The 72,089-nt window shown below is 36.3% G+C and overlaps 3 protein-coding genes across 9 annotated transcripts in view; 2 read left to right on the forward strand and 1 right to left on the reverse strand.

Annotated features, from left to right (window-relative positions):
• The first annotated feature begins 1,175 nt into the window (after positions 1-1,175).
• On the forward strand, positions 1,176-21,876 carry LOC106062556 (uncharacterized). 3 transcript variants are annotated; one of them, XR_008780363.1, is made up of 10 exons: positions 1,176-1,590; positions 3,532-3,689; positions 8,750-9,002; positions 12,007-12,258; positions 12,539-12,766; positions 14,326-14,507; positions 16,869-17,021; positions 17,747-17,826; positions 19,178-19,422; positions 20,980-21,876. XR_008780363.1 is itself a non-coding variant. In XM_056045211.1 (10 exons), exons 1-9 carry the CDS (start codon positions 1,584-1,586, stop codon positions 19,359-19,361), a joined length of 1,497 nt encoding a protein of 498 aa, XP_055901186.1. In that variant the 5' UTR covers positions 1,176-1,583; the 3' UTR covers positions 19,362-19,391; positions 20,980-21,876. The 3 variants fall into 3 exon arrangements, 2 of the variants coding, with proteins under 2 accessions (XP_055901186.1, XP_055901184.1); XM_056045211.1 differs by having other exon boundaries at positions 19,178-19,391; XM_056045209.1 differs by having other exon boundaries at positions 19,178-19,360.
• Positions 21,877-26,319: 4,443 nt separating this feature from the next.
• On the forward strand, positions 26,320-54,032 carry LOC106052440 (uncharacterized). 3 transcript variants are annotated; one of them, XM_056043712.1, is made up of 16 exons: positions 26,320-26,602; positions 28,233-28,362; positions 31,628-31,775; positions 34,849-34,985; positions 35,593-35,800; positions 36,055-36,173; positions 37,189-37,309; positions 38,556-38,683; positions 39,562-39,673; positions 40,517-40,638; positions 41,660-41,756; positions 43,156-43,277; positions 46,338-46,452; positions 49,494-49,615; positions 50,698-50,748; positions 52,002-54,032. In XM_056043712.1, the coding sequence occupies exons 2-16, from the start codon at positions 28,344-28,346 to the stop codon at positions 52,073-52,075; spliced, it is 1,695 nt and encodes a 564-aa protein (XP_055899687.1). In that variant the 5' UTR covers positions 26,320-26,602; positions 28,233-28,343; the 3' UTR covers positions 52,076-54,032. The 3 variants fall into 3 exon arrangements, with proteins under 3 accessions (XP_055899687.1, XP_055899690.1, XP_055899688.1); XM_056043715.1 differs by having other exon boundaries at positions 26,324-26,602; positions 34,849-34,970; XM_056043713.1 differs by having other exon boundaries at positions 26,586-26,721.
• A 5,150-nt stretch (positions 54,033-59,182) lies between these two features.
• The window catches only part of LOC106051584 (glycosyl hydrolase YngK-like), a 13,834-nt gene continuing 927 nt past the window's right edge, over positions 59,183-72,089 (reverse strand). The window contains exons 1-11 of one of the 3 annotated variants that reach the window (XM_056043716.1): positions 71,490-71,627; positions 68,384-68,456; positions 67,037-67,206; positions 66,358-66,527; positions 65,293-65,416; positions 64,113-64,244; positions 63,915-63,991; positions 63,356-63,438; positions 61,715-61,907; positions 60,568-60,694; positions 59,183-59,563 (exon numbers count right to left, since the gene is read on the reverse strand). In XM_056043716.1, the coding sequence (XP_055899691.1) occupies positions 59,231-59,563; positions 60,568-60,694; positions 61,715-61,907; positions 63,356-63,438; positions 63,915-63,991; positions 64,113-64,244; positions 65,293-65,416; positions 66,358-66,527; positions 67,037-67,206; positions 68,384-68,447 (1,473 nt within the window). In that variant the 5' untranslated portion in view covers positions 68,448-68,456; positions 71,490-71,627 and the 3' untranslated portion in view covers positions 59,183-59,230. Of the gene's footprint in view, positions 59,564-60,567; positions 60,695-61,714; positions 61,908-63,355; positions 63,439-63,914; positions 63,992-64,112; positions 64,245-65,292; positions 65,417-66,357; positions 66,528-67,036; positions 67,207-68,383; positions 68,457-71,435; positions 71,456-71,489; positions 71,628-72,089 lie in introns of those variants that run through there. The other 2 variants (XM_056043718.1, XM_056043717.1) reach the window with 2 other exon arrangements.

The following is a 72,089-nucleotide window of genomic DNA, read 5'->3' on the forward strand; positions in this document are numbered from 1 at the left end:
TAGACTTACCTCCACACTGGCCTCCAGAAGAACAAGGTAGTCTTACCTCCACACTGGCCTCCAGAAGAACAAGGTAGACTTACCTCCACACTGGCCTCCAGAAGAACAAGGTAGTCTTACCTCCACACTGGCCTCCAGAAGAACAAGGTAGACTTACCTCCACACTGGCCTCCAGAAGAACAAGGTAGTCTTACCTCCACACTGGCCTCCAGAAGAACAAGGTAGTCTTACCTCCACACTGGCCTCCAGAAGAACAAGGTAGTCTTACCAGCGTAGCAACATTAAGGCGAGCAGACAACTTTCATGGAACAGTTCGATGAGTGATCGATATCTTTAGAGCATTCAAGACTTAGAACCGAACCAAAGTGAAGTGAGAACCACTACTTTATCAAGAATTTTGTTACAAATAAAGCACGTAGGTTGATTACATTCACGAGGGAAATAACAAAAAATAAAAGAGTTTATTCAAGGGGTAGAACTTCACAATTACAGCTATGTATCAATACTGTAAATTTTATTTCCTATTTTCCATATCAAAAAAAATTAATTTATCTCTACTATTTAATTAACATTTGGTTAACTTCTTGATTGATTCGTATTTTGTTAGAAACACTAAATAATTTTCAAAGTTTCAACTAATCCGAGAATGGGAAGTGGCTGGGGGGGGGGGGGGGGGAATAACGTGTTTACAATTTGTACCAGACAGAAAGACTTAGTAAACAAGAAGTTGATGACATCCATAAGAGGGCTGACAAAAGAGAAATTGATGATATCCGGGATGAGAAAAGTGCAGTTGATGACATCTGAGTGGGCAAACTGTCCCTCGTAGACTTGGACGACCACTAGAGCGAGTGGTCATTGGGTGTGACAATAGGATAGCGCTAACAATGGAGATTTATAGTCTTACAGAATAAACTTACAGCTTTCATTCTTTTCACCAACTAAATACATTGTGTGTTGGATAAAATGTTTGGTTATGAAAAGAAAGATCTCTTGGACTAGATTATTTCCTGCTATTAATCACTTTCTTTCCTGTCTCTAGATCGCTGATATCTTTATTTAGTGCCACGTAGCTTTAAAAGATCAACCCCATGGCTATTTATAGAGCACTGAGTTGACAAATTTCTTATTTTTGTGTATGTGTGTTTTTGTGCATTACGTCATGTATACTTTTTTGTCTGTCTTGTTGTTTACAAATGGTCGTCACATTGGAGACATCTTTGTATCAGTTCTCTTGTCATTATTAAAGGACTTTTAAAACGCGAGATCTGTACTTCTAGATAAATAAACATTGCTTAAATATATACATAGACCTTTATATTTTTAATGTACTACTTTAGATACAAATTGTGTGATCAAAGTTACAAAATATATTTAGATCTAGATCTAGATTCAATCTAGAGTCTAGAGTCTAGACATTCTAGATCTTCAATTTAAATGCAAATCAATTATAGATTATTCAAATCTAGATCTATATGTAATGTATATTTAGTCTAGTTGTAGGTCAAGATTTAGAATAACACAAAGATTTGAATCTCATCTGTCTAAATCTTAACTTTGTCTAGTGCTTCATTTTGATAGCAATGTCAGGTAAGTCCATTTTAGATAGCTGATTATAGATCTAGATCTTATCTTATAAAATCTTATAAATTACAAACTTCACTTGCTTTCAAAAAAAAAAAAAAGAGTTATGCCCTACGCGTCTCTTGTGTTAATCCTGCTACACCCTTGGTTTTCCTGCTGATTCAGGCAAACCGTTCCATGCTTTAATGCACTGTAGATATCTCAGAATATGCATTTTGTTGACTTTCAATACCGGAAATAGTGCTACGCTCATAGCATTTTAGAGTGTGTAATTTGCTTTTTTTATATAGAAGAGGTATTTTTTTAGCGTACAGCGCTCCCCCAGACCCCCTTGCTGACAATTGTTCCACTAACTCCATGAAGAACATATTCAACATAAACGTCTTCCGAAAGAATGAAAGATCAGAATGTAGTAAAGATTTATTATGTACACACACAGACAGACACACATACAAATATTTTTTTTTTCACGGAGGGGGGACCCCCCAAACCAATCCCGCGGAAAAAAATCCTGGCTGCGCCCATGGATGTATGTATATACATAAAGCATACATATTAAAAATAATTTCAAACATATATATATATATAGAGAGAGTTAGGGGTCTCAACCACAGATAGTTCCAGGAAGTACTGAAGATTTGGAAACTAAACATTCAGATGTTCGGTACCATGCAGTATCCAAGATGTTGAGAATAGTGTGAGATCTCAAGGGAGAAATTGTTATGTTCCTTGAAGGACTGTGATATTATTATTATATCACTAATATTTCTAATGAAGAGTGGAAGACCGACTTCATGGCCATTATTGCATTGGGTTGTTTGCACATGAAATGCACATGCATATTAAATACTAAATATTTTCAAACAAAGCTATGCCATTTCTCTGGGCAAGCAATGGAAAACAGGCTTTGTTATTTTCATTTGCTAAAAGGGGAAACTATTTCTTATGAAATGATTGAAAGGTACTAGACCTATTTTGTTCCTTGATTGTTGAATTTGAAAGAAAATTTTAAGACATCAAGAACATAGTGACAATGTCCAATACCCTCAGCTCACCATTTAGTGCAGAAGCTGATTCTGCTCCAGAGAAAGCAAATTATGACCCGAAAGAGTTCAAGTCAGTTCTTCCTCTGGAGATTTAAAGGTCTTAAAGGAAACTGCATTTCCACACTTCAAACATTTTTACTGCTAAACGTTAACATTATTTGGGTCTACAGACATTTGTGAATAAGCATTTTCTTATTGAAAACTGGTCGTGTGGTGTGCTATTGCGTTACATACGGACTGCCATTTGAAAGCAGTCACGAAGTTAACAACTAGTAAGCTAGTTTCATAGTTCCGGAATATTATCCACGAATGAAAATAATTAATTGCCCTAACCCTTTATCCTACAGCTGTACATTTCTGGTGAAATGTTGTGATGTAAAAGACAATTTTAATAATTATTAGTAAAATTAGTTGTATATATATATGCGGCCCAAATTCCTAAAATTATTTTGATGCAGCTCACGATGAAAAAAGGGTGACCACCCCTGATGTAGATAATAAAATAGAATGTCGATTCAAGACAAAAGGCAGAGAGGAAGGGAAAAATACGGTCGTCAGATCATGTGTGGTGCCCCGACGGTTCAACAGACTAAGGGATAGGTGAAGGTGATTTACCTTATTAGCTAGTACACGATGGATAACCAAAATGGTTTATTGAATGAACAGAATTGTTTTTAAAGTGAAACAAATCACTGCTAATGATATATTAAATTATTTCTTTGTAGTCTCCCCTACTTTGAAACACCTCTTATTATAGACCATTACGTTAAGACTTATGTTGCGTTGAACTACGATAGACATTGAACTGGAGAAGATTGCAGGTTGGGTGTGTTATCGAAGAGACCTTTGCAAAAAGTCTTTGAAAAAAAATATATTTTTTTTGCATTATCTTTCTTTGTAGCCTCCAATACAACAAATGAACCAGGTAACAGAGGCGGTGTCATTAGGAAATATCCCGAGGATACGCCCATGGAAATAGAAGAAGAGCATGCCTCTAAGCGGATGAGACTTACATACCAAAGAGGTGCCGATCTCAACGTCTATAACAAGCCTGCCCAGGTAACTATAATCTATGTTCAATGTTCATCTCATACAAACTTTGTTTATGTGTACAATGATTGGTGAGAGTGTTGTCAACCCCCTCAGGAGGAGATAGGTCTACCACTGTGTTTATGTATACAATGATTGGTGAGAGTGTTGTCAACCCTCTCAGGAGGAGATAGGTCTACCACTGTGTTTATGTATACAATGATTGGTGAGAGTGTTGTCAACCCTCTCAGGAGGAGATGTGTTTTATGTTTACTGGCGATATTCTTATGATAACTAAAGGATTCTAATATCTTTCTATCTGAAAAAAACAAACAAAACAGATTTCAATATTTTTACCTCGGAAATATTAGTTTTTCGAGATTATAGGTATATACAATAAATTCAGTAAATGAAAAATAAATAGGAAACTGGTTATGTTACAACCAGGTGGTGACATGATGAAGGGAATGTATGCTGCCCCTTGTTTGTGTTTCTACAAGTTTTTGTGTGCCATTTTGTTTAGGCGGTGACGAAAGCGCAGTGTTCCCTTCCACCAAACTTCCCCCCACCCCCACCCGCCTATAATGTATACCTTGCGATCTACAGGGCAGCCAATATAATTGTCATCAGTTTCTATGGCCCACAATTAGCGATGGTGTTGTTTGGTCAGCACAACGACCATCCGCCTTTACTTTTCCCATCCAATGTCTGCTACCCAGAGAGTTGGGTTGGACTCAAGAGCGTCCTATGAATTTTTAAATTCAAAATCTCTTAACTGAGGATCGAACCCAAGAACCCTCTGTTTTGAAAGCCTAGCGACTTACCACTCAGCCACCACTTCCCCCCCTCACCTATAACGCAGGCTACTTTCAGGCTATACTGTAGGCTACTTTTCGGCTAAAATGTAGGCTACTTTTCGGCTATAATATAGGCTACTTTTCAGCTATGATGTGGGCTACTTTTCGGCTAAAATATAGGCTACTTTTCGGCTAAAATATAGGCTACTTTTCGGCTATAATGTAGGCTACTAGACGGCTATAATGTAGGCTACTGTACGGCTATAATAAGTTTCCATTCGATATTGAGTTAAGTTTACACCTAATTAATAAACAACTAAGTACATATCTTATGCCATACAATTAAAATCTTTCAATAAAATATGTGAAATGTCCCGAACGAAATAAAATAATATAAAAAATCTGACATTACCTGGCACTACACAAATCCAAGGACCACACATCCACGCGCCACATATATCCAGGTTCCACACATATACATGTGCCACACCTATCCATGTTCCACATGCATACATATCCAGGCATCACTCATGTCCAGGTACCACACATGTCCAGGTCCCACACATGTCCAGGTCCCACACATGTCCAGGTGCCACACATACCCAGTTGCAACAATCTGAATATGAAAAAGCCGTTAGTATCCCCTTTCCACTTAGCCAGATGGGCAGACGGGCTGGAAGGCAATGAGCTACCTTCATTTCAGCATGTTGGCCTACTGGATATAGTGGGCGGGCAACTCTTATGTCGGCCACCCTATACAACTCCCATGAAACAATGATCATACTTTTAATGTAATCAAATGTGCACAGCTAAGTAATTTGTTTTCTAGAAATATTTAGTACGGTGAAATGCTGAATAGTGTATTAATTTTTTTTAAATTTTAATACTCCTCCCCCGGTCTTTTTTACTCTTCCCTCTTATCTAGTAGATTTATATCTCACGATTACTGTATATATATATATATCTAGTAGATTTATATCTCACGATTACTGTATATATATATATATCTAGTAGATTTATATCTCACGATTACTGTATATATATTATATATATATATATATATATATATCTAGTAGATTTATATCTCACGATTACTGTATATATATCATGGGCGTAGCCAGGGGGGGGGGGTTTGGGGTTCAAACCCCCCCCCCGAAATGAACCCCCCCCCCCCCGAAGGGGGGGAGTCGGAATTTAATGACTGATTTTTTTTGCTTTGATTTTGTTTATTTTAGGTGAGTTTTTAATACTAAACCATCACTTGCCCCAGCACAACCAAAGGGATTTTGACTTTTAAACCCCCTACTAGGGGGGTTTGAGTTTAAAAACCCCTACCAGAGGGGTTCGAGTTTATAACCCCTACCAGAGGGGTTCGAGTTTAAAAACTCCTACCAGGGGTTTTGTGTTTAAAACCCCCTACCAGGGGTTTTGAGTTTTAAACCCTCTACCTAGGGTTTTTGTAATTAACTCCCCCTCTTCTATAAAACAAAACAAAAAAAAATGCAAACGAAAATCTACTAATTCCAAGAGCACAGTTAAGGAAGATTTTGATTTTAAAACCCCCTCTAAAATTTACGATAAACCCCCTCTTCAATATAAAAAAAAGCTAATTACACACTCAAAATGTTAAGAGCGTAGCTAAATGGGTTTTGACTCAGATTTGAGTTTAAACCCCACTTCAGCGGGGTTTGAAGGTAAAAAATACCTCTTTAATAATAAAAACAAAGCAAATTATGCATTCAAAATGTTATGAGTGTAGTCAAAGGGGTTTTGAGTTTAAACTCCCCTCCAGTGGAGTTTGAAGCTAAAAAGTACCTCTTCAATATAAATAAAAGCAAATTACTCACTCTAAAATGTACGAGCGTAGCCAAAGGGGTTTTGAGTTTAAACCCCCCGCCAGGGGGGTTTGAGGATAAAATATACATCTTCAGTGTAAGAAAAATAGCAAATTACAGACTCAAAATGCTATGAGCGTTGCCAAAAGGGGTTTTGAGTTTAAACCCCCATTCAGAGGGGTTTGATGCTAAAAATACCTCTTCAGTATAAAAAAAAAAGCAAATTACACACTAAAATTATTTGAGCGTAGCCAATCTAATCGGGGGTTTTGTGTTTAAACCCCTCTTCTACAGATGGCTTTTTTTTAAAGTTTAAAACCCCTCCAGATGGTTTTGAGTTTAAGATCCCCCTACAGAGCATTTTGAGGTGGAAAACCCCCAACAGATGATTTTGACGATAAAACTTCTCTTTTCGATATAAAATCTAAAGCAAACTACAGTCACTTAATTCCAAGAGCGTATTCAAGAGAGGTTACACATTTTTACCAGTGGCAGGGCTCCATTAATAAACTGCAGTGAATAGTCATCTGCCGAAATTGAAAAACACAAAATGTGTCTCAACAAAGATGGCTAAGACAGATTTTAGGAGTCAGTCATAGAGATCGGGTCTAAATCAAAGAAATCATATGCCGAACTGGGAGTCGAATCCTTAGTAAGGTTGTGACAGAGCGTCGCATGAGGTTTTGCGGGACATGTTCTCCGATAAAATGAATTACGCAAAATAAGAGTTGCGGAAACAGCTTGCCGGAAAATGCGCCGAACGGCGTGAGAGGGTCTAAGTAAGTAAAAATAGCACATTAGCTTTGTGAAATAAAACTTTTTAATAGCAAGATAATGCACTGTAGATACCTCAGAATATACATTTTGTTGGCTTTCAATACCAGAAATAGTGCTCGGCGGCGGGGCTTCGCCCCGCGCTGGGGGAGCGCTGCAAACTCCCCCAGACCCCTTGCTAGCAAGGGCGGGGAGTCTACAATAAACAATAAACGTCTTCCGAAAGGGTCAGAATGTAATAAAGATTAATTATGTACACACACACACACACACACTCACATATATATATATATATATATATATATATAATTTTTTTCCGCGGGGGGTCGGGGGTCGGGGGGGATTCCCCCCCAAAACCCTCCCCGAAAAAAAATCCTGGCTACGCCCATGCTGTATATATATATATATATATATAGTAGATTTATATCTCACGATTACTGTATATATATATATCTAGTAGATTTATATCTCACGATTACTGTATATATATATATATATATATCTAGTAGATTTATATCTCACGATTACTGTATATATATATATATATATATCTAGTAGATTTATATCTCACGATTACTGTATATATATATCTAGTAGATTTATATCTCACGATTACCGTATATATATATATATATATATATATATATATATATATATATATATATATATATATATATATATAGTAGATTTATATCTCACGATTACTGTATATATATATATCTAGTAGATTTATATCTCACGATTACTGTATATATATATATATATATATATATATATATCTAGTAGATTTATATCTCACGATTACTGTATATATATATATATAGATATAGTAGATTTATATCTCACGATTACTGTATATATATATATATATCTAGTAAATTTTTATCTCACGATTACTGTATATATATATATATATATCTGGTAGATTTATATCTCACGATTATTGTATATATATATATATCTAGTAGATTTATATCTCACGATTACTGTATATATATATATATATATATATATATATATCTAGTAGATTTATATCTCACGATTACTGTATATATATATATATCTAGTAGATTTATATCTCACGATTACTGTATATATATATATATATATATATATATATATATATATATATGTATAGATTTATATCTCACGATTACTGTATATATATATATCTAGTAGATTTATATCTCACGATTACTGTATATATATATATCTAGTAGATTTATATCTCACGATTACTGTATATATATATATATATATATATATATATATATATATATATATATATATCTAGTAGATTTATATCTCACGATTACTGTATATATATATATATATATATATATCTAGTAGATTTATATCTCACGATTACTATATATATATATTTAGTAGATTTATATCTCACGATTATTGTATATATATATATATTTAGTAGATTTATATCTCACGACTACTGTATATATATATCTAGTAGATTTATATCTCACGATTACTGTATATATATATCTAGTAGATTTATATCTCACGATTATTGTATATATATCTAGTAGATTTATCTCTCGATTGTGTGTATATATATATATATTTAAATATATATATATTATGTTGCTGTTTGTATCATGTGTGCATCGAAAAGATCCGTAAAAGAAGTCTAATGCCCTACATTGAATGGTTTGTTCCTACGCAGGCTAAAGTCCACCAAGAACCTGACTGGAGTCTATTGCCCTACACTGTGTTAAAACATATCTACACTGTACTCCCCAATACGCACCGCTACAGTATGTCCTTGACCTGCCGATCCTGGAACGCGCCGTTCAGAACACCAGATCTCTGGAGGAACCTGACCTTTCGATTCAACAGAGTTCAAGACAAGAAAGCCAAGCGGTTTTGTCAGACGATGGTACCCACTGGGGTGCGGCACTTAAATATTGACTGTAAAGGTGAGATGCATGATGCATTTACAGCTTAATTGATTGCAAGACTGAGGATTGTCGGATCAATTACTATTTTAATGATTGTTTTATGAACATAATAAACACAATAGCGTAAAAAATCATGTGGCATAGTAATGACCAGAAGGATAGCATCATTGAATACTTGTTCCCATTATAACTAAAGCACTTTTTGAAATCAGTTTCGGCCAAACAAGCAAACTTAGAGCCTATTATATATTTCGCTACTTCGATAAGGCCATATAGCAAGGTCTTCGGAAATCACAGATACTTTCCTTCAGAGAATAGTACCAGGAAAAAGAAGAAGAGACAGACTTAGCAATTGATGGGAAGATAACATTAAAGAATGGATTGGCCTGCCATTAAAGAGGTTGTGTCTAAGGTAAAAGACATAGAGGAATGGAGAAAGATGGTCGATAAATATTGTGTGATGCCCCAACGGTCCAATAGACTTATGGATAAGTGAAGGTGGTGGTGACTTTGAAATGAGACGCCCGAAGATTACTTAGTGATTGAATTTAGGACTTTTTTTATGGGGAGGCAGGGATTTATTTTCACATGAGTATCAAGCATTCTGTATAGGCTTTGCTTGGTAGAGGAATAAATAGTCCTTGAAGAATTAATTGGCACATCATGGCCTAAAAAATGTTTTTACTTGTTTCGGATTTCCTTTAGATTTGAAGATTATTACATTTTAGCCCAAACCTCCCAAAAGACGACAGGACATGACTGTGAGCACGGCCCTTTGAGACCACATACCAGGGCGCATACCACACGATGTGCCAAAACAAACATAACTATAAAGGGTCAGGGGGTGGAGGAAAGGGATAAAAAAATTCCTTTTGCCTTAAGAAGGTGCGTGGGGAGGGGGCGTTAAAAAGTGAAATGTTTCAATTCAACGTAACAGATACTAGAATGAAGGGGCCAATAGTATTGTGAGGAATCATCAAAATGCGGGCCGTTGATAGGAAGGAAATGGGAAATGTTCCTGTCAGAATACAGAGTGAAGGGTTCCTGTCAGAATACAGAGTGAAGGTTTCCTGTCAGAATACAGAGTGAAGGGTTCCTGTCAGAATACAGAGCGAAGGATTCCTGTCAGAATACAGAGCGAAGGGTTCCTGTCAGAATACAGAGTGAAGGGTTCCTGTCAGAATACAGAGTGAAGGGTTCCTGTCAGAATACAGAGTGAAGGTTTCCTGTCAGAATACAGAGTGAAGGTTTCCTGTCAGAATACTGATTAAAGGTTTCCTGTCAGAATACAGAGTGAAGGTTTCCTGTCAGAATACAGAGTGAAGGTTTCCTGTCAGAATACAGAGTGAAGGATTCCTGTCAGAATACAGAGTGAAGGTTTCCTGTCAGAATACAGAGTGAAGATTTCCTGTCAGAATACAGAGTGAAGGGTTCCTGTCAGAATACAGAGTGAAGGTTTCCTGTCAGAATACAGAGTGAAGGTTTCCTGTCAGAATACAGAGTGAAGGGTTCCTGTCAGAATACAGAGTGAAGGATTCCTGTCAGAATACAGAGTGAAGGGTTCCTGTCAGAATACAGAGTGAAGGTTTCCTGTCAGAATACAGAGTGAAGGTTTCCTGTCAGAATACAGAGTGAAGGATTCCTGTCAGAATACAGAGTGAAGGTTTCCTGTCAGAATACAGAGTGAAGGGTTCCTGTCAGAATACAGAGTGAAGGATTCCTGTCAGAATACAGAGTGAAGGTTTCCTGTCAGAATACAGAGTGAAGGGTTCCTGTCAGAATACAGAGTGAAGGTTTCCTGTCAGAATACAGAGTGAAGGATTCCTGTCAGAATACAGAGTGAAGGTTTCCTGTCAGAATACAGAGTGAAGGTTTCCTGTCAGAATACAGAGTGAAGGGTTCCTGTCAGAATACAGAGTGAAGGGTTCCTGTCAGAATACAGAGTGAAGGGTTCCTGTCAGAATAACGAGTGAAGGGTTCCTGTCAGAATACAGAGTAAAGGTTTCCTGTCAGAATACAGAGTGAAGGGTTCCTGTCAGAATACAGAGTGAAGGGTTACTGTCAGAATACAGAGTGAAGGGTTCCTGTCAGAATACAGAGTGAAGGGTTCTTGTCAGAATACAGAGTGAAGGGTTCCTGTCAGAATACAGAGTGAAGGGTTCCTGTCAGAATACAGAGTGAAGGGTTCCTGTCAGAATACAGAGTGAAGGTTTCCTGTCAGAATACAGAGTAAAGGTTTCCTGACAGAATACAGAGTGACGGTTTCCTGTCAGAATACAGAGTGATGGTTTCCTGTCAGAATACAGAGTGATGGGTTCCTGTCAGAATAACGAGTGAAGGTATCCTGTCAGAATACAGAGTGAAGGTTTCATCTTCAGCTACACTATTCAAGAAGATATTCTGACCGTTTTGTTGAAAGTAAATAAAAAATAGAATGTGTGTGTGTGTGTGGGGGGGGTGTACTGATTTTTTAAAAATACCCAGAGAAAACTAGAGAATAAAGCAACAGGCGTAGCCGGTATTTGGTACTAGCAAAAATATGTATATAAAATATAAACCTCATTACATCAGACAGTAGGGGACATAATCTAAATATATAACGGCCGCCTTGCTTCGTTTTGCTGAAGTTAAATATTGATAAAGCTGATATTTCAAATATATATATATCTCAAAGCACCCAGTATTATGTGTGTATTTGTTTATTTGTTATTACAATTATTATTATTATTATCACTAGTAGTAGTAGTACTGTTACTATAGATAATTGTGTATGTGTGCTTTACTTACGATGGGATCGTACTACGCTAGTGATAAACTCCTTAGAACCTACACGCCCTCATGATAAACCTCCTTAGAACCTACCTGCCTCATGACAAACCTCCTTGTAACCTACCCGCCCTCATGACAAACCTCCTTGTAACCTACCCGCCCTCATGACAAACCTCCTTGTAACCTACCCGCCCTCATGACAAACCTCCTTAGAATCTACCCGCCCATTATTTAAAGTGTTGTTTTGTTTCAGCCATTGATTCTGGTGGTCATGTTAAAGTGGGCGAGTCTGTGGCGTATTTGCTGAGATTTTTACGTCACCTAATGACCCATAATGTTAATAACCTGATCTCGCTGCGACTGGCCAACATAGCCCGAATGACCAACAGGTATAATCTAATCAGCAAGCGTAAAGATCTTGTCATGACATTGCGTGGCTTTGTATCCAGTCAAACACAACTGAAGTTGTTAAATATGTCTTGTGCTTGTATTGGACTAGACCAAGGTTAGAACTTTTTTATGTCCGTCTGTCTGTCTGTCTATCTATCTATCTATCTATCTATCTATCTATCTATCTATCTATCTATCTATCTATCTATCTATCTATCTATCTATCTATCTATCTATCTATGAAGCTGGCTATATATTTATCTATCATTTTTATTTTTATTTTATTTGTATTTTTCTAAGTTTAAACCTGATTTAGTCAAATTTCAAATACTTCTTTATTTGTTTACCTGTAAAACCTCCGATCCATATGCAAATGTATGTCTACTCTTATTCAGGAACAAAGATGCTGCTTAAAGCAGGCCGTAGTTGCGGGAACACAATTCAGAAACTAATCATCGATGGATTATTTGACGAGGATGCTGTTTATATGGAAGCCCTTCGTATGAACGACGATGATGATGATGATGATGATGATGATGATGACGACGACTTTCAAAGGCCGACTGCTGATATTATAACAAGAGCAATGCTAGAGCCACTCAAGTTGTACACAAAAATGTCATGTGAGTTAAACAGATTTATAATAGAGACCCGTTTGTTTAGAGGAGTAGATATCTGTGTAAAAAAAATCTATTGCTTTAAACATTTTCAATAGCATTTTTCAATGTTTTGTTCAAGCGTCTCATCATGATGCTTTAGAGTTCATCGTGTCATTATGTCTGTGCGTCACATGATGTGGTGGACTCTTGTGTTGAACTCCACAATATCCTAATGACTTGATGGACGCTACAGCATCATGATCACACGAATGAACAAAACATCATGATAACCAGTTTTATATTCGAACATCACGATGACGTGGTTAGCTCTAGAACAACACGATGATGTGTTATGCTATAGAACATCATGATGATATGTTGGACTCTAGAACATCATGATGACATAGTCAGCTGTAGAAATTCATGACAAAATGGTTTTCAAATGAGAGAAAGAAGTTTTATTCTTTCGTTAATTTAGTCTTTGAGAGAGATATCTTTAAGTGAGTGTGTTGACTTTGCTTCTATGCAAGCTTGAAGTACTTCCACCACTTTGTTTCTATGCAAGCTTGAAGTACTTCCACCACTTTGCTTCTATGCAAGCTTGAAGTACTTCCACCACTTTGCTTCTATGCAAGCTTGAAGTACTTCCACCACTTTGCTTCTATGCAAGCTTGAAGTACTTCCACCACTTTGTTTCTATGCAAGCTTGAAGTACTTCCACCACTTTGTTTCTATGCAAGCTTGAAGTACTTCCACCGCTTTGTTTCTACTTCACTATTGCGTGTCACGTTACAATTTTCTTTCAAACGCTGGAGCTGTGGGAAGAGAGCTGGAAAGAGACACTGTGTTACCAGACTTATATTTGACTGATCGTTTTTCAAAGCGATTTTCTTTTATATTTCATTTCGTATCGAATGTTTGCTGTGTCTGTGACATATGCCATTGAGGACCACTGTAGATTCATATCAACACATCCCTTTTTTTTAAACATATCACTGGTAAAACTAATTAAAACATATCACTGGTAAAACTAATTAAAACATATCACTGGTAAAACTAATTAAAACATATCACTGGTAAAACTAATTAAAACATATCACTGGTAAAACTAATTAAAACATATCACTGGTAAAACTAATTAAAACATATCACTGGTAAAACTAATTAAAACATATCACTGGTAAAACTAATTAAAACATATCACTGGTAAAACTAATTAAAACATATCACTGGTAAAACTAATTAAAACATATCACTGGTAAAACTAATTAAAACATATCACTGGTAAAACTAATTAATGAGACCTCCCCAGTGCTTTCTCTAGTTATTTCAAATGTAGAAACTTCTAAGTGGGATTAGTCTGTATGGGCTCAGGAAACGTAAACATGAGTTACAGAGGTTTCGACTTTTCTTACTTTACTATAGAGGATGCCATTGGAGAACGGAAGCGACTTCATTAATAACTAATCGAGTATATTTGTTTTCACTTGATCCGATATCCTTATCCTGTTCATAGACATTAACTGAAGCTTTCTCTAGCTGCCTTGTCTTTCGATGTCCTGTGAATAGTATTGTATCCACAGCATTGACTACCAGCTATCAATACATATCAAAGGACATTTTGATAATGCTTGCTAAACATCGCAACCTTAATCAACTTCGAGTCTACGTAGAAAGAGGATACGAACAAACTCCGATTACAAGTGAGACATGGCTGACTGTACTCGGTTTTATACCGGATTTGGAGGTGTCTTTCCACATACTGGTAAGATTTATGTGTATTCATTAACCAGCCGTTTACGGCTCTTTAAAAAGAAGAAAATATTTATGTGTTGACAATGACTATGAATTTATATGGTTAATAAGTCTTTGCATTTTCATAAATTATATCATATGGTATGCAAATAAATTCCGAAAAAAAACAAATTATGACCATAGCCAACATGGCTTTAAAAGGGGCATCAGTATCGTAGGTGAAAAGCTTACTAGTGTTAGCAACTTCAAATACATCGGAGCTATTGTCTTAGATGAGGGAACAAAATCTGAACTACTGGCCCGAATCGCTCAGTCCACAGCAGCCCTTTAAAAACTTAAAATAATATGGAAAGACAAAGGCTTAGCCCACGGCATAAAAATCAGACAGATGCGCTCCCTGGTCATGGCCACATTTTGTATATGCTTGTGAGTCTTGGGCTCTGACTGCAGAGCTAGTGAAGAGGATCCTAGAGGTTTCCGTGCTGCCTTCAGGCACTGAGCAAATACAATTCAGCTCAAGTCAAAGTAAAATAGACTTTTCTTGCCTATATCGGGATTCAAACTCGACCTTTGAACTTAAAAAAGAAACAAAAAAGCAAACATAAAGTATTTTACTTGTTTTACTTGGCATTCTATCAGAAATGAGTTATTACGTCACTGCCCCAAATGACTACATGACTGCAAGCAGAGTTTGGTCTCGGCACTATCGCTATGAAAGTCCCAAGCACACATCGGGAATGCATTAAAAATTGTATCACCATTTCTATGGAACACATTTCTTAACTAGGCCAATATTAAAATAGAAGCTCAAGAACATTGGTGATCTTAAGTGTGCTGTCCAATAGAAGTCTAAAGTTTGCTGATGGCTTTGGCCTGAATAAAGAAACCAACCAATCAGCGACAGCGTTTATGAGTGTGCTATAATTATACGCGTTTCAAAGGTTGTCATGGCCGGGGGCGTCAATGGGAACTAACATATAACATATTCCTAAAGACATTCGTCTCAGCCTCTAACATCTCAGTCCAGCGAAACTGCTCTTACTAACAGGTGAAGGGGTGGATGCGGATACCTGGCGCCACAAATCCGGGAGCTTCGGGCAGATGGAGCTCGTCAGCCTAGTAAGGCAGTTCATTTAGGAGAAGGGTACTCTAACTTCAAACGCCCGTTAAAGGCTTCAGGAGACAACCTCGAGGATAAATCAGGAGTGAAGCCCCTTAGGCGTTGGGAGTATCAACTATGAAATTCCCTCCGGCAGCTTCTGCAACTGAGTTGGTGCCAAATGTAACGCAATGTCGAGAGAGGGATCATGACGCATGGGCCACCCATGACACCCCCCCCCTTATCTAAGGCCCAGGAATGCGCCCTGGAGAGGATACTCGGGTGCTGCTGCAAAGCGGCTCATACATCAGGTTCTGCCCCGTCTCAAGACGAAACCAAAGCCATTGAATCACCTGGGGGCACCCATTGTCATAAAGAGCCATACATAATTAAACGAAAACCTTACTAATAGAGTACGTAAGTTTCCAAATTTAGCTAAAAACTTCTTACAATAGATCAGAAAGTGTTGTGTGTGAACATTTGATACCAAATTTGCAATTAGAAAAAGTTTTGTAGGAGTAATTATGGGAAATTTTTACGTTTTTCGATCAAATCTTGATTAATATGCACCTTAAAAATATATTTAAAAAGTAAATTTCAAAGCATTGTTTCGGAAAATTGAATAGACTGTTCTAGTCAATAAATGGATAAACTATCTAAATACGTTTAAATCTAAAAACCCATTTCTGGTTCCAAATGAATATTTTTAAAGGTAATCCTCCCCTTCCACAGCTTGCAGTCAGTGGAGTGCCAACTAAACACTGTCATAGCTAGCAGTCAGTGGAGTGCCAACTAAACACTGTCATAGCTAACAGTCAGTGGAGTGCCAACTAAACACTGTCATAGCTAGCAGTCAGTGGAGTGCCAACTAAACACTGTCATAGCTAGCAGTCAATGGAGTGCCAACTAAACACTGTCGTAGCTAGCAGTCAGTGGAGTGCCAACTAAACACAGTCATAGCTAGCAGTCAATGGAGTGCCAGCTAAAATCTGTTATAGCCAGCAGCCAGAGGAACGCTATACAAAAATACAATAATAATCATTGGTCTATTTAATTGATATACTTTTTTTAACATCCAGCTTTTCTTTTCAAATCTTTTGGTTACTTCATTTCTCCTACAGAGTCGATTTTCATGTTACTCTGAAAGTGTGAGTTTGTGTGAATACACTTGATGACTTTGTATCGATAAGTGTATGTGCGTGTGTGTGTGTGTGTGTGTGTGTCATTGAACTAGTTGGTTGTGTATCCACGATGTCCATTTCATATTTTTAGTTCGCCATCGAAAGTGAAAAGTTCGCTGAAATGCTGGTGCCTGGTGTGCCATTTGTCGGACTGGACTGGCTAACTCGTAAAGATGAAGATAGCCGGACGTGGGACCATGAAGAAGTGTTATTAATTTTCGAGTACATGGTTGAAGTCTTTCCGGTATGTCAACTGTAAAGGTCATCTGTCTCGAGTTGTCATCTGTATTTAGTTGTCATCTGTGTTTAAATTTCATCTGTCTTGAAATGTCATCTGTCTTTAGTTGTCATCTGTATTTAGTTGTCATCTGTATTTAAATGTCAACTGTCTTAAATTGTCATCTGTCTTTAGTTGTCATATTTCTTGAAAATGCCATCTGTCTTTAGTTATTATCTGTCTTAATTTTTAATATGTCTGTAGATGCCATATGTCTTAAATTGTTATCTATGTTGTCATGTGCCCTTAGCTGTCATCTGTTATCTTTATCTGAAAATTTCTGAAAATTACAGGGTTTAGCTCCCTTTCTGCTATATAAAACAAAATTAATTAATAAGTATCAAATGATCAACTAATTGGCTAATTTTTTGATTCCTGTATTTTTATCGACTATGAATATTTTGCAAAATTTTACCTTGATCCGAGAATGGGAAGCAGTGGTATCAATGTGTCAGGACTAAATAAAGGGATTCAATATATATATTGATTTATGTCTTGTCAGGCGCAATGAATAATTGTGCAAAGTTTGAACTTGATCCGAGGATAGGAAATGGGAGAAAAAAAAATCAAACTTTTACCAGACAGACAGACAGAGTGAGTTGACATAAGCTTTGTAGAAATGAAATTATCTTTAATCTGTTCCTTTATTAAATTATTCTAACAGACTGAACTATTTCTTTTCACGTTCTTAGAACACTTTGCGCTTCATCACACTGGGCCTGGATGACTACCCCAGAAAGTTTGTCACTTTGTTTGATGATATTCTAGATAAGTGAGTAACATCTTTGTTTGATGATATTCTAGATGAGTGAGTAATATCTTTGTTTTTTTCTCTTTAGAGATTGTATAGCATTACACCACCGCACTCATCCTTAAACTTCGGAATCAAAGACATAAAATTCCCTTTGAGACCTTGTGGTGTATTGGGCAGATGATGTAAAGGTCATCTGTTTATGTGGCTTACGGTTAACGAGGGTGTCATGTGGCCAGCATAACGACCAACCGCCTTTGCTTTTCCAAAACTAATGTCAGGTACCCACTAGTGATAGGTGGACTCAGAGGAGCCCAAAAATCCCGAAATTAAAATTCCTAGTCTTCACCAGGATTCGAACCAGGGACCTTGGAAGCCAAGCGCATTATCCGCTCAGTCATTGCACATCCAAATCGAAGATATAGTAATTATTATATAGACAGACTGAAAGACAGAAGACAGAAAGATAGATAGATAGATAGATAGATAGATAGATAGATAGATAGATAGATAGATAGATAGATAGATAGATAGATAGATAGATAGATAGATAGATAGATAGATAGATAGATAGATAGATAGATAGATAGATAGATAGATAGATAGATAGATAACATTAATACAATTTCTGGCACACTTAAAGCAAAGCTAAAACATAGAAATAAGAAAAGATGGTAGAAGAGAGTCTGAATCCTGACCCAATGGCCTAAAGCTTAAGTCCTGCTGAAAGCTAAGAAAAAAATATTTCCTATTGTCCTTCACACGATTGGGAATTCGGCGCGGAAAGTTATTTGTTTCATCTAAAGGGTAAAGTGTTTTCTTATAGCGACAATGACGTGACAATGAAAAAAAGATGGCGATTTAAAATGTAAAGAAAGTAAACCAAAAATACTCTTGGCAGCCCTGGAGACAGGTCGGCTTTAGTTTCTAGAGTAGATATGTCACCCAACGACATTTGATTGTTCCCTTCTTTACGTATTAAACGCCTTATTTGACATCGTTCAAATGTGTCGAGTAACTTTCTGTATTGTTGCCCTTTCACTTATGTTCTTTTAGTTACTTATGTTAAGTGTTACCTCCGTTCAGACTTATCTGTACAAGACATAGCGCGGAGGAGTCTAACAAAGCTAACTTATCCCTTCCAGTACTGTGCACTAGAAATTCCTTACAGATAGCTGGAAGGTGGTTGTTTGTTGAGCCGCTACCATGTGGGTGAACTTCTAAAACCCTTTCCATTGGACTGCTTTACTAATGTAACCAAGAATGCAGATAGACTAAGCCATGTTTTGACAGTTATTTTTAAACGGGAAAGTTGAGATAAATACAGATATATATGATTGCACTTTTTTTTTTGTGTTCCTTCCTGACGCAGGTGTTTAAACATCGAAACGCTGTCCGTTAAAGCTCCAGACGACAGGGGGAAGACCTTCCAGATGGCGTTAGCCAAATTCGTGACCTGGGCCTACGAACGACAACCGTTGAGCTCGTTTCGTGAGCTGAGGTTCAACGATGAAGTGTTGCTGAGCGTAACAGGGCCTCATACCAGGAGAAACTAGTGAGTGAGGAAGTACATGTACTCGATACCAGTAAGTGAGGAAGTACATGTACTCGATACCAGTAAGTGAGGAAGTACATGTACTAGATCCTCTCTTTAATATAATTTTTCTTTTCGTCAAATATGTCTAGCCATCTAATTTTTTCTTTAAAGCGACTAAAGGCCAATAAGCTCTTCAAAAAATGTTGAAATTATCATTATTAGTTTAATAACGAAAAGCTTAAATATGTAACATAAAAAAGTCTAACGCTAACGACATGAAAGATACATTAGGAATAGAACACATGTAGTGAATCTAACGTTTTCTGTGTTTTTTGGTTTGATTTGTTATATAAACATTTCGGTCAATTTGGGCGTCGTAATAGCTAGTAGATTAATTTCAAGTGAACCTTTTTTTCTAGAAATAGATTTTTATCAGATTTTGTTTGCTTTTTCTTGATTTTTTTCTCGGGGTGAAGTGCGCCACTTTTGGCACATGCGTCATAGGTTAGCCACCCCTGAACTAACGCTTCTAAGTTACAGTCTTTTAATTTAATAAATATTTGTCTTCATTGGTAGATTAGTGTGATATTTCACTTGGCCATACAGACCATCTGATACAGATAAAACTGTTTTGTGGACTTAAGGTCGCCCCGAAAATCCCGAAATGCAAAATCCCCTAGTGCTAGATACAACTATATATAGTATTAGATACAACTAAATATAGTACTAGATACAACTATATATAGTACTATATACAACTAAATATAGTACTAGATACAACTATATATAGTACTATATACAACTAAATATAGTACTAGATACAACTATATATAGTACTATATACAACTAAATATAGTACTAGATACAACTATATATAGTACTATATACAACTAAATATAGTACTAGATACAACTATATATAGTACTGGATACAACTAAATATAGTACTAGATACAACTATATATAGTACTAGATACAACTAAATATAGTACTAGATACAACTATATATAGTACTATATACAACTAAATATAGTACTAGATACAACTATATATAGTACTGGATACAACTAAATATAGTACTAGATACAACTATATATAGTACTGGATACAACTAAATATAGTACTAGATACAACTAAATATAGTACTTGATACAACTATATATAGTACTAGATACAACTAAATATAGTACTTGATACAACTATATATAGTACTAGATACAACTATATATAGTACTAGATACAACTAAATATAGTACTAGATACAACTATATATAGTACTGGATACAACTAAATATAGTACTAGATACAACTAAATATAGTACTATATACAACTAAATATAGTACTAGATACAACTAAATATAGTACTTGATACAACTATATATAGTACTAGATACAACTATATATAGTACTAGATACAACTAAATATAGTACTAGATACAACTATATATAGTACTGGATACAACTAAATATAGTACTAGATACAACTAAATATAGTACTATATACAACTAAATATAGTACTAGATACAACTAAATATAGTACTTGATACAACTATATATAGTACTAGATATAACTATATATAGTACTAGATACAACTATATATAGTACTAGTTATTGCCTTTGTTTCTCTTTCCCCAGGTGAAGTAGCCCAAACATACAGCGAATGTTTACCAGTAACCTGTCTTTAACTCATGTGTCTTATATCCATAGAATGTTCTATTCTACATTCTGTATGCTAGTTGTTTATTGTTGAAACACTTCACACGTAAGACAATTCTTAGCGACGAGTGGAACATTTCCATACAGAGTTCACATCATACAGATGCTCTACATAAGTCAATTATAAGCAGAAAATATGCCAAGTTTTACATTTTTTAAAAAATTTGTGCCTTTTGTAATTTTAAAATGACAATGAATCTCTGCTATTTTAAATTGCATCTTTTTTTTTACACTTTGGTAACCAAAGATGAAGCACTGAAGAAAATAACATCATAACTGGGGTTACTTTCCATGAAAATATTATAGCCATGCCTCGGCTGTTCAGGGGATATAACTTTTGTTTCTTTATCTTAGTAAAGTACAGGAAAGATAACTGAAAATAAATACTTTTTGTTTTATTCATTCTATTTAGTGACTTACACTTCAGTGCTGAATTAATGTATCTAGGTGCCCTTGTTTGTATTAATGTGTACCAGAAGTGGAACAGTGAAATAATTGTAACATTCTTTTTCTTCGCGTTTCACAAAACAGAACCTTTCCACATAGATAGTCCTTACAATTTACATTGTAGAGGACGATTTATAATATCTTCCATTTAATATGCAACATGATGGGAAATGTATATGTTTGTCCAATGTTTTGATTGGTTGTGTTATTAACAGGAGAAAATATTTTTAAAATGTTTTGTTTTGATTTCAAACAATTTATTGAAATCCAATTTTTATGATTCTATATTTTTTGTGCTTTATTTTAAGTGCAATCATTTCTACATTTTGGAGTTTTGTAACCGCAAATAAATCACAAGAGACCTAAGTTGTAACTATTGTTGTTGCATGTGTCAATTTATTACTACGGAACTTTAACCGTAATTAGCAAATAATAATAATAATAAAGCTTGTCTTCGAGTCCGAAGATTTGTGAGAAATTGAGTTTTTACGTGGCTTCGCAGCCCCAGCTGCGACCTACATATTTTGCTACCGCCAACGCAGGCATAACCATTGTCCGCCGGTGGTCAATTTAGATTTTCTTTTTGCGTCTACGTTTGTCCTCGGCAGCGGATTTTCTTTTGGTCTCAAATGTGTATCCCACGGCCTTTGTAAGCTGTCTTGTTGTCCTGAAGCCACAGGCAACCGTTGATTTCTTCTATGTCAGTTAAAGCAAGTGGCCAATAAGCTGGTCTTTAAAGCGTTTCCGTGGGGCACCTCTGTTACGTCTACCACTTTTGACTAAAAAAAAGGGATACGTGCCCTGCCCAGCGGAACTGTCGGACCATAAGAAGTCCTTCTATACTGTCTATACCAGCGTTTGCAATGGCATCGGTGTTTGTAGTGAATAACGTCGTACCAAAGACCCACCACGGCCCGAGGATGAATAGATAGACCTATACTTCTATACAAGCATTGTAGGTCTAGGATTGATTTGGGCAACGAACTTAAAGAAACGTGTTCTTATTGGCCTGTTGATAACAATGACAGCGTCCACTACATTCCACTAAGGGGGCTGGTACATTTTGCTCTTCGTTTGTTTGTAAATTATAAAGGTCGTTTAATAATGAAACTCTAGCAAACACTTTAAAGTCTACACTTTCTAGGTCATGTTGCGTAGGTGTCAGTCTTCTAAAAGAACGCAAGTGTAAAGTCTTCTCTGTATCAGACATGAAAAACTCGTGAGTCCTAAATTGTGAGGTCTAATGAGGATCTTCGCCATAACGCCTGACGTATTCCCGGGGTGTGGGGGTGGGGGCTCGAGGAAGTACCAGCCTAAGTGTATAACTTTATTCAGAAACTAATTTGTTGAATGACTTAATGTCTAGAGAGTCTTAAACAACGTACATATCTGTTTTCAAAAAGTGTGTTTTGATAGAAGCGTTTTCTTTTTTTTTTTTTTTTTACCATTTAAAATCATATGCTGCTCCAAACTTTTTTAAAAATATTTTTTTTGAACTGAAGAAAAAAAAAATCCCCACAGCCTAATGAGCTACATAAACCTGGCTGGCCGGGGGAATCAAGGAACTCTATAAATCTAAGCTATTTTTGCATTGTTCTGGAGCTAGTTTTTTTTTTTTTTTTATTATTATTTCCGTACCACTTGCTACTACATGTGTACCTTACTGTTTTAGCGGATAGGTCACCTTGGTCATTGTGTGACACTGACATCACGTGGACCAATAGAACTGAGGCACGTCGCAACACAAAACATCGTGTAACAAATGAGAGACGCCCTCACTTCCCCCCCCCCTCCCCTCCTCTTCAAAACACGCCCCCCTCCTCCTCCCCTTCAAAAGACGAATTTTCCTCAGACACTTCCGTTTGTTTGCATTAAAGAAGACAAAAAAAAGCTAGGAGACTAGTCCTCAAAGCTGATACACTATTTTCATTTTCTTTTTATTTTTCTCTCTTTATCTCCTCTTTTCTCTCTCTCTTTCTTTCTTCTCTCTCTCTCTTCCTCTTTTTTTCTCTTTTTCTCTCTTCCTCTATCTCTTTTTCTCTTCCCTCTCTCTATCCAGTCTACATGGTATATACAGGGATATAGGATATACTCAAAAAAGTAGCAAGTCTGAAAAATACAACAGACTTGAAACATAAAGTCTAACGCATACAATAATAATGATAATAATACTAATAATAATACTAATAATAAGGCTTGTTTTCGAGTCCGAAGATTAGTCAGGAAATGCAGTACTTGCCGTGGCTGAACAGCCCCAGCTGTGACCTACTTATTTTGCCACATCTAGGGCAAAAAGCAATACATTGCAAACATTAATAAATGAAGTCCCCCTTAAGGTGCAATGGATCAAAAACAAGATAAAGAAATGACCCTCTAGACCTCTCCCATTAGGTACAAGTTGTCTAGAACATTGTCATCCATTTCAAATCTTAATTCAAGTGTCTCTTATTTTACGCAAATTTCTATGACGTCAAAATTGTGTTTACCAAAAGAAAATAGCGTCTTTGTAAGAATAGATTCCAGCAAGTATCAAGCACACACATTTTGGTGACACTTATGACATATCCATTAGGGTTTTTTTTTTTTGTTCAGTTCTCCGACCAGCAGATATAAAAGTAAAGTCTCGTAATCCTTTATTTATGCATAACTTTACAAACAACTTATCTTTGTATGGCTTAGTGAGGGCGTGGCTGACAAAATAAGGTCAGGATGCCGTTAATCTGTTAACAAATGTTCTGCCTCTAGGAGACACAATGTATGTGTATTTACCATTCTATGTGGACCCCCCCCCCATATTATAGATTTATAAAAGCAATTGCTTAAACCTTACTAGATCAAAAACAAAATTTACAGCTATTGTTTGAATTCAGTGTATTAAATTGTGCCCATAGACATAAATAAATATAGACTGGAAGTAGGAAGTTATTTTTATTTGGGGGGAGTCAATATGTTTTATGTACTATATCTATGTGAAAAAAAATGGCGGCGATTGAGCTATAAATTCTAGGACTAACATTTCAGCCAATATATACCTTTGATCTTTAGTTTTGAAAAGTGCAAAACTGCCATATTCCCAATATTTTGTCTTTGTTTTATAATCATAGACATAGGCAAATATATATAGGTTTGTGATGTGGATCTACACACTGATCTTTTCCCAAATATTTCCGATAATAATTTGTTCTTTATCGTCCAGTCTATATATATATGTCTATGATTGTGCCTTTGTGAAGATTTCGAAATGGATAGAATATTTCGACCAGAGAAGTTCGACATCGAATCTAGAACACATCAAGCAGCAGAGAAGTGACAGCATTCGTAATTTCTAGACAGTTTATAGTTCGGATATAAGCGTACTGAGGGTGGCATGATTTTTAAATAAACTTCTGTACTGTGATCTTATTTAGATTATCCAATATTCTTCTAAAGGACAAATCTTGATACAGTAAATTCAAAACATGGACGAACCACATATATATTTAATTCCGGGGCGGAAACATCATAGCTTGCCAAGAACCAAGATTCAATAGGCTTCTAGAGTCCACCTCAAAGCAGACTAGATTTCGAAATGTCCCATCAGACATACGACGCTTATTAAATCACCATTCAGAAGGTATCGGCGAACATAGCGGACATCATAGCAAGTAAATTTCCATTAGCGGCTATCATAGCGCGGACATTTCCAATACATGCCATCAAATCGCGGACATTTCCAATACATGCCATCAAATCGTGGACATTTCCAATACATGCCATCAAATCGAGGACATTTCCAATACATGCCATCAAATCGCGGACATTTCCAATACATGCCATCAAATCGCAGACTTTTCCAATACACGCCATCATATCGCAGATTTTTCCAATACACGCCATCATATCTTGGACATTTCCAATACACACCACCATATCTTGGACATTTCCAATACACGCCATCATATCTTGGACATTTCCAATACACGCCATCATATCTTGGACATTTCCAATACACGCCATCATATCGCAGACTTTTCCAATACACGCCATCATATCTTGGACATTTCCAATACACGCCACCATATCTTGGACATTTCCAATACACGCCATCATATCTTGGACATTTCCAGTACACGCCATCATATCTTGGACATTTCCAATACACGCCATCATATCTTGGACATTTCCAATACACGCCATCATATCTTGGACATTTCCAATACACGCCATCATATCTTGGACATTTCCAATACACGCCATCATATCTTGGACATTTCCAATACACGCCATCATAGCGCGGACATTTCCCACAGTCACTAGCACAGCACGCATATTTCCAAGAGCCGCCATACCATAGCACAATGTTTCCAAAAAGCCCTTTACAAAGTTGAAGGTTTACACGTTTGGCAATGCAGGAAAGTATATTTCCATGACAGAATATATCTAGGATCTGGGCACCAAGAGCCACCATGACAAGAGTACGAGTCTCCTTAATCTCCGTCATGTATGGCAAGAATTCTACAGTCACTTTTACATCAGGTCACCACAACTACCTTGATAAATGGCTAGCTTCTAATAACACCATCATGCTTTTAAGACGCCCAACATTTGTGACATAGAAGTTTAGTCCTCAACATATAGGTACAATGTTCAAGTGTACGGTAATGTGTAATGAAAGAAAATAGAGAGCGATGTTGACAGAGAGAGAGAGAGAGAGAGAGAGAGAGAAAGAGAGAGAGAGAAAGAGATAGGAAGAAATAGTTAAATTATGTTTCTGTAATAAAAGTACTCGATCTGCTTGCACACTAACCCTTACTGTTTACCTAAACAGATGAGTATATCTACCTTCTCTGTAAGACTTAAAGATTCACTGACTGGTCACCATTCTGTCGCCACCATCTCTAGCTCAGGAATTTACGTCTAGGTGTCCGAGTCGCTGTCATCAATCTTACCAAGAGTGACAACTGATTGTGTCAAGGTCTGCTTCGTGTCTCCTACTGCCTTGACAATACCGTCTGTAAACTAACCGCTGTTTATTCAGTTTGAGTCTTAAGGAAACTCATTTTATTATTTAAAGGAAGGTTATATTTAAATTAACAATTTCCAAAGGACTATCCAGGTAATAACAACCAGTGAATAGTGTGAATAGTGTACATCTTATAGTGATTGCAAACATTCTTATAACGGAGGACTTTTACGTTTCATGTGTGAAATACTTCAAGACATTTCCCATGCATTGTAAAACAACTTATTACATTCATGAAAGCCAGGGGTTCTCAACCTGTGGGTCGCGACCCCCTTAAAGGTCGATTAACGATTTGCCAGGGGTCGCCTAAGACCATCGAAAATATGGATTGTTTTTGTCTATTCTTCTATTGCTGTGTGGATGTGGGGGGGGGGGGGGTCGCCGAAGAGTGAGATTGTAAAAAGGGGATCGTCGAGCTCAAAAGGTTGAGAACCGCTGAATTGTAAGCATAAACATTCATTACATAATTGAGGGAGGCGAGGTCGTGGGGTTAAAGGTCACAGTGTTCAATTTTTGATGGTTTACAGACTTTTATAATTCATTTCTTCTTACCAAATTTTCCATGCTGCAACTTTCATGCAACATTTAGAGCAATGAGTTATCAGAGTTATATAACAACAACAACAACAAAACAAAAAAAAAAAAAAGAAAAAAGAAAACAAGCATTAAAAAAATAATGCTTTTATGAAGTGCAATTGTATCGATTAGTTTGGATTGGATCAGTCATGTCATTAAATTTGTAATAAACCTAAAGTAATCTAGACTAACAACAATAAGTCTGTGCGATTAGAAATATTTCTAACTATTGTTTTTGTATAGCGCAATGTCATGCTTTTAGCTTTCTCAATACGCTGTGATCCTAGCACTTGTTTTGACCAATTGGGAAAATGGAGGGGGGGGGAGAGAGGGAGTATCTGGGTGAATGTTAGCGTTATCGCTTTTTACACGTGAAGCAATCCAGACACTCTTGAGACAATTAGTTCATTACATATTGACCAGACAAGGCTAACATGCTTACCACCAGGTATCTCTTACTAAGTTACTATCATGGCCGTAGCCAGATGGGGGGGGGGGTGAATCCCCCCCTCGAAATGAAATCCAGGGGGGGGGGGGACGGAATTTAGTGATTGATTTTTTGCTTTGATTTTTTTTTATCTTAGGTGAGATTTCAATACTAAACCATCACTTGCCCCAGCGCAGCCATGGGGATTTTGAGTTTAAAACCCCCTACCAGGGGGTTTTGCAGTTAAATTCCCCTCTTCTATAAAACAAAACAAAGCAAATAATGATGCAAACGACAATCCCAAAATTCTATTAGAGCATAGCTAAGGAATTAAAACCCCCCACCGAAATTTACGATAAAATCCCCTCTTCCATATAAAAAAAAAAAGCAAATTATAAGCTTAAAATTCTATGAGTGTAGCCAAAGATGGTTTGAAGCTAAAAAAAAATACCTCTTCATTTATAAAAAAAAAAAGCAAAATAAAAAAACACAAAATGCTATGAGCGTAGCTAAAGAGGGTTTTGAGTTTAAACCCCCTTTCAGCGGGGTTTGTAGCTAAAAATTACCTCTTCAATATAAAAAAAGTAAATTACACACTAAAATTCTTTTTAGCGTAACCAAGCCGGGGGAAAGTTCTGAGGTTATATTTATATATAGTTCACAATATGGTCTTACATTTATTAGAAACTTTCATAGCAATAATTTATTTTTTATTTCTAGAATTGATTTACTGCTTCGATACTGTTTTGAAACACTACAAGCTATTAGTACAAAGTTAGTTCACGAAGTGAAGACAGTAGAAGAGAAGACACAAGCAGAAGTGAAGTAACCATGAAGACATATCATGTCGGTGAGTTGTCACAGACAATTTTTAATTCGCATTTTTCTCGCTTTCAGAACGAGTACATTTAGTGTACAATCATCTCATTATTTCATCATTTCCTCATTTCATCCTCATCTGTCCCTTGACTTTCGTCGTAGAGGTGCTGTGACAGTAGAGGTGATGTGACAGTAGGGGTGCTGTGACAGTAGGGGTGCTGTGACAGTAGAGGTGCTGTGACAGTAGGGGTGCTGTGACAGTACGCGTAATCAAATCTCTCCACTTTTCCCAGTCAGCTGTTCTAAGCAAGGTATCAAGAGAGAGGCCGGTCCATTCTGTTAGGTTATCCAGCCAGCTTTTCTTTGGTCGACCCTTTTTTCATGTTTTCTCCACTGTACCTTGGAGAAATACTTTTGATAGTGAGTCTTGTCTTAGCTTTCGTCTCTTAGAGTTCTCACATTCCATGTTCCACTAACTGGGCCTATGTTTTATAACTTTAGTATTTTAAGGTATGTCTCAGTAGCATACTTTTTCACCCTGTCGTTTTAAATGCGGGCCTCGACCGATCCGGCATGGTTTTCAATGGGTGAATCTTTGTCGTAGCATTTCTTTGGACTTAATAGGTCTTTGTGCACAGACCTATATATATATATATATATTATATGTAGACTGGAAAACGGAAACAAATTCTTACCCGCGATTAATCAACTCACAGACCTGTATATAATAGATTGTTATGTATTAATCACAGAACTATATATTCACTCAAATTCATGAAATAAAGCCATTTCATTTTAGTTTCCATTAAGATACTATTTCGAAAATCTTAGAAATAATTCACGTCTATTGATTTTTGTACATTTAAATAGATTGATTATTTAGATCTTTTTAGATTATGTATCTAAAAATTGCAAAAATAATAATTATGAGACGAGAATGCTCTTTTTTTTATGTTCAATTGCTAGATCTAAATCTAAACATTAAATTATAGGTTACATAGGTTAGGGTTGAACAAAAACAACTTTACTTCTTATAACTACTTTACAAAACAACGCCTAGTTTCAACTTTTAAAAAAATCACATTTTTTTTGTAGTGTTAGAAGATCTCCATGTCCAGTCTAGATATAATATATATAGGGCTGTGGTCTTGGAGGCACCCATCTCCTCTCCAAGACCATTTTTTTCCTTTGGATTTTCCCCCCGAAGATGTGTTAAATATAGTTTGGTTCACATTAGGCAAGTTTGTGTTTAGAAAGTAAAGTCAATTTTTTTGAGAGCAATTAAAAAAAAAACACACATAGCAGAATGCTGTTTACAATTCCTCTCAAACAACATAATCCAATTATGTACATAGAGTAGATGTAACATGTCCAGCTAGTTAAAGTGTTAGGGTTAGGGTTAACCTAACCTAATGGTTGACATAGAGTAGATGTAACATGTCCAGCTAGTTAAAGTGTTAGGGTTAGGGTTAACCTAACCAAATGGTTGACATAGAGTAGATGTAACATGTCCAGCTAGTTAAAGTGTTAGGGTTAGGGTTAACCTAACCTAATGGTTGACATAGAGTAGATGTAACATGTCCAGCTAGTTACAGTGTTAGGGTTAGGGTTAGTGTTAACCTAACCTAATGGTTGACATAAAGTAGATGTAACATGTCCAGCTAGTTAAAGTATTAGGGTTAGGGTTAACCTAACCTAATGGTTGACATAGAGTAGATGTAACATGTCCAGCTAGTTAAAGTGTTAGGGTTAGGGTTAACCTAACCTAATGGTTGACATAGAGTAGATGTAACATGTCCAGCTAGTTAAAGTGTTAGGGTTAGGGTTAACCTAACCTAATGGTTGACATAGAGTAGATGTAACATGTCCAGCTAGTTAAAGTGTTAGGGTTAGGGTTAACCTAACCTAATGGTTGACATAAAGTAGATGTAACATGTCCAGCTAGTTAAAGTGTTAGGGTTAGTGTTAACCTAACCTAATGGTTGACATAGAGTAGATGTAACATGTCCAGCTAGTTAAAGTGTTAGGGTTAGTGTTAACCTAACCTAATGGTTGACATAGAGTAGATGTAGCATGTCCAGGTAGTAAAATTTCCCTATCAATGTAAAAACATTATATCAACGAGTGTAATGACAAACGGAGATTTGCTTGTCATGTTGGAGATGACAAAGTTTTTGAACTATGTCTTGCTGAAAAAGTTGTTGAGCAATGAGCAGGACCTTGTCTTTATAATACGTCAAACAATCTAAATTTAGACCAGAAACAACGTGTCATAACTCAGATTGTAGGATAAAGCTCCTGAGGCAGAAAACAAACATAGACATAAACATTTTTGACTCAAAAACTTGTTAGTGCTGTCTGTATAGTCGTCTAGCTATGTGTCCGTCTTTGGGTCTGTCACGTTAAGATGTCAATGTTGTAAAACATGGCCTGTATTGAGTTTGAAATATTACAACGATTACTTAGGGTCTTTTGGAAAGTAAATCTTTTTTTCCTGAACCTGTCTTTAAAACAATGCCAATAAGTCTGAGATGTCCAACGGCTAGTTTTGATCTTACGAACGCAAGTGTTTTTGTCGCTTAAATCTAAGACTCTGTACGTGTAGGTTGTATACAGGAAAATAAACATAAACAAATAAGATATAATGATATAATATGAGATTAAGTTGTTGTGTGGTTTGTGAGCCTCCTACAAGCTCCTGTATAACATAAACCATGTGTTATTATCTTGTATAGAGGGACTTCTACAGTTACGTAGGGCAGGGCAAGTATTCCGTATGGTTAACGAATGTATGCATAAAGCAAGTCTTTTTTTGGTGAGCTGAAAGGAGGTCGACGTAACGGGGGTGCCTCACGGAAACGCTTTAAAGACAAGTTTAGGCGTCAACTTGCATTAACTGACATAGAAAAGAGCACCAGGTTGCAGGCGGCTTCAGAACGAGACAGCTGGAGGTCTCTTACAAAGGCCGTGGGATACACATTTAGGACCAAAAGAAAATTCGCAGACGGCGAAAAGTAAATCTTAATCGACCACCGGTGGACAATGCTTATGCTTATGGCAAAATATGTAGGTCGCACCTGAGGCTGTGTAGCCTACGGAAATACTGCATTTCTCATTAATCTTCGGACTTGAAGACAAGCTTTATTATCTTGCTTTATGTCGTTTTATTTTAGATCAGTGCTTCATCATAGTCTAAAATTTGTTAAAATAATAAAACATAGGCAAAGACTTTAAACTATTATTATGATATTAACAATATAAAATAGGTCATGATTATAGTATCTTCACATTTCCAGCATCAGCTCTGATGTGCTTCTTAGCGTTGCCTTTAATGACCTTCGGCTGCTTGGAGGAATGCATGAGAAAGTTTACTGCAGAGATGTCTGCCTTTAATTCAAACGAGACTACCAATGGCACAGCACAGATGACATCTAGCTTCTGTAGGTACGTAGAACACTTAAAAAATATTTTAATTTTTTTAGCGTTACCTTTTTTACTGTACTGTAATTGTCCTTGGACTCCAATGACCAGAATATGTTAAACACAACAGTCACAGACACAGCCCTGGAAATACTAGGGAAGCTCCGCCCACCCCAAAAACCCTGGGTAACAAAGGATATACTCCAACGGGAGCTTTAAGGGAAAATGTTGTCCGACCCAAAATATGTCCACGAATACAAAAGCGTCAACAAACGGATTAGAAAGGGAATGAAAGAAGCGACGAAAAAGTGGATAGAAAATAAGTGTCAAGAAATTGAACAGGGACTTAACAGGAACGACAGTAAAAAATCGGACCAACTAGTTGAGGACCTCACTACCTCAAACAATAGATGCTTAACTGAGGAAAAAGATGTGTTAAAAAGATGGACGGAATATTGTTCAGAGTTGTTGAACTTTAAAATCTCAGGAGATACAGAGATACAAAATTTACAACTCTTTCAAAACTATAGCACCATCAGTCTCATAAGCCATCCCAGCAAAGTACTGTTAAAAATTTTATTAAATCGACTAAAACCAATAGCAGACGAAATCATATTAGAAAAACAAGCGGGTTTTAGACAAGGTCGCAGCACAACAGATCAAATCCTAAACCTCAGAATACTCTGTGAAAAATATCTCCAAAACCAAGAGAATCTTATCCATGTCTTTATTGATTTCAAGAAAGCTTTCGATCGAGTATGGCACGGGGCACTGTAGGCGACAATGGAAAAGTACAACATTAAAAAAAAAATTAAAGTTATCCAGAACCTCTACAAAGATGCCACCAGTGCGGTGTACTTCAACAATAATATTGGGGACTGGTTCAAAACCACAGTTGAAGTAAGACAAGGCTGCCTACTTTTACCAACACTTTTCAATATATTCCTTGAAAGGATAATGGAAAATGCTCTCGATGGCTATGAAGGTACTGTAAGCATTGGAGGAAGAAGAATTACTAACTTGCGCTTCGCAGATGACATTAATGACCTAGCAGGGACAGAAGAAGAGCTAGCTGACCTGGTGATGTGCATTGACAAGACTTCCGCAGCATATGGTATGCAAATAAATACCGATAGAAACCAAATTATGACCAATAGCCAGCAGGGCTTTATAAGGAGAGGTGAAAAGCTGACTAGTGTTAGCAGCTTCAAATACCTCGGAGCTATTGTCTCAGATGAGGGAACGAAACCCGAACTATTGACCCGAATTGCACAGTCCACAGCAGCCCTTTCTAAAAATAATATGGAAAGACAAAGGTTTTTAGACCTCGGCACCAAAATCAAACTGATGCGCTCCCTGGTCATGGCCACATTTTTATATGCTTGTGAGTCTTGGACGCTGACTGCAGAGCTAGAGAGGAGGATCTTAGCAATTGAGATGCTACAGAAGGATCCTGGGTATCACGTTCAAAGACCGCATCACAAACCAAGAGATTAGAGACAGGGTTACTGCAGCGATCGGACCCAATGAGACCTGCTAACTTTAATAAGAAAACGCAAGATCTTCGGGGCTCGCAAAGACTTTCCTTCAGGGAACAGTACCAGGAAAAAGAAGAAGAGGCAGACAGAGAAAGCAATGGGAGGACAACATAAAAGTATGGACGGGCCTGCAATTGAAAGAGGTTCTAAAGAAAGCAAAAGACAAGGAGGAATGGAGAATGACGGTCGACAAGTCTTGCTTGGTGCCCCAACGGTCCAACAGACTAAGTCAAAGGTAAAGGTAAAGGTAAAAGGTATTTTGTCCACTAATTATACATATTCAATAAAAAATGTTAAGGTGCATGAAAAAGATTAGTACTGATTCATATATCATTCATAAATGTGTATAGACTAGTTTCATCGATTCTACCAAAACTTTTCGACCAAGTGATAGTGAGTTGTAGAAAGTACCTCCATCACAACGAGTCTTCATCAGTTTAAGCTGCAAAATTAAGTACACTACTTAAAAACTATTGAACTGACCGACTACTCTTGATAATAGAAAACTTGTAGAGTTATCGAACTTAAACAGAAAAACTGATAATAAATCTGTAACTAGTTTTGACAGACCAAAAATTATTATAAGTAGGATGTATAACTCCACACTTTCAACATTGTCTATGTTTTAGAACTGACAAGTGTCTTCTTTGTCTATGTTTTAGAACTGACAAGTGTCTTCTTTGTCTATGTTTTAAAACTGGCAATTGTCTTCTTTGTCTATGTTTTAGAACTGGCAATTGTCTTCTTTGTCTATGTTTTAGAACTCACAAGTGTCTTCTTTGTCTACGTTTTAGAACTCACAAGTGTCTTCATTTCTATGTTTTAAAACTGGCAATTGTCTTCTTTGTCTATGTTTTAGATCTCACAAGTGTCTTCTTTGTCTATGTTTTAGAACTCACAAGTGTCTTATTTGTCTATATTTTAGATCTCACAAGTGTCTTCTTTGTCTATGTTTTAGAACTCACAAGTGTCTTCTTTGTCTATGTTTTAGAACTGGCAAGTGTCTTCTTTGTCTATGTTTTAGAACTGGCAAGTGTCTTCTTTGTCTATGTTTTAGAACTTGCAAGTGTTTTATTTGTCTATGTTTTAGATCTCACAAGTGTCTTCTTTGTCTATGTTTTAGAACTGGCACGTGTCTTCTTTGTCTATGTTTTAGAACTCACAAGTGTTTTCTTTGTCTATGTTTTAGAACTCACAAGTGTCTTCTTTGTCTATGTTTTAGAACTGGCAAGTGTCTTATTTGTCTATGTTTTAGAACTGGCAATTGTCTTCTTTGTCTATGTTTTAGATCTCACAAGTGTCTTCTTTGTCTATGTTTTAGAACTCACAAGTGTCTTCTTTGTCTATGTTTTAGAACTCACAAGTGTCTTCTTTGTCTATGTTTTAGAACTGGCAAGTGTCTTATTTGTCTATGTTTTAGAACTGGCAATTGTCTTCTTTGTCTATGTTTTAGATCTCACAAGTGTCTTCTTTGTCTATCTTTTAGAACTCACAAGTGTCTTCACTGTCTGTGTTTTACAACATAAACTTGAAACTCTGACACCAATTTAACATTTCAGGTTGATGTACAATCACATCACGTGCTATTACAGCGCTATGGACAGATGTTCGCCGGAGGTCAAACTTCTTGTAAGGAGCATGCTGGACATGTCCATATTTCCGGAATATCAACGAAAATGTAGTCAGTATTATTTTGGTAAAGCTTAGAGCTTAATTGTAGAACTAAACAAATAATATGTATGTTTTTTTGTTGTGTACTGTTGAAAAGTTGTATACAACCCAATAGCAATACTCAAATCCCTGACTATCCAAAATAAATGCTCATAATATGCCGATAGAGTTGCATAGCATCTGATCTTCTTGGTGAAAATATTGAAAGCTGCCTTTATATTACCTGCCTGAGTGCAAAACTTGGGGGGCCGATTCTGAATTTGTGTAACCCTTTATAACTATATTTAATTGCTCTTTTATTTTTCAAAGTTTATGATTGAAAATTCTGTATTATAATTCCAAGTTCTACATTACAAGATCAATATATCTATTTTCAAAGTTGTCTATAATATTTCAAAGTTGTATATTACTATTTCAAAGTTGTATATTACTATTTTAAAGTTGTATATTACTATTTCAAAGTTCTATATTACTATTTCAAAGTTCTATATTACTATTTCAAAGTTCTATATTACTATTTCAAAGTTCTATATTACTATTTCAAAGTTCTATATTACTATTTCAAAGTTCTATATTGCTATTTCAAAGTTCTGAACAACATTTTCAAGCTCTCTACTAACTTTTGTTTCAAGGTGGAGTTTTCAGTCCGGGCACCAACGACAGCTACTCTCAGGGCACCGTCAATACGTCTTATGGAAGCGTTACGCCCCAGATAGGAGCTACACCAACATCTGGAAGGCTGCTTCTGATCTGCAGAGAGAGATCAATGAATTGCCAGTCACAATTCAACAACAGCGTCAAAGCTTATGACCTCAGTAGGAACGTGTCTAACCTATGCCAGTACGCTTTTTTGTTTGTTTTTAAATTAATAACTGACTCTATAATGAGTATACGAATTTGATCTTTATCATTCAGCCGTTATTGTGATAAGTGTCTCTTTCTTCGTGTTTAAGACAGCTAAGTTATGTATTTCATATAATGTTTGAAAAAAAAAGCACTTCACACTCTACATGTCTGTCGACAAGTGTTCAAATTAGTTTCTTTTCAGATGAGATTTTAATTACAAAATTGTTTTTCTGGTGTTTTTGTTTTAGATCTCTAGAGAGTTTAACTCTGTGTTACGTGAATCTATCGGTGTCCGAGTGTGGTCATCTGGTCAACAGGAATATGCTGAAAGCCATGCAAGGGCAGCATGGTGGCATGTGCTCTGCCAGTGAGTATTGACGTCAGCATTAAAACTTTCAAAAGCCAACGTCAAGCTTTAAACTAGATTTATATTCGAGGCGCTACCGATTTCTTTTGGATGGATTGATTTTGCATTGTTTTACAAACCTTTTATCAACCAACTCACTCACTGTGTCTGTCTGTCTGTCTGTCTGTCACGTGATTTCTCCCCTTTTCCATTCTCGGATAAAAAGAAACATGAACCATAAAAAAATATAACCAACTGGTTAATTAAATAGTGATAATAAATTAATTCTTTTTGATACCAAACAAGGGCAAACATATTACAGTATTGAGATATATAACTGTAAATGTGGAGTTCTTTCTTTGGATAAATATTTTTTATATTTTGTTTGTCTTAAGTTCTAATTCTTACTCATTCAACCTAATTGTATGATACAAGCTTCAAAATATTCCACACATATGCAACAATTTTATTCTCCAAAATTCTATTTTTTATTTAACAAGAAAACATTTAAAGCCACACACGTACATACTCTCACAACAAAGCATTTCAACAATAAATGTACAAGAAAAAAACTTTAAGGCTTAAGACTTCATAAACTCTCAGCTCGAACGGATTGCAGGTGCTGCAATCAAAAGATGACATTTAGGTATAGCCACAGATGGACCATTTTAATTTTTGGAGTAACTAATCAAGTTGAAGCACTAGACTGGCTAACTAGTTGGAAAGTAAACAAAAATATATTTAAAAAAAAAAATAAATAAATTTGTAAACAGCAAGAGAAAATTCTCTCGAGGCGGGGTGGACAGGAGAATGCCAACTTTGTACCCAGAGTGATGGACGCTAGCCACATAAGCAAGAAAATGGTATAATATATGGGGCTGCCGTATTACACACTACGCAATAAAAATAAAATAGCTGGATTGCGAATTGTTCAGAGGTCAATTTTTTCTAACCTGTAGAAAGATTTCCTTTCGTCTTATTAGTAACAACGCCTTTAAATCACGAAGTCCAACGCTGTCCACCCTAACGTCCACAGATGCCCAGGCCAACACCGTGAACATGATGGAATGTGCGAACAAGACGATCAAGTGCTACTCCATCTTTAATTCGTCCTTCACCCCTGCTGTTGGTGACTACAATCTCATGATCATGTGCAGGTGAGTTCTTCAGTCTGGCCTTTTAGTAATGACAGGAGAAGCTGTCCAGAACATCATTTTTGTAAACGATTAGTGAAGTAATTCGTCCATTTTTTTAAATGACCAGTGTACAGATTAGTCCAATTTTGTTGTTTTTTTCTGAAATGACCAATGCAAAGATTTGTACAGTTTTGTTCTTTCTGAAATGATCTGTGCGGAGATTTGTCCAGTTCGTTCTTTTAGAAACGACCAAAGCAGGGGAGCTGTCCACTTTGGATACATATTTTTTTTTGTAATGATCAATACTGGTGGTCGTCCTGAGCTGCTTTCTCTTTCTGTTCCACGTTCATTTCTATAACCTATAAAATACAGATGTCATTAATTCTGTATCATTGAATCTGCATCAGTTACAGAAGACTACTTCTGGTACCAAATGTCATTATGTCAATTGATAAAACTATGTTGAGTGACGTTGGGCTCAAGATTTACATATTGTTTTACTGTAGGCATAATCTGTAATCAGGATGAGTAGATTTCTTTCTTACATCTTGAGTAAAATGACTAAAAAACTCTTCTTGTAAAAAAACAACATAAAAGGTTTATTACAAATCATATCTATATAAATAACATCCAATGATCAATATACTTACAGTACTCTAAGAATAACATTCCTGTGACATAGTAATAAGCTTCTTTCTAGAAATATATTGAAAAATGAAAAAAAAACAGTTCACAAATCAGACGATGCGGTCTAAAGGGCAAATGATGTAAGGGTCATCCGATTCTGTGGCCTATGGTTTACAAGGATGTCATGTGGCCAGCACAACGACCCTTTACTTTTCCCCAATTAATATCAGGTATCCATTAGAGCTGGGTGGACTCAGAGGTGCCCTTAATATCCGCAATTAAAAATCACTGTCTTCACCAGAATTCGAACTCGAGACGCTCCGGTTCGGAAGCAAAGCGCTTTACCACTCAGCCACCGTGCCTCCATTGAACGATGTAGAGTAACCAAAATATTAAGCTTCTAACTTTTAAAACGACTAGCTTTCAACTTAGTGACTCCTTACATCTAACTCTGGACTCCTTAGAAAGTTACTTTTTTTATGGCACCAACTTTGAGTTGATGACAACAGGTTATTAAAGATTACGTGTGGAAATTTGAATGCAAATCTCTGGCGTCTTCTAGTTGATAAATCTTGAAAGCTAATATTGAAGTGTTTATTTAAGATTATTCTAGTTTTTCTTTTTTCGTTTGAACCTCCAGTGCAATAGAGAACTACACAAAATGTATGCAAGAAGTCAGCACAACAAGCCACTGCTCCCAGTTCACGAACCAAACATTGACCAGCATAAATCAACTGAAGAGTAGACACAGGGCTTACTGTGGAGATGGTATACCAATTTACTAAGGATTAACAATCTGTAGCACATACATTTTTTTTTTCATTCTACTAGAATGTGCTATTATAACTAAAGGTTTTATTAAGTTTCATGGGATAGTCTCTAGAATAGATGCAAATATAAACCACTAGATTGTTGGTGTATTTGGAGTACAGAATAGGAAAGTATTGATCATATACGTTTACAAACCGTAAGATAATTTGCGCTCACTTTTAGAACTGAAGACTAAATTTTCTAAGCTCTACCGCTTGTTAAACTTGTACTCATTAAAAATCAATCACATGATTGTTTTAAATTAAAGTGACATTTTTTAAATTATTTTTTTTATACCTAACTTTCTAAATTTTTTTTAAAAAATTTTGTTAGTAAAAATCAATGTACGAAAGAACAGATTATAGTCACCTACTTAGGTCTGAAAGGGGGAACTTTACTTTTACTTCTTGAAGAGAACATGAAAATAATCTAAGAACGTCTGGTATTAAGTCTGTCTGGTACAAAGTTAGAACACATGAGTTCTCCCACTTTGCGTTCTCGGATTACTTTGGGAAATGTCTACATTTTATACATCGTTCCTAACAAACATGAATCAGTTAACAAAAAAAGTAACCAATAAGTTCATAAAATAGTGGTGATTGTTTGTTATAAAAAGGGAAATAAATCTTACAACATTGAGAGATTGTTGTAAATAGCGAGTGCTTTTTCTTAGATAAGATATTCTCAACGTATTTAAAAAATAATCTACTTGTTTTTATCTATTTATTGATTTCCATGTTTATAGATTTTTATTGATTTCTCTGTTTATTGATTTAATTAGGCTGCTAATTTCTTTGTTTTCTCTATGTGTTTCTTAAAATCTAATTTCCCCCCAGATAACGGTCAGACGGCTATCCGTTGTGCTGGGAACTTTCAGACCTGTTACTCCGAGTTTAATAAGACATTCTTTCCAACACTGCACTCTGGGGACATGTCTTTAATGTGCAGGTGAGTACTGACTTTTTACTTTAAAGTGTAGGTGAGTACTGACTTTTTACTTTAATGTGTAGGTGAGTACTGACTTTTTACTTTAATGTGCAGGTGAGTACTGACTTTTTACTGTAATGTGCAGGTGAGTACTGACTTTTTACTTTAATGTGTAGGTGAGTACTGACTTTTTACTTTAATGTGTAGGTGAGCACAGTTGTATATTATGTCCTCTGTTTGTAGGTGAGTTTGTGTTTATATTGGCTTAGTTTATTTTACACCTATCTTTCTATCTTATATGGGTGAGTAAGATTAACATTGTTTAGGTTACATTTTACAATGTATAAATCAATTCTACAGTCTTTAGGTTACATTCTACACTGTCTAGGTTACATTCTATAGTGTTTAGGTCACATTCAACAGTGTTTAAGTCACATTCTACAGTGTTTAGGTCACATTTTACAGTGTTTAGGTCACATTCAACAGTGTTTAGGTCACATTCTATAGTGTCTTGTTTCTAATAAATGTTTGAATGTGTTCAGCTGTTTTATAACAGTTTACTATTCATGTCGTGTCAAGTATATTTACAACGGATCTCTCCACCTGTAGGCTTTTATACTTAATTTTTCTTTATGATCGTATCAGAAACATTTAAATCGATTAAATTATAGATATTAGCAACACCAAATCTAGTCACCTGTTATTTTGTTATAACTACATTGTAGTAATGTAATGAAGTAACCCCGACGCAGCTTGTTGAGCTGGGATTTGAACCCTATCAACCATCATACCTCGATGCACTGTTACAGAGTTGGAACTATTATTTCTTGCAAGACTATAAACATTTTTTGTTTTACTGTCTAGCTCACTGGACAAATATTCGTCATGTGTCTCAAGACTGTCTCCAACATGCAGCCAGCAACTTGACCAGGTGGTCAGATCTGTCCAGTTCATGAAATTACAGTTTAGAGAGCAATGCCATCCAAGTAGGTCCAAGTCTTAATAACAACTTAGTTTTCATGCCTTCCGCTACTCAGTTTGATTTGTTACCTGACATACTGCACTTATCCTTAATCTTCGGACTTGAAGACCATTGACTTATTCCAATGATGGGATATAAAGACAACCATAGATTTTTAGAACAGCATAACTCATCACTGGTTAGGATACTAGAACGTAATGTTTATAGCTTATATCAACTCAGTATCTGTCGGATAAAACTTTTATAGTTTTGTACACACAGGTTCGGATCAAGTTAAAACTTTCAACAATTATTTAGTGTACCTAACAAAACATCAATCCATAAAAAACACGATTACAAAGAGAGTTTGGGTTAAGAAAAAAAACAAACACTTGATTTAGTCTCCTTGAGCAACCTTGAGCCCTGAGTTTAAACTCAGTGACAGAATCTTAGCGCATTGAGAAAGTTAAAAGCTTAGAAATGCACTTACAAAATAGGATTTCTAAAACTATTTATAATTGCATAGATTTTTTAAATAAATAGTCTTGATCTGTTACAAATTTAATTACAAAACTGTTCCAAACTAATTGATACCATTGTTGGCCATCATGAGCCGTAAAGCGACTATGGTTCATCTGGAACCCTTTTTTTTTTTTTTTAAGGATTTTAACGTGTTGTTGATATATTTGTTTATTATTCATTTAGAAAAAAACAACAACAACAAGGTTTGATTAAAATGATTGATACAATGAAAGGGCAATAGCTTTTCATAGATTACGCCAACCTGTAAATTGTTGCAATATATACTATCAGCAAAATAAACCTTGTTTTTACTTTTATTTTTTATTTTTTGGGTTTTTAGTGCTTTCGTATAGTAGCATGTTCATTGCTCTATGGTGCAATATTTGTTTGTGTTCGAAATTGGATATTTATAAAATTTTCAAAAGTAAAAACGTTTGCTATCAAGTCTAAAATCAAGTTTGCTATATGATAATATGGGATTGTCATTAAATGACTGTAATTGTTTCTCAATACTGTTCTACTAGAATCTCTCAGGTTATCCAACTGTTCCGAGGTCGTCTCCTGTTCCACGTCATTAATGAGAAATTTTTCTTCTATTCTCTCCAGTCGTAAACTCTGTGGGTAAGTAGCAGTCTTAACCACGATAGTCTTAACCACGACAGTCTTAACCACGACAGTCTTTACCACAACAGTCTCAACCACGACAGTCTAAATCACTACAGTCTCAACCACGACAGTCTTTACCACTACAGTCTCAACCAAGACAGTCTTAACCACTACAGTCTCAACCACGACAGTCTTAACCACTACAGTCTTAACCACGACAGTCTCAACCACGACAGTCTTAACCACTACAGTCTTAACCACGACAGTCTTAACCACTACAGTCTCAACCACGACAGTTTTAACCACTACAGTCTTAACCACGACAGTCTTAACCACTACAGTCTTAACCACTAAAGTCTTAACCACGACAGTTTTAACCACGACAGTCTTTACCACTACAGTCTTAACCACTACAGTCTTAACCACTACAGTCTTAACCACGACATTCTTAACCACTACAGTCTTAACCACTACAGTCTTAACCACTACAGTCTTAACCACGACATTCTTAACCACTACAGTCTTAACCACTACAGTCTTTACCACGACAGTCTTAACCACTACAGTCTTAACCACGACATTCTTAACCACTACAGTCTTAACCACTACAGTATTTACCACGACAGTCTTAACCACTACAGTCTTAACCACGACATTCTTAACCACGACAGTCTTTACCACGACAGTCTTAACCACTACAGTCTTAACCACGACATTCTTAACCACGACAGTCTTAACCACGACATTCTTAACCACGACAGTCTTTACCACGACAGTCTTAACCACTACAGTCTTAACCACGACATTCTTAACCACGACAGTCTTTACCACTACAGTCTTAACCACGACATTCTTAACCACGACAGTCTTTACCACGACAGTCTTAACCACTACAGTCTTAACCACGACATTCTTAACCACTACAGTCTTAACCACGACATTCTTAACCACGACAGTCTTTACCACGACAGTGTGACAACCATAAAATTTAAAGACTTGTTAAATGCGACTTTTTTGTTCTCTATAATTTGTCGAGATTCGGAATTTTTGAAATCGCTACTGTGGTGAACCCTCTATTGTGGAAGCCCTGGGGCAGAAGCCTTGCCTGCCCTCTATTAAATCCTTAAATTGATAGATTGATTAATAGATAGATAGATAGATAGATAGATAGATAGATAGATAGATGATAGATAGATAGATAGATAGATAGATAGATAGATAGATAGATAGATAGATAGATGATAGATAGATAGATAGATAGATAGATAGATAGATAGATAGATAGATAGATGATAGATAGATAGATAGATAGATAGATAGATAGATAGATAGATAGATAGATAGATAGATAGATAGATAGATAAATAGATAGATAGATTTTTATACTGTTGAGTCTTTTTTTTCCCTTGTACAGAACTTACAGCGAGTATTTCCAGTGCGTGGCTAAAGGCCTGGAGGCCTGCAAACTTCCACAATCTACCACCGGCGTCGCTTTCATTGATCTTGGAGACATGCTCCAGAACTACTGCGAGAATAGTGAGTTTTTTACAATGACATAATGTCAAGTTCTCATATTGCAAAATATGGGCACTGGATGTGTAGCACATCTCTCTGCTCTACGGGTTCAGCATCTATTTCATCGACTGAAAGGGCGGGTTGGGAGCTAGACCTTCGTCGTTTAGACATTCTCTGCTCCCATTGGTCAATTTATTATAGATTATTTTGGTTTTGGTTTTGCTAGTATATTGCTACCACCCTCTTTGGCTGGATATTGTCACTGCTTTAGTTAACCACATGCAAAGGCTAGAGGAAGGGAGTATATTTTCCAGGCCTCAGCAGGAACACTCGTGCAAAGATCTGCTAGGAGAGAGTGACAAGCTAACAGGGGAAACGGAACAATTTCTAGTTTAGTAGCTACTAGATATTAGAAGAAAACTTTTTTTAAACGAAATGTAAGAATGTAAGAATACGTTTACCATTTTTTAACAACGAAATTTAGTAGGCAGTGGTTTGTATTATTTAATAGCAACTATCAACACCTAATGCAGAGCCAGTGGCGTATCTAGGAATTTGCCATCAATAGGTGCCCCGGAGGGGATGCTTTACCTCTTTAAGGGTCCCTGCATTTTGTGTAATATTTATTGTAAAAAACAATTTTAAACACTCATTTGGTGTCCCCCCCCCCCCCTCAAATGGGATTTTTAAATTCTCCCCACCGCCATCTTTACCACTGCGCAGAGCTGCGGCCTACATATCAATAGTCATGCTAAAAGCTTATTGTACTCTTGACCCAAGGGACAAATTTCTTTCAAAGGCTAGGGATGCTTTGGAATGGAGCCCCTTCGAGATGATCATTCAATTACATCCGATTTATTTTTTTTTGGGGGGGGGGGGGCTCCATCCCGTTTTGTTCTCCCACAATGTATTGAGCCAATAAGTGCTGCAATGCCGCCATTTCCCAGAGTGTGATTCTTTTTACGACATTGAAATAACCATAGAAAGTGTCAATCGTTAGGTGGAATGCTATCATACTTACAATGAGCAATTTTGTAGGTAGAGAGAATTATTGTATATCATTATAGCTAGCAGAACATAATTTCTGATATTGGAGCTGAAAATGTTGAAATGTGTCTACGTGTATGTTGACTTATGGACGGACTTGTCGGGGGCCACCTTCCAGTTTTATGATAACACGCTCTCTTTGTAATCTTGTTTTTATTCTTATTTTTATGATATCGGGTTAAATATTCGGCGGTCACTTTCAGTGCCAGATTTAGTCTTGTTAAGTCCCTAAGGTATTGAAGATATTGCGCCCCATGCAAGGCATTTTTTTTTTGTTGGCTCTTTTCTCAATAGGATTGAAAATATCCCTGTAACCATTTTTGGGCGCCCCAAGCAGGCGGTGGCTAAAAGCTATTTCTTATGTTTCCTACAGGTAAATCTAGCAATGGTTTCTATGAAGCTACACTTTCTCGATTGCTAGCCCTTCTATAAAATTACATCGCTTCTCTATTAAAATTGTAAGGTTATATTTTAAAGACTTACCTCATTATCTTTGGGCCTATCATTAGAAACAACAATTCGATTCTTAAAAATTATTACCTGTTTTATAATAGTAATTTTTTCTTAATACCAACCCAAATCTAATGTTCTTTGTTTTCTTTGTGCATTGTCTATTGTTTCATTAAGTATCCTTTCCGTGTGTGACGGAAGGTTCTCTAAAAGTAATGATAAGAGGTCAGTTATATTTTAGGAAGACACATCAGCTACGCACTTTGATTGGTTCTAATTGTTTATTTTGATTGGAAACACCCTTTCCTTTCTAAGCTGACCGCATTTTAGCAATCCAAATAGCACCAGGGTCAGCAACCTTTTGAGTCGGTAGGGTACAAAACTACATTTAAAAAAAAGTCAAAGTTTTATAGAGCCCCAAAAAGTTTTTCTTGCCAGCAATTAATAGTACGCGAAAGCTTTTTTATTTAAAAAAAAACTGAATTATTTATTGATAAGAAATATATCTATTTATTCATGTCTATTTTTTTTCACACGGATTAGATTATATATATATATATATAATTACTTATTATTTAAGTAAAGAATTAAAACAATGAAACATATACTTACAAAACTAGCTTGTACTTCAATAACAAACAACTGAAAAAACAAATTCAATAGGAGTCATAGCTTCGCATGACTTTAGAAAGTTTGGATACATTTGGCTCATAACTTATTTTTAGTTTTAAACACGGCTCTAAATTTTCATTGTTTAGTTGACTTTTTGCTTTACTTTTAATTATATTTATGCAAGAGAACGCTTTCTCGCACGAATATTCCGATCCCAAAAAGTCAGCACTCCAAGCGTTAACCTCTTCACATATTAAGTTAAGAGACTTATAAAACTTATTTGGACAAGGGATTCTTTAACATGGTTGGTGTAAAAGACTTTTCAAAGAAGAAAGTTCAAGAAATTTACGCCAATGCAATTCTAGCGTCTCTCTGTCTTTGCGACTGAACGCTCAAATCTCCATCGTGTTATAGCTCTGATGAACTATTTGGCTTGAGGAGAACTATCCCCTAGCATCATAGGAAACATCTGTTATAACATCCCAACTCTAATATGGAGTTTTAATTTTTTGTCCTTTAAAAAAATATCCGAGCAGTGTCTCTAACTGGGAAAACTGACTGTCTATGAAAGCCACGGTTTAAAAGAAAACCTTCGAACTGGTATCTGTTTTCAGTTTGTCAGTTAGTATCACCCTTCCTCACCAAATGATTTAACCAATCGAAAGTCAGTGGTTCAGGTTCTTATAAATTTGTTACTTTATTGATTCACCCTTTGTTTCAGCACTAACGCTTAAAGCTCCACTTATTATTTCATTACTTGAATACTGCCTGGTAAAGTTCGTTTAGACTTTATGCTACAAATGCGCAATGAGGCGGACGGTGTTTAAGTTTGCTTAGCGTGTCTATGTTTGAGTGTTTGGACGGTGGACTTAAAGTTATTTAAGAAGTAACTGATCCTATAATTATTTTTTGTTATAAGTTATTTCATTCTATTCTATTCACTAATCCGCTACTATGATGTTTAATGTACAGTATCCAGCAATCCAAAGTTGATCCAGTGTCCAGCCTTTGTGAAGTGTACAACAGCTGTCTCCATGGCCTTCTCTCCTTCCATCAAGAGTATGTTTGAAGGGTCCACCTGGTGCACGTAAGTAGAGGCACAGAGTCCAGGGTATTAGAGAAAGTTTACAGTAATAAGGATTTGTCTTTAGTGTTAGACTCAAAGCTTCAAGTGTGGCAGCACTACTGAACCAAACTCTCTACATCATTTCTACATTTACATGCCAGTTTTCAGCAAAGGCTTGGCCTGACATTTATTTGTATCAATTTTCATATGGGGTATTACATCTGCAATATTTTAAGTTTCAATATCACTGCCTGGTATGGCAATCTGAGCATTAAAAATAAAAATAAACTTTATAGAATCCTAAATGCTGCTGGTAAAATCATTGGCAAAAAACAAACCTCATTTGGGCAGTAGTTTGAGACAAACATCTATAAAAAAGCTAACAAGATCCTCGAAATAAAGACTCACCCTTTGTGTCAGGATTTTGTGATTTTACCATCACAAAAGAGATACAAGACACCGATAGCAAAGACAAACAGACACAAACACTCTTTTGTTCCCCTGGCAATCAAATCATTAAATAAGAACAATCTGATATAAACTTTGTCACATGTAAATTATGAGTGAGTCTGGTGTGAATGTACACTTTGGTTTCTTATAGTTATAATGTTTTTTGTTTGGTGTAATGCACAAATTGTAAGACAAATTTCCGTACGGACAATATAAATTATTGTTGTTATTATCGTTATTACTACGGTGAAGTAATACATTCTGTTGTATAATTTTCTTATGGTGTCATCTTGTTGGGTAATAAATCTAGTTTTGTAATTTTCATATGAGGTCGTACAATTCAATAATAAATCTAGTTTTAAAATTAAATTTTTATATAACCCTAACCCAATTCAATAATAAGTTCACTCGAGCACGAACAAGATAAAGAGCCAAGAGCCATGCGCTCACCTATGCACCAGATACCCTGAATAAGAGACCCCCATTTGTACAGAACCATGCTAAGATTACTTCCCTTATAGCACTTGAAAAGAAGCGGGCAGTGCGTTTTAATGTCCAATTTAAACCAATTGTCGCACACGAACCAGTCCTCTCTCTCAAATCCTTGTCCCGATCATCCTTCATGCAGAACGCGACATTCATAAAGAATGTGGTCAATTGTTTCTTCGTCCTCCATGCAGTGGCGACACCGATACGCCTCTTTTGGGTGTAAGAGTGTCACTGTCTACTTGTCACTGCTTGGGTGTCAAAAATGTTTAAAATGTGATGTGCAGAATCTTTTTTTTTTAAATCGAATAAAACAACTAAGAAAAAAAAACTTTCCAGGAGTCACATTAGGCTCTAAAAGACTGAGTTCTACACATCCTCCTGAAACATACTAAACATCTCAATAAAACATACTAAACATCTCAATGAAACACACTAAACATCTTAATGAAACATACTAAACATCTCAATGAAACATACTAAACATCTCAATGAAACATAGTAAACATCTCAATAAAACATACTAAACATCTCAATGAAACATACTAAACATCTCAATAGAACATACTAAACATCTCAATGAAACATACTAAACATCTCAATGAAACATACTAAACATCTCAATGAAACATACTAATCATCTCAATGAAACATACTAAACATCTCAATGAAACATACTAAACATCTCAATGAAACACACTAAACATCTCAAAAAAACATACTAAACATCTCAATGAAACACACTAAACATCTTAATGAAACATACTAAACATCTCAATGAAACATACTAAACATCTCAATGAAACATAGTAAACATCTCAATAAAACATACTAAACATCTCAATGAAACATACTAAACATCTCAATGAAACATACTAAACATCTCAATGAAACATACTAAACATCTCGATGAAACATACTAAACATCTCAATGAAACATACTAAACATCTCAATGAAACACACTAAACATTTTAATGAAACATACTAAACATCTCAATGAAACATACTAAACATCTTAATGAAACATACTAAACATCTCAATGAAACATACTAAACATCTCAATGAAACACACTAAACATCTTAATAAAACATACTAAACATCTCAGTGAAACATACTAAACATCTCAATAAAACATACTAAACATCTCAGAGAAACCTACTAAACATCTCAATAAAACATACTAAACATCTCAATGAAACATACTAAACATCTCAGTGAAACATACTAAACATCTCAATAAAACACACTAAACATCTCAATGAAACATACTTAACATTTCAATAAAACATAGTAAACATCTCAATGAAACATACTAAACATCTCAATGAAACATACTAAACATCTCAATAAAACATACTAAACATCTCAATAAAACATACTAAACATCTCAATGAAACATACTAAACATCTCAATGAAACATACTAAACATCTCAATGAAACACACTAAACATCTCAATGAAACATACTAAACATCTCAATGAAACATACTAAACATCTCAATGAAACACACTAAACATCTCAATGAAACATACTAAACATCTCAATGAAACATACTAAACATCTCAATAAAACATACTAAACATCTCAATGAAACATACTAAACATCTCAATAAAACATACTAAACATCTCAATAAAACATACTAAACATCTTAATGAAACATACTAAACATCTCAATGAAACATACTAAACATCTCAATGAAACACACTAAACATCTCAATGAAACATACTAAACATCTCAATGAAACATACTAAACATCTCAATGAAACACACTAAACATCTCAATGAAACATACTAAACATCTCTATGAAACACACTAAACATCTCAATGAAACATACTAAACATCTCAATAAAACATACTAAACATCTCAATGAAACACACTAAACATCTCAATAAAACACACTAAACATCTCAATGAAACACACTAAACATCTCAATGAAACATACTAAACATCTCAATAAAACATACTAAACATCTAAATGAAACACACTAAACATCTCAATGAAACATACTAAACATCTCAATGAAACATACTAAACATCTCAAAGTCTTTCCAGATGAAGAAACAAGAGAAGCTATACCTCTAGAAGTTTTATTCCTTGTGCGTTACATCTCCAGCTATATGCAGCTGAATGTTGGCTGTGCTGAACATGCTTTGCAGTCCTCCGGATGTTTTCTGGATGAAGACGTTCAACTCCAGAAGTACATTGACACCATTGACCGTACCAGAATGTCTACCTGTAAGTGATCTTCTTATTTCTCTGTACAAAGGTGGGACGGAGCCGGGTGCGTTGGGACAGCAATGTTCTGGCTACAAGTTGAATAAATATGTGGTGTTTAGTCCGTTTTCTTGCTTTCACTCGCTCACACACATAGCATCCATCTATCCATCAATCCATCCATCTATTCATCAATCCATCCATCTATTCATCCATCCATCAATCCATCCATCCATCCATCTATCCATCCATCCTACTTTTGAGTCGCCTGCCTTTTGGTTTTTGCCGGTAAACTATTTTTGCTCTTCTGTTCTCTGACATTCTTTCTGGGTGGCTCACTCAGCGAAGTCTTTTTTATTTCCATCACTTAAGATTGGTCTTCCTGTCATATCTCACGGTTAGTGCGTGTCCTTCACACAGCAATACTCACCACATATCATTCTGAAAGTACACACGTACGTTTATTTACTCATTGAAAAGATGAAAGCGTTGGTTCATGTCCATACATAATCGCTAAAGCCGAGAGACAAATGTCGAGACATAGGAGAACATTCTTGCACCAGCTACAGAAGTTTACCGAGCTCTTCCAGTCGAATGTTCACAAGTTTGCTTCATCAACCAACTCAGCCTGACCTATAGACCTTCATTAAAGCATCAGTGATCTATCAGTGTACTGACTGCAGTGTACTTTAGTTGAGTGTCTGACATAAATCTTACATCGCCTGGTCCGGCTTACGGAATCAATACATTTCAGAAATCGACACTTAGCTAATTATTATTAACATTATGAATTAATAGCATTATATTTATAACCAAGAAGAAGACAGCTACAAATACAATTAAATCCGCAAACAACATAACTATTACAACAAATTATACGTCGATGTACACTATTACAATATTTGACACAAATGTACACAATGCTCGCCTTAAAAATCTTTGAAATAGTTTGCTCCAAAAAACACATTGATACAATCAGAGTAAAGATTTCCATCAGAATGTTGAAAATGTTTCGAATCTAACTAGATCTGAGTATCATAGAGAAATGTTTCGAATCTAACTAGATCTGAGTATCACACAGAAATGTTTCTTCATGTTTACAGGTGGCAAAGAGGTCAAGGGTTCAGAGGTCGGCGGTCAGCACGGTAATAATGGTGAGTTGTCTTCTTTGTTAGGGTGGTTAGTCCAACATTATCTTTATCACCATTATCGTGCTAAGTATAAAGCATCCTCCAGTATACTTGCCAATGACAACTAAGATACTAAGCTAAATATAAATGTTTATATGAAAGGGAGATTACTGCAAAAATACTCCTTGTACCAATTATTACGCATTTTGTTCTTGGTGTCATCACAGTGCCGTTTTTACAGTTTCTCTATTCAGCTAGCACATTCATGGAAACTGGATTCTTCTGGGTAGGTGGGTGGACACATTAAAACAGCTCTAGGGAATTTCCCATCAATTTGACAGTCGATGTATATCTTTGTGAAAAGAGTAACTAGCTTGTTGATCATACGGAAAACTTTAGTTTCATTTATAGGCTAATTTCCACTTTTAAAAATCTAACATTCAATAATCGCATTATAAGTTGTATAAAGTAGGTATAGTCTATTTTTTGAAGTATTTATTTTATAAATTATAAATTATTCCTCTATTTTTAAATAAGCTTGTAACATCCTCTGTTTGAGAGTGTTTTTTTAATATTATATTTATGTTCATAATATTAAAACATAATGTATCGTTTGTTTCATAAGCACCGATAGTCAGGATGTGACGCAATACAAAGAAAGCCTTTTGTTCAGCTTGATCAACTTTCATAAACATCACATTATATCAATTCAACATATTGTCCCGAACACTACAGTATCAAATACTCTGTCTCTAACAGAACATAATAAGTATGTGCCTAGTTAGATCTCACCACCACCACCCCCATCCCTTTCACAACAAGATACAAAAGTATAAAGGTAGAAGTAAATGTCCAATGTTATTTACTATGTTCTAATTTTTATAGCAATGGAAAAGAACTCACAATGGTTCTGGTTCATGTCAAGTTTCGTTGTCCAAATTGTGAAGACAATGCAGCAAATAACTGGACATTTCAGTGGAAACAAAATGTGTTTATATATTTTGACATGAAGTCCACAGTTGCAGACCATGGTCCAGCAAATATTTCAATCAACTGGCTCTGTCTTTGAAAGTGCTCAAGAAAACGAGCATTTAATTATTCGGAAGTTTTTTGTTTTTTTTTCAAGCTGAAGTAGATTCCAAAACAAACTATACTTTCTGGCAGGTTGAGGACATCCAAACCATCAAACTGTTTCTTTTAATCAATGAAAATAATTCACCCTGATTAAGAACCCAATCAGATGAGCTACAATTAAAAAATATTTTTTTTTCCTCCAGGTTCTGAGGCTACCAGGTCGTTGCAGTACTTCCTCTTGGTAGTATGTCTCATCATGTTGGCAGTGCGGTTTTAAAGTCCTCAGATGGATACCATTGGTATTCTTATTCTATCTGAACGAAGACAATCAAAGCAAATCATTAGCTGTACATAATTCATTAGGGCTTATAAAAATATATTCTTTGATATTTTTGTCTGATACTATTTGTGAAAATTTTTATTAGAATTTCGCCTATATAGGGAAGCGACCATTGCTGTTTATATGTAAACTGTATTCTCATATACGATTGTCACTCACTGTACTTTATATATCATTCATATAGAACAGATTTAATATTAAAACATAAGCAGTGGCGTAGCAACAATGGGGCGAAAGGGCTTATTGCGCTTGAGCTCATTGGCATTGGGGGGGGGGGAGATATAAGAAAAACACAATTTTTTATTGTAATATTGAAAGCTATAAAATGTATATCCTCTACTAGTACTTGGTTGTTACTACATCAAAAGTAATTACGCTAATACTTGAACCTGCCTTTTGTACATGTATTAATTCGACTCGATTTTGGTCTTCAATACATTCATCTACAATAATGTTCTTGAACCCAGACTCATGGTTACGTTGCAACGCTACTGGTGTATATCACATAATGTTTTAGTCAATTTCAACTAAATCTATTGTGTATTACTTCTCTCTCTCTCTCTTTCTTTCTTTTTTCTCTCTCTCTCTCTCTCTCTCTCTCACTCTCTCTCTCTCTCTCTTTACCATTCTAAATGCAGTGTGATGAAACGCGCTAATTCAAAACGCATCCCCCACTTTTACATGATGTATACAACCAGCGTCATGTCCAAGGCCTTATGATTCCACTGATTGTTACAAAAGTCTAATATTGTAATACATTCAAATGTCTCTTGTAGGTTGAATAACGTAATGATCCATGCTTGTATAAATCATGCCTGTAAGTGGTTGATAACCCGACATCAATGATTGATCATGCCAGGATGTCAGTGATTGATGGGCGGATGTCAATGTTTAGTAACAGAATATCAATTAGGATGACCGCAAGTCAATGATTGATGACCGGATGTCAATGAGAGATGACCGCATGTCAATAATTGATGACCAGATCTCACTGATTGATGACGGTATGTCAATGTTTGATGACATGTCACTGATTAATGACCGGTTGTCAATGAGTCATTGAATGAATGTCAATTATTGATGAACCGATGTCATATATTGATAACATGATGTCAATGATCGATGACCTGTTGTCACTGATTGATTACAGGATATCAATAATTAATTATCAGATGTCAATGATTGATGACCAGATGTTAACAAGTGATGACTGTATATCAATAAGTAATGACAGGTTGTCATTGAGTCATTAGTGTTCATACTGTAACTGAGAATAATTTGTTTCACTTATAATGAACTGAACCTTTCATCCCTAGCTAGAGACACAAATCACATGTCTGAACTCTCTATCTGACCAGGCCATGTACTCTCAATCTGACAAGACTTGATTTTTCAATAAAGATCCAATTATAAGTTTAAGCCAACGTTTGTAAACTTACATAGAAATTTATTCAGTGCATTATCTTGTCTCTTGTAGACGACTGGTTCAAAGGACTGAAAAGTAAAATAGTGTATTGTTTGTTTTGTAAATCGTGTGTGTGTGTGTGTATGATACAGAAGAAGAAAACATCTATGTGTGCGTGTGTGTGCGTGTAACCACAGTACAATCTCATGTATTTGGATCGTGTCCTTGTGTAAAGAATAGATGTGGCTATGTGTGGTTGAGTGGTCAAAAATTATTGGCTACCCATCAAAGGGGCTCGAGTTCAAATCTCTACTAATGAGCTAAACTAGCAGAACAAATATATTAAACGTTTATAGTGGGCATCTATTTAGATCTGACAGATATAGACTATATGATCATATCTGTATTGAAGTTTCGATAGATTTTTGTTTATTATGTACAATAGACATTCATAATTGCAAATAATAAACTTCTAATTGCAATCAATAACCTTTGTTATATTTTCAAATTTACTATTAAATGAACTCTTTAGTTTCTAATATGACCAGGATACTGACCAATGGTCATCAACTTCCATTTTTTTTTTTGGAAACGAGACAAATAAATAGGTATCTTAAAATGATGATCACAGTTAAAGGTATTCGAGTTAACAAGAGTTACTAGTGGTGTCACATGTGATGTATTACATAATCAAGGACACTTTACTTTGTAGTGTGCAAAGCAAACAGAATCATTAAAGACCAAAGCCTTCTCTCCACTTTACTTTGTTGTGTGCAAAGCAAACAGAACCATTAAAGACCAAAGCCTTCTCTCCACTTTACTTTGTTGTGTGCAAAGCAAACAGAATCATTAAAGACCAAAGCCTTCTCTCCACTTTACTTTGTTGTGTGCAAAGCAAACAGAATCATTAAAGACCAAAGCCTTCTCTCCACTTTACTTTGTTGTATGCAAAGCAAACAGAACCATTAAAGACCAAAGCCTTCTCTCCACTTTACTTTGTTGTGTGCAAAGCAAACAGAATCATTAAAGACCAAAGCCTTCTCTCCACTTTACTTTGTTGTATGCAAAGCAAACAGAACCATTAAAGACCAAAGCCTTCTCTCCACTTTACTTTGTTGTGTGCAAAGCAAACAGAATCATTAAAGACCAAAGCCTTCTCTCCACTTTACTTTGTTGTATGCAAAGCAAACAGAATCATTAAAGACCAAAGCCTTCTCTCCACTTTACTTTGTTGTATGCAAAGCAAACAGAACCATTAAAGACCAAAGCCTTCTCTCCACTTTACTTTGTTGTATGCAAAGCAAACAGAATCATTAAAGACCAAAGCCTTCTCTCCACTTTACTTTGTTGTATGCAAAGCAAACAGAACCATTAAAGACCAAAGCCTTCTCTCCACTTTACTTTGTTGTGTGCAAAGCAAACAGAACCATTAAAGACCAAAGCCTTCTCTCCACTTTACTTTGTTGTGTGCAAAGCAAACAGAATCATTAAAGACCAAAGCCTTCTCTCCACTTTACTTTGTTGTATGCAAAGCAAACAGAACCATTAAAGACCAAAGCCTTCTCTCCACTTTACTTTGTTGTGTGCAAAGCAAACAGAATCATTAAAGACCAAAGCCTTCTCTCCACTTTACTTTGTTGTATGCAAAGCAAACAGAATCATTAAAGACCAAAGCCTTCTCTCCACTTTACTTTGTTGTATGCAAAGCAAACAGAACCATTAAAGACCAAAGCCTTCTCTCCACTTTACTTTGTTGTATGCAAAGCAAACAGAATCATTAAAGACCAAAGCCTTCTCTCCACTTTACTTTGTTGTATGCAAAGCAAACAGAACCATTAAAGACCAAAGCCTTCTCTCCACTTTACTTTGTTGTGTGCAAAGCAAACAGAACCATTAAAGACCAAAGCCTTCTCTCCACTTTACTTTGTTGTGTGCAAAGCAAACAAAACCATTAAAGACCAAAGCCTTCTCTCCACTTTACTTTGTTGTGTGCAAAGCAAACAGAACCATTAAAGACCAAAGCCTTCTCTCCACTTTACTTTGTTGTGTGCAAAGCAAACAGAACCATTAAAGACCAAAGCCTTCTCTCCACTTTACTTTGTTGTGTGCAAAGCAAACAGAACCATTAAAGACCAAAGCCTTCTCTCCACTTTACTTTGTTGTGTGCAAAGCAAACAGAACCATTAAAGACCAAAGTCTTCTCTCCACTTTACTTTGTTGTATGCAAAGCAAACAGAATCATTAAAGACCAAAGTCTTCTCTCCACTTTACTTTGTTGTGTGCAAAGCAAACAGAACCATTAAAGACCAAAGTCTTCTCTCCACTTTACTTTGTTGTGTGCAAAGCAAACAGAACCATTAAAGACCAAAGTCTTCTCTCCACTTTACTTTGTTGTGTGCAAAGCAAACAGAACCATTAAAGACCAAAGCCTTCTCTCCACTTTACTTTGTTGTGTGCAAAGCAAACAGAACCATTAAAGACCAAAGCCTTCTCTCCACTTTACTTTGTTGTGTGCAAAGCAAACAGAACCATTAAAGACCAAAGCCTTCTCTCCACTTTACTTTGTTGTGTGCAAAGCAAACAGAACCATTAAAGACCAAAGTCTTCTCTCCACTTTACTTTGTTGTGTGCAAAGCAAACAGAATCATTAAAGACCAAAGTCTTCTCTCCACTTTACTTTGTTGTGTGCAAAGCAAACAGAACCATTAAAGACCAAAGCCTTCTCTCCACTTTACTTTGTTGTGTGCAAAGCAAACAGAACCATTAAAGACCAAAGTCTCCACTTTACTTTGTTGTGTGCAAAGCAAACAGAACCATTAAAGACCAAAGTCTCCACTTTACTTTGTTGTGTGCAAAGCAAACAGAACCATTAAAGACCAAAGTCTCCACTTTACTTTGTTGTGTGCAAAGCAAACAGAACCATTAAAGACCAAAGCCTTCTCTCCACTTTACTTTGTTGTGTGCAAAGCAAACAGAACCATTAAAGACCAAAGCCTTCTCTCCACTTTACTTTGTTGTGTGCAAAGCAAACAGAACCATTAAAGACCAAAGCCTTCTCTCCACTTTACTTTGTTGTGTGCAAAGCAAACAGAACCATTAAAGACCAAAGTCTCCACTTTACTTTGTTGTGTGCAAAGCAAACAGAATCATTAAAGACCAAAGTCTTCTCTCCACTTTACTTTGTTGTGTGCAAAGCAAACAGAACCATTAAAGACCAAAGCCTTCTCTCCACTTTACTTTGTTGTGTGCAAAGCAAACAGAACCATTAAAGACCAAAGTCTCCACTTTACTTTGTTGTGTGCAAAGCAAACAGAACCATTAAAGACCAAAGTCTCCACTTTACTTTGTTGTGTGCAAAGCAAACAGAACCATTAAAGACCAAAGTCTCCACTTTACTTTGTTGTGTGCAAAGCAAACAGAACCATTAAAGACCAAAGCCTTCTCTCCACTTTACTTTGTTGTGTGCAAAGCAAACAGAACCATTAAAGACCAAAGCCTTCTCTCCACTTTACTTTGTTGTGTGCAAAGCAAACAGAACCATTAAAGACCAAAGCCTTCTCTCCACTTTACTTTGTTGTGTGCAAAGCAAACAGAACCATTAAAGACCAAAGTCTTCTCTCCACTTTACTTTGTTGTGTGCAAAGCAAACAGAATCATTAAAGACCAAAGTCTTCTCTCCACTTTACTTTGTTGTGTGCAAAGCAAACAGAACCATTAAAGACCAAAGCCTTCTCTCCACTTTACTTTGTTGTGTGCAAAGCAAACAGAACCATTAAAGACCAAAGTCTCCACTTTACTTTGTTGTGTGCAAAGCAAACAGAACCATTAAAGACCAAAGTCTCCACTTTAGTTTGTTGTGTGCAAAGCAAACAGAACCATTAAAGACCAAAGTCTCCACTTTAGTTTGTTGTGTGCAAAGCAAACAGAACCATTAAAGACCAAAGTCTCCACTTTAGTTTGTTGTGTGCAAAGCAAACAGAACCATTAAAGACCAAAGTCTCCACTTTACTTTGTTGTGTGCAAAGCAAACAGAACCATTAAAGACCAAAGTCTCCACTTTAGTTTGTTGTGTGCAAAGCAAACAGAACCATTAAAGACCAAAGTCTCCACTTTAGTTTGTTGTGTGCAAAGCAAACAGAACCATTAAAGACCAAAGTCTCCACTTTACTTTGTTGTGTGCAAAGCAAACAGAACCATTAAAGACCAAAGTCTCCACTTTAGTTTGTTGTGTGCAAAGCAAACAGAACCATTAAAGACCAAAGTCTCCACTTTACTTTGTTGTGTGCAAAGCAAACAGAACCATTAAAGACCAAAGTCTCCACTTTACTTTGTTGTGTGCAAAGCAAACAGAACCATTAAAGACCAAAGTCTCCACTTTACTTTGTTGTGTGCAAAGCAAACAGAACCATTAAAGACCAAAGTCTCCACTTTACTTTGTTGTGTGCAAAGCAAACAGAACCATTAAAGACCAAAGTCTCCACTTTACTTTGTTGTGTGCAAAGCAAACAGAACCATTAAAGACCAAAGTCTCCACTTTACTTTGTTGTGTGCAAAGCAAACAGAACCATTAAAGACCAAAGTCTCCACTTTACTTTGTTGTGTGCAAAGCAAACAGAACCATTAAAGACCAAAGTCTCCACTTTACTTTGTTGTGTGCAAAGCAAACAGAACCATTAAAGACCAAAGTCTCCACTTTACTTTGTTGTGTGCAAAGCAAACAGAACCATTAAAGACCAAAGTCTCCACTTTACTTTGTTGTGTGCAAAGCAAACAGAACCATTAAAGACCAAAGTCTCCACTTTACTTTGTTGTGTGCAAAGCAAACAGAACCATTAAAGACCAAAGTCTCCACTTTACTTTGTTGTGTGCAAAGCAAACAGAACCATTAAAGACCAAAGTCTCCACTTTACTTTGTTGTGTGCAAAGCAAACAGAACCATTAAAGACCAAAGTCTCCACTTTACTTTGTTGTGTGCAAAGCAAACAGAACCATTAAAGACCAAAGTCTCCACTTTACTTTGTTGTGTGCAAAGCAAACAGAACCATTAAAGACCAAAGTCTCCACTTTACTTTGTTGTGTGCAAAGCAAACAGAACCATTAAAGACCAAAGTCTCCACTTTACTTTGTTGTGTGCAAAGCAAACAGAACCATTAAAGACCAAAGTCTCCACTTTACTTTGTTGTGTGCAAAGCAAACAGAACCATTAAAGACCAAAATCTCCACTTTACTTTGTTGTGTGCAAAGCAAACAGAACCATTAAAGACCAAAGTCTCCACTTTACTTTGTTGTGTGCAAAGCAAACAGAACCATTAAAGACCAAAGTCTCCACTTTACTTTGTTGTGTGCAAAGCAAACAGAACCATTAAAGACCAAAGTCTCCACTTTACTTTGTTGTGTGCAAAGCAAACAGAACCATTAAAGACCAAAGTCTCCACTTTACTTTGTTGTGTGCAAAGCAAACAGAACCATTAAAGACCAAAGTCTCCACTTTACTTTGTTGTGTGCAAAGCAAACAGAACCATTAAAGACCAAAGTCTCCACTTTACTTTGTTGTGTGCAAAGCAAACAGAACCATTAAAGACCAAAGTCTCCACTTCCTTGTTAGTGGAAATGTTATTTTCAACACGAAGTCAAATTAGTTTCTTGAAATGTTAAGCAAAACTTTATTTCAATTATTAGCAGTGACCTTATCCCACTACAGCGGTCACCACTGTGACAGGATTGCTGTCCGTTTCAACCCCGAGCCTGTTGACAGCAGTGACCACATAGTCACCGTTACTGCTGGCCGTGTAAGACGTCGTGGATGGAGGTAGGACCTTGACCAGGGTACAGGTGTTGGATGTGCTCTTGTACACTGCCCAGGAGCGAACGTTGGCCTTGGGACTACCGGACCAGTCCAGGACGGCTCCGTTGGCCGCAACGTTGGGCGATGCTGGAGCAGGGACGCCGCCCCTGTAGCTGTAGACGTCGGTCAAAGTGGGTGATGTGTAGACGGTGGACTTCAGTGTTGTCAAGAGATTCTAAGAGGAAAGGTGTTGTGTTTTATTATGGCAATCAACACTAAAATTACAGTAATATGTGTACAGAGACATTTCATGCAATTAATATTAACTTTACTCAAGTCAGAAATTGAACCAGAGTTTCAAATAGAAACTAAAATAATGATAGCTTGGTAACAGAAATAAGCGGTTTAAAACGGAATTTAAAATATTTAAAGAGTAAAGCTTAAAACTTTAAAAATGTAACTATTCTGTTTTCGTTAGCGCTAATTGCTCTATAGTGCACACATTGGCTACAAGTTAGATCAGAGAGAAGGTTTACTGACCGAAGACATACAGGTAATCAGATTCAACGTTATACATCTAACTGGCTCCACAGACCTCAAAGAACGGAGAATTTAGATTAGTAGCTAATTATTGACACAAATTGTGTAATTATCAATACCGAAAATCTCCCGTCAACCTTATCACCTGGGGGTGAAGGTGATCAGCGGGGAATCTCTCTACCTACCCTTCCCTGAATCCGATGAGACCTACATTATTTAGTGGCTCTTAATCCCGAGCTATTAAAAAGTTCCTATTTTCTGATGCCTATTAATTTTGCCTTGTCAATTTACCGGTGCCTAAATTTCCGGTTGCCTAAATTTCCGGACGCACAAATTTCCGAGTGCCTAATTGTCCGGTGCCTAAATTTCCAGACACCTACATACATATTCATATACTTAATTGCTCTTGCTCTGTTTTTTTTCTTTTACTGTGTAAACAAAATAAATAAAAAGGATTATGATTTTCTTGTGATGTTACTGAATTCATCATGCACAAAATGTCTTTAATACCCAGAGTCAAATGTCCACATAGCAGGCAGTAACAAAATGTCTTTAATACCCAGAGTCAAATGTCCACATAGCAGGCAGTAACAAAATGTCTTTAATACCCAGAGTCAAATGTCCACATAGCAGGCAGTAACAAAATGTAACATGACATGATAGGATGGATAACAAGGCGTCATTGTAAACTAAACTTACGTGGGCATTGGTTTCCAGCTGGTGGGCGCTGAAATGAATCTCGCCCCAAACCTGCCTGCTAGTTCGTATCTCCACTAGTTGGATCTGGTGAACGATCTCGTTGGGACTCCAGTTGTTATCCACTATCCTGGGGTAGAGTATTGGATATAAGATAGATTTGGACAGACGACACAGTCTGAAAGACAGACTTAAAATGAGAGAGTAGCATGGAGAAGTCCGAGGCAAACGATGAGAAAGAGTTGACAAGAAAGAAAGAAAAGAAAGACTCTGGACTTTAAGAATGAGAGTGAATGACAGAGAGAGACAGAGAGAGTAAATTGGTTACGTTAGAGAAATATGACAAATATTTTAATTACTATATAATTATTTGTGTTAATTATTATTATTTTAAATATATTAATAAATTGTAGTAGAGAAATATTTTTTTAAGGGTATGCAAAAATCAACAAATCCTTCTCATTCAGTATACGTCAGACTTCATGTTACAATACTACATGACAGAGAATATGTATCATACGTTTGTAAAACTGTAACTCTACAATGGAATATAGGATTATAACTTACCATGTCAGTAAGCAACAGGAGATCCAAAGGCAGAAATCAATAATCTCAATTGATTATGATTCATTTATTCAAAAATCAGGCAGCCCCCTCCCCACCCCCCCAAAAAATCATTTTTTACTTGGGTCTCACTAATAGTACCTGACTCACGCTATCAAAAACCTTTCTACAATTATTCACTGTCGATGACAACACATGAATCAATCATGAAAATTAACCAATTAGTTTATTAACTAGTGATAATTTTTTTCTTTATTTAAAAAAAATGTATGTAAATCCTGTAGTATGAGACATATGGCCATGATTGTGCGTTTTTTTTTCATTTAAAAAAGATTTAAAGCAATTTTTTTTTTATTTTATATAATTTTTTGTTTGCACAACAAACAACTAGTGGCACCTGCCTATATTTTTGTCTGCACAACAAACAACTAGTGGCACCTGCCTATATTTTTGTCTGCACTACAAGCAACTAGTGGCACCTGCCTATATTTTTGTCCACTACCGTTTCCCAAATGTCTGGGTTGGCAGAGAGAATATTGTAATATAAATGACATCGTGAGACTGAAATATTTATAATTCTGCTGACCTGTAATCAGCCAGACCTGCGTAAATGTGCTTGTGTGTGGGGTTCTGTGCAGGGTCGGACCACCAGTCAATGAGCTTGGTGAAACTCTGCGGCCCATCGATGGTCCAGTAGAGTTGTGGAGCCACGTAGTCCAGCCAACCTTTCTGCAGCCAAAGTTTCGAGTCTGCGTAGATTTCGTCTACACTGGACATGCCTGTAAGATTGAGTAAAATACAGTTTAATTGCTTCATGTTATGTTAAAGCAGTTAGAAGTCAGCATTGTTGATCTTTGATTCTGACCTTATTACTTTGTACTCTGAGACTGAGCACGATATACCCATTCACAGTGATAAATTTTCTAATTTTTAGGAAAATCGTTAGAGCCATTTTAAAGTTCACTGTTTCCCCCCCCCCCCCTCCCCCCCCAAAAAAAAAAAAAACCAACATAAAACCCTTTTTCTACCCATGAAAAATTTCTAAGCTGATAAGAGGAATTAGAATAATTTTTATATAAAACTTAGTGCTAAGATCTTCAAATACGTTTATCTATTTATTTAACTATTAGGCCTACTAAATAAAAAAAAAAGTAATATTTGAGTCGAATTCGGGTATTCCCGCTGAAAGCGTATTCAAACTAAAGAGAAGTAAAAGAATTTTCGTTTGAAGATTCTATCCTTTAGAAACATTAAAAAGCTCATACCAGAGCTTTCAGTGTGTGGCCAATTTGTTACGTAGTTATTTTCTGATATAAATACACTGTAAAATTTATATGAAAATCGTTAGAGCCGTTTTCAAAATACCTGCCCACCCGGTGTCCATCTACCTAGTGCCAAATACACCTAGTGCCCATCCACCCAGGAAGAGTCTGCAAGCTAATAGGAGGAAATTTTAAATAATGCGGAATGAATATTTTTTATTACTGACTCAATGCGTTTTGTCTGTGTTGGAAGAAAAAACAATGTCATGATGTCGTTGTCAGTTTTGGAGGTCACTCTAACCATTGGCTTGGCTAGAACATGTTTGAGTAACAACACAATTGTTTTAGATATCACAATTTGGTTTTGGATTATTAAGCTAATTGTTTACAAGACAAACAAACAACAACACATTTTCTATTGCAATCTAGCCAGGATGGGGGGAGAGGGGTTTGGGGGAGGATTTTTTCCCCTTTTTTACACTCACACACACATAAACCCACACACGCGTCTTTTGTACTTTAGACGGCTTAGAAAAGTATCTTTCTGGAGCTAAAGGAATTAAATTAGACACACCTTTCTGAACAGCTTGGTATAGGGGAGCGCTGTTAGCTCCCTTAGTGGGGACCTCAAAAACTTCCTTGGCTATGCTGGGAACAGTGATGTTTAAAAAATGTCTACTCCAATTACAAAAAAAGTAAAAAAAAAATCAATTCCTTACGTGGGGAAGGTTACCCGCCCACGCACACACACACACCACAAGCACACACTGGCTACGCCCATGAACCTGGCCTTAATCTGTCCCTAACGTTGTGCTACTTGGCCACTTTGAATTTTCTGTCCAGCCTCGGTGGCTGGGGGTTCCATTAATTTGTTTGCTATGATGAGCCAGTGACTCACGTGTCGATCATTGCAACGTGTCTCAAGCTGAAACTTAATGTTGGACTCTTCAGGTTGATTTATTTACCTGTCACTCCACTTGGGTTGCCTGAGCGCCAAATACCGAATGGACTAACACCAAACTTGACCCATGCTTTAGTCTGATGAATACTGTAGGAAAAAGTGACGAAAATGTCAAGCTACTTAGCAATGTAGCAATGTTCACGCAAGCTCATTGATTCCATAATTAGTCCAATACATTTTTCGTTGTCGTAATTTTATTATAAAAATAAATAATTGTGTTTCATAGTTTGCGAATATATGTCGCTAATACTAAATACAAAAAAAAAGCTAGATAGGAGAGATTAAAGTACAATTTAAGTTGTTATAATACTTGGAACACTAAATAATAGGGTAGAAGAGAATAAACAAATGCGGATTAATTCTTTACATTGGGCTTTTCGAAACGATCGAACATAGCCAATCCATTCTGTATGATCACGTGACCATATCACGACGTAAATCGCATGAGTAGTGTTCAGAGCACAGATCTTTCCTGAAGCGTCACCTCTCGTGTCTCTAACTTTTACATCATCCGCCCTACTGGTCACAAGGTCTGAAAAGGATACTACTCAAGAAACACTTACTTGGTAGATAATCTCTCAATAAGTTTGTTGACATTGTCACGTCGCCAGTCAGCGAGGCCCAAAGTTCCACCACCACTCTGTCAGAACATCGAGGAGCATGTATAGAGCTAAATGAGTTAGGGTGATGTCTGGCATGGACATTTTGATATCCTAACACAAATTTCACATGAAGTAAAGACGTTATTTTTTGGTGTGTACCTTATAAGCGTTGTACGTCGCTGAGTCGGGGAAGGCTGTGCTGGTGGGGTACGGGTAGAAATAGTCGTCCAAGTGGACACCGTCCACGTCGTAACGTCTGACCACATCGAGGATGACGTTGTTCACTCTATCCTGAGAACAGAGACAAATAAATGTCCTTTTGTCTTTCTTTTCTCTTAAAATATTTATGATTCACACAGATAACATTTAAAAACAAAGACCAACTATGTTTGTGTTTTCACACTAATTCAGAGGTGGCCCCCATAGGCCCGCTGCTTGTTAAGAAATGAAACACAAAACTAATGGCGGCTTTTTTTCCATGTACGCTGGACGCTAAAACAAAATAAAATAAAATAAAAAACAAAACAAAACGAAACAGGAAATGCAAATTAATTTTATATCTCATACTTGCTAAGAAATTGTTAGAATTAAACATAAATATTTAGAGTATAGGTCATTAACAGTTAGCCCAGTGATGGGGGTTTTTGGGGTGGTCACAAATATGTGTCTCGTGGCTTTCGTGTAAGCTCTACAACTGTCTATTTTAGAGACGAGCTGCTGCCAGCTACTTTCCTCTACACCAGTGAGGGCGAAATGGCACCTGAGTTGATCTTTATATCGCTTCCAGGTGCGCATGTGTTACGCCTTCCTCCTTTAAGATGGTTAAAAAGGATCATTTTTTTTGCATGCGGTCGTCCCTCATGCCAGATAAGCGTCCGACCCTGCGCAGCTGACGAATGGTTACTAGTGCTTTATGCTGTCAACACTGGCGCTGCTATTTAGTGTTTGTAAAATGTTTGTGTGTAAAATGTTTTACATGTTTCGGATGTTCATTCAGAGTTGAAGGACGAAGGGGGATGGGAGCGGGCAGGGTTTAATAAATCCAAACGACAGTCCAGCGCGCAAACCGCACGACCAAGCAGCCATCCGTAGTGACCGGTGAATACTTGTTCTCCCCCGCAGAAATAAGAGAGTGATCTTTCCTTTACTTCTTCTTACTTCTTCTCGTCCAAACTCTTGAGCCATGAAGAGAATTATATATATAAATAGATAATTAATATTATTAGTGTCATTAAAAACGGTCATTGTAAATGCTAGAGATGAAACTATGTAAAAAGAACTGCGCTTAAAATTTTTATAGCTACCCGTTACTGTATGATGAATTAGATTAGCCTCTCACCTGGACTTGAGTGCTTCCTGGGTCCATCCACAGGTTGTTGCCGTACGCATGAGCGTGAGCTGGTATGGCCTTGGCCATGTGGTTGGCTGCCAACCCAGCTGTAGATGTGGAACCAGACTTGGCCCTAAAAAATGTTATAAAGAAAGTGTACAATTTAGATGTAGCGTTAAAGGTCCGCGAGCTAAAGGTATGGAACTTGAACAAAATAATCCTGGGAACTCTAATTATAGACTATAAAGTTATTTTGGATAGAAAATATGAGAAGGCTTACATTCAGTTTATGAAATATTTAGAGAAACACTGTTACGTTTTAGAGAGACTTTACTTGCTTTCCATGACTCTGAGACATTTAAACAAGCAAAATATGAAAAAAAAATCCTTTAAAAAAAGCGTATCATTCGTTTCTACACTAGCAACGCCTAAGTCTAAGTCAACATTCACAGTAGTTTCGAATTTTCTAGACAGTCATTTATAGTTTTCAAATCAATTCTTTCTCTCTCTCTCTCTCTCTCTCTCTCTCTCTCTCTGAGGTCTAAATCGTATAGGTGCCACAACTAGATCTAGTAAAGTTTATGGGCATTTCAAATTAATTACTTCATAATGTAGGCTGGTATAAATTATTTCAAAACAAGAGAATAGTCGTCTAATTTTGGATTAATGTTTTTTGGATATTACAGAACAAATAATGATAAAACTTAAATTTCAAAAAAAAAGTAAATAACAATTAGTTTGTGATCCTAACTGACCATAGCTCAAGACATCAAAAAGCGAAAGTGGAGCTGGATAGGACACACCCTGCGAACACCAGCTACCAATGTTGCCAAAGGGGCACTTGATTGGAGTCCACAAGGAAAGAGGAAAGTGGGCAGACCCAAGTAAACCTGAAAGAGGTCAGTCATCAGTGAAGCCTGAGGGTACTAGAATGACATGGGAGCAGAAGAAGAAAGCTGCTCAGAATTGAGTTAGGTGGAGAGGTGTGGCTACGGCCCTATTCTTTCCTGGGAGTACACAGTATTCATGAAATGTATGCATATAAATAAGAATTTGTTTGAGATCCTAACTGACCTGTATGGGTTAAACCAGGCATGGACCTCCATGTTTCTGGCGTGGGCTTCGTCAATTAAAAACTGTAAAGGGTCCCAAGCTGGGCTCGGGGCCGTTCCCTGAGTGCCGGTCAAGTATTGGCTCCATGGTTCGATGGTGGACGCGTACATAGCTTCTCCGGCTGATCTGACCTAAAGAGATCGCGATTGGTTTATGGGTAATGTTATGTTTAAACAGGTCTCAGATATTAATAAAAGTGGAATAAAACATTTCTAATATCTCCACCAAAATGATTACATCATGGATATAATGTGGATGAAATATGACTGCGTCATGGATATAATGTGGATGAAATATGACTGCGTCATGGATATAATGTGGATGAAATCTGACTGCGTCATGGATATAATGTGGATGAAATATTACAAGTATGTGACAAAGTGTAATATGGTAAAGAAATATCTAAAGTAGTGCTGAGAATATTGTGTGATACGAATGTGATACATGTTCAGACTGAAAATGCGTCTTAATCTTAGCTTTGGCTGAGATACGTCTGAGAAAAGGTAATATATGTCTTGGATAAATCCGCCTTTTAAAACCTAAAACAAAAACATTAGAACCAAATAAATCTCTTAAAATGTCCGTTGTTCTGCTACTAATGAATAGAAGATCTACTGAAATATTAAGGAGAAATGTTGACCTGGAAGAACACGGCGTTGATGGTGGCATCATGTAGAATGTCCAAGAGATGTCTCAAGTCTGCCTGATTCTGGCTGGTTGTTCTGGTGTTGGACTTTGGCCAGTCGATGTTGCTGACCGTGGCTATCCAGGCGCCTCTCAACTCACGTTTGGTCCTTCCAGCACTGCATGCTACACAGTGAGAAATAAAATATGTGTATGAAGGTCTCAAGCTGCAGGTAACAAAATACACAGCAAAAGTTAAAAAAAAAAAAAAAACGCAGGGAAATAAATCCAGTGAAGTCTTGTAGTATCTAGATCTAAATAGACTTAATATTGTTTACAGTTTAATGTTCAACGACTCTGTTGAGGCCAATTGAAAAAAAAAAGTAATGTCGAACAGATTTATTTCTCATTGTAATATCGGACGTTCGCTGTACATCAAGAGCTTACAAATTGTTTCAATAAAATCTTGCCTTTAAACTAATCAGCTGCAGGGGCCAATCCAAACTTCAAAAGCCCATAAACTACTTAAGAATGGGGCCCCTTGTAATCGACATAGAATAATTAATTTCTTTACTCTTTGTTTAAACTGAAAATATCCCTGGAGGCTGAAACCAGGAATCATTTTTGGGGAACCTCAAACTTATGTTGCTTGTGTGTAAATCCAGCACTGATCAGCTACGTATGTTTAAATTAAAATGATAAAATAGTCTGTAATTTTTATAAGAATAATTAGTATCTCAACTTCAAATAATGTCCATTATAATAATTGGTTTGGATCATCTGTACATAAAATAAAACAACTTTATTTGGCATGTGTTGCTACACTTCTGTATTTGAGAGATCCCCCTCTCTTTATTTCTTCAAATAAAAGTATGTTAACCCCTTACCACCTAAGAACTGTTGGATACGTTCTAGCGTGTAAGTAAACTAAAGAGCGTACATCAAATTGAGGAGAGGCAGGTAGAAGAGACATATACATGTAGTCACGCTACAGACATCTGAAAGACATTCAAGGCATGTTTTCACTACATAGGCAACCAGTATCAATAAAACAAATTGAAAGGTGTTTCTATTTATGTATGTTATTTATATAAATCACTATATAAATCACTACTTCGGTTTTAATGACTACGAATGTCAAAGAATGCAAGTTAAAATCATGTGCATCACCGGGAATTCCCTTTAGAGAATCTATGTAATAAGCAGCAAACTAGACTACATTTTGATTCAAAACAACTCCAACCTAAACAATGTTCTTTTCTTTATTTTGTTTACATTAAGCACTAGATCTATGTACGAATCACTAGAAGCTTCTAAAAGTAATAGATGTACAGTAATAGTAACAGTAATATGTCCTACTAACCTGACTCTACTTCAGACTCCATGCCACACAGAAGTATGGCTAAAAATACCACCTTTAAAATCATGGCTGTGTGCTGTTACCGAGAAAAAAAATATCGGGAAAGCCATTAACAACTTATAAACATAAATACATGAGTACTTCTATAAACGATGGAGGAAGCCCTTCATACGTATAAATTAGAGATAGGAAACGAACCGAACCTGAACCGAACGAACCGAACTCGAACCTCACTTATGACCGAACCGAACCGAACCCGAACTTTGAAACTGCTTAGTACGAACCGAACCGAACGAACCCTCCTTATCTTAACCGAACTAATTTACTAATTTTGCAATTAGTACATCCTTTTTTTTAATAATATTTTTGGTTTAAAAAGATATAAAAAATTACTTAAATATTTTATTTAAATTCTAATGATTCCATTATAGTTTGAAAACTTGGGAGGGGGGGGGGGGTATTTTGAAAACTTTAAAAAGAAAAAAAAAGCGGCGTGCTGTGATTCCTATGGGTTTTTCCGTACGTGCCGACTCCCCCCGTGGCCTTGAATTTTCGCGGGCTGTTTGCAATATTGGTTTTGAGTTGAATAGGCGGCCTCTAATTAGATTTAGATCTCTAGTAACTAGACTAGTAAGTACAAAGTCAACATTAAAATATTGTCACTTTTATTTCAAATGGCTGTTATGAGAGTAGAATATTTTTTGCCGATTAGAGAGTGTAGATATAAATCTACAATAAGTTCATTTGTGTTCTAGTTTAAAATAAATTTTAATTATCTTCTATTAAGTGATTTATTTTTACAAAATTGTGAAGTATTCCATATTGGAATATTATCAGTGGCGTAGCAAGGGTGGGGGAGGAGGGGGAGAAATGTAAAATCCCTCCGGGCCCCCACTTGAGGGGGGCCCTAAATGAGTGTTTTTTACAATAAATATTCAATATTACGCAAAATGCAGGGGCCACCAACGAGGTCCAGCCACTCCCGGGCCCCCAAATGATGAAAAATTCCTATTCCTGAATATTTTTACTATTATTCTGTTTTGCATTATTGATCATCAGTATTTTTAATGCAGCGTTTCTCAAACTTTGGGTCCTCCCCCGTGGGTGGGGATGGCGAGTACCTTGAATTGGGGGATGAGGAGACGCAACTTCCTGACAAAAAGGGGTGTCATAGAGTGTGTGGGTGTATTTCCTGGAGGCGGTAAGAAGAGGTTAAGCGATTGATTTGTGTTTATGCATTGAGGATGATGAAATTAGCGTAATGTAAATGTGAAACGGCAGACAATCTTGAGACATGAAAGAGTAAAGACGTTGTTTTGTGGTGACCTAGAATTCGTTTAAATATCAGTATATTTCATAATATTACATCTCTATCTCAAGTTAAATATGTGAATATTGTAATAACAGTTAGGCTATATTGAGTTGTTCACATAAGAACTTTATTTTAAAGTTTATTAAGTTTATATATCATTATAAGGCTTGTCTTCGAGTCCGAAGATTAGTGAGGAATGCAGTTTTTCCCATAGCTGCGCAGTCCCAGCTGTGACCTACATATTTTGCCACATCCAGGGCAAGCATAACCACTGTCCGCAGGTGGTCGATTTAGTTTTTCTTTTCGCGTCTGCGTTTGTCCTCGGCAGCGGATTTTCTTTTGGTCTCAAATGTGTATCCCGCGGCCTTCGGGAGTGAACTCCAACTGACTCGTTCTGAGGCCGCATGTATCCAGGTGCTCTCTTCTATGTCAGCTAAGCAAAGTTGACGCCTAAGCTGGTCTTTGAAGCGTTTCCGTGGGGCGCCTCTGTTACGTCGACCACCTTTTAGCTCATCGAAAAAAAAAAAAGGCTGCCTTTGGCAACTGTCGGACCATAACAAGTCCCTCTATACAATACTTACCGGTAAAAATATAAAACGCCTTTATTGGTTCAATTGTACTAGCTGTTTGTAAGCGACAAACCAATGACCAACTAACAAGGAAAGAGGGCGTCGAAAAAATGTTTTATTTTCAGTGTAACTTATCTGAATATTAAAAATTAAAATATATTAAGTAGGAGATGTCATTTTATCTTCTAATAAGACCTTGTCAACTGTAGACTGCTTTTTGCGAGGCGCGTATACACAATATGGGTCAAAACGTTTTGAAGTAAACATTTTAAAACATCTCCGCTAGTGTGATTCTTCTGCATTTTTTTTTTTTGTCTCAGAATAGTCGAGTTTCTTCCGTATATTGCAATTTATTATAGTGACGACTTATGTGTGAAAAAAAAAATCCTCGATAGAGAGTTTTTACACGAAGAATATTTCTTTAAAAAGATCACGCCCATTATAGAAGTACGTGCGCAATATGTAGGCCTACCTAGAATGTCCCTTGCATAATTCTATTGGCCAGGTCTGCCTCTTTATTATTAGATTTAATATGGCCCTCGACTTTTTTTTATTATGATGAATGGTGCGTTCTGAAAGAAAGCACATCGATATTAGCCTTTTAAAGGAATTCTCTCTTCTTAGTAAGAAAAGAGAAACAGGCCAGAAGACGCTTAGCGCCGAGTCACACCCGGAATTAAACCCCGTGCCGACTTAAGCGAAAACCTGCCGCAACTTCATTTCTATCTCCATTAAGACATTTTTACAACGCTTAAAATGTATGTAGGCAACATTATTTTGGAAAAAGTATTGCCCACAGGCCTATTATATATTGCAAAGTATTTGTTTTATGTAAATATTCAAATGAAAGTGTTTTAACTGATATATTGTATTAAACCTTATAACTTAATTTTGCTATTACATAATTTCATAACATCGAACCGAGCCGAACCCGAACTTTAGACCTGACCGAACCGAACCGAACCCGAACTATACTCGTCATCGAACCGAACCGAACTCGAACTTAAATCTGACCGAACCGAACCCGAACTTTAAAAGTTGGGTTCGATTCCCATCTCTAGTATAAATAAGATTTTAGTCTACTTGGAGAGATAAATAAAAGTATCTCAATAAAATTAAGTTAAAACTAAGTATGTTCTGTAGTTATTATTTTTTTATGACAAAAATACAGTACAAAAAAAGTCGAGGATCCGACAGTCTGTAATAAGTGTATGTAGCTGTACCTTACCTCTCACTCAGGAAGCGACTCTTAAATAAATCTAGTCCCTGAATCAGCACAAATCACAAAGGTTTTGTTTAAAACTTTTAGATTTTGAACTTCTAAAGAAAAGATATTTTAAGCAGTGGCGATCTTTAAAAACAAAAAGGTCCTACCTCGAGCTCGCTTACAGTTGTTGTTTTTGTTGTTGTTGTTGTTTTTCATGGTGGGGAAGGGGGTGACGAAATGAGGAACTTCATTACTAAATGTCTAGTAATTAAACATGTTGTTAAATGGGAATTGTTTGTGTTATCGCCCTCTCCCCTCTCCTTCCAAAATACACGCATTTTTAATTTTCTCTATATGGAGCAGTAAAACATAAACACCTCTCCCAGCGCCGCTGCCGAATTAGATTTTTTCTCTTATCTTATAAATATTTATTTATACTCCACCGATTACATACAACCTGTTAGTTTCCCATACAACTTACGTGTCTTCCAGACTCACATTCATAAAATCAAAAACCCAAAATGAAACTTCATAAGTCTACTGAAAAGCTGGTACACAGTTGCATTTTATAATTGGCAATCCGGTATGAACTTGTAAGTATTACAACAACAAAATATAAAC

The sequence above is a fragment of the Biomphalaria glabrata genome, chromosome 10, assembly GCF_947242115.1.
Source record: "Biomphalaria glabrata chromosome 10, xgBioGlab47.1, whole genome shotgun sequence".
NCBI classification, from domain to species: domain Eukaryota; kingdom Metazoa; phylum Mollusca; class Gastropoda; family Planorbidae; genus Biomphalaria; species Biomphalaria glabrata.

Bases quoted from the DNA above. Each gene is read 5' to 3' on its own strand.
- LOC106062556 (XM_056045211.1), top strand. The intron at 12,767-14,325 runs GTGAGTTAAACA...TTGTATCCACAG, and splicing joins GTTGTACACAAAAATGTCAT to CATTGACTACCAGCTATCAA. The intron at 17,827-19,177 runs GTGAGTAACATC...TTCCTGACGCAG, and splicing joins TTTGATGATATTCTAGATAA to GTGTTTAAACATCGAAACGC.
- LOC106052440 (XM_056043712.1), top strand. The intron at 31,776-34,848 runs GTACGTAGAACA...TTAACATTTCAG, and splicing joins ATGACATCTAGCTTCTGTAG to GTTGATGTACAATCACATCA. The intron at 50,749-52,001 runs GTGAGTTGTCTT...TTTTTCCTCCAG, and splicing joins CGGTCAGCACGGTAATAATG to GTTCTGAGGCTACCAGGTCG.